This window comes from Anguilla anguilla, chromosome 2, assembly GCF_013347855.1.
Source record: "Anguilla anguilla isolate fAngAng1 chromosome 2, fAngAng1.pri, whole genome shotgun sequence".
In the NCBI taxonomy this organism is placed as follows: Eukaryota; Metazoa; Chordata; class Actinopteri; order Anguilliformes; family Anguillidae; genus Anguilla; species Anguilla anguilla.
Window position 1 is genome coordinate 45755957 of NC_049202.1, and position 72089 is coordinate 45828045.

At 41.1% G+C, this 72089-nt stretch overlaps 2 protein-coding genes and 1 long non-coding RNA gene across 5 annotated transcripts in view; all 3 read right to left on the minus strand.

The window, feature by feature from the left end:
• The window catches only part of LOC118221274, a 125537-nt gene extending 122694 nt beyond the window's left edge, over window positions 1–2843 (minus strand). Inside the window, exon 1 of the long non-coding RNA XR_004764080.1 lies at window positions 1850–2843. This is a non-coding gene — a long non-coding RNA (uncharacterized LOC118221274). The remainder of the gene's footprint in view (window positions 1–1849) is intronic.
• Window positions 2844–24590: 21747 nt separating this feature from the next.
• On the minus strand, window positions 24591–51811 carry micall2b (mical-like 2b). The gene is made up of 16 exons (XM_035407006.1): window positions 51444–51811; window positions 46785–46833; window positions 40552–40693; window positions 39160–39347; window positions 37534–37664; window positions 36904–37425; window positions 34765–34961; window positions 34503–34569; window positions 33898–34085; window positions 33154–33218; window positions 32425–32548; window positions 29782–29884; window positions 29523–29596; window positions 29049–29163; window positions 27931–27977; window positions 24591–26572 (listed from the first exon to the last, which is right to left on the minus strand). Exons 1-16 carry the CDS (start codon window positions 51584–51586, stop codon window positions 26508–26510), a joined length of 2220 nt encoding a protein of 739 aa, XP_035262897.1. The 5' UTR covers window positions 51587–51811; the 3' UTR covers window positions 24591–26507.
• Window positions 51812–57998: 6187 nt separating this feature from the next.
• On the minus strand, window positions 57999–68428 carry si:dkey-43p13.5 (retina and anterior neural fold homeobox protein 2). 3 transcript variants are annotated; one of them, XM_035403638.1, is made up of 5 exons: window positions 66149–68428; window positions 61348–61587; window positions 60563–60924; window positions 59717–59874; window positions 57999–59236 (listed from the first exon to the last, which is right to left on the minus strand). In XM_035403638.1, the coding sequence occupies exons 3-5, from the start codon at window positions 60804–60806 to the stop codon at window positions 58793–58795; spliced, it is 846 nt and encodes a 281-aa protein (XP_035259529.1). In that variant the 5' UTR covers window positions 60807–60924; window positions 61348–61587; window positions 66149–68428; the 3' UTR covers window positions 57999–58792. The 3 variants fall into 3 exon arrangements, with proteins under 3 accessions (XP_035259529.1, XP_035259528.1, XP_035259526.1); XM_035403637.1 differs by having other exon boundaries at window positions 60563–61587; window positions 66149–66205; window positions 68200–68217; XM_035403635.1 differs by having other exon boundaries at window positions 60563–61587.
• Window positions 68429–72089: the final 3661 nt, after the last annotated feature.

Below are 72089 nucleotides of genomic sequence, written 5' to 3' on the forward strand. Positions count from 1 at the left end.
TTATGTAATCTATTAGAACCGCAGATTCATGCAACCCCTCATCTAACATTGAACCTGCAACAGAGGTGACATATCACTGTTTAACTAGATTTTCAGATGATCTTCATGTTAAAACTGGTTGCCAAGGCTAATGTACAGTTTAAAGTAAAAGAAAACGTCAAAAAGTAATGGAGGCAAATGAAGAAACGTTTGTTTTGAAGATATGGTTATTTTATAATTAAATTTCACACCCATACATCCACTGGTATATTAGAATGGTGGTGACCAATTTAGTTATGAGGGATAAATCTGTGTCTGTAAATAATCTGCAAAAATTTTAAAGAGTATTTTAAAATTTTGTTTACTGAAGGTATTCATTAAAAATATATTACCTCAGTTACTGATATGAATATGATGCTTCAGCCTGTCACTATTCACAGTCAAGCAAGTCAAAATACTCTAGAGTGTAATCAGTTTATCTTTATTATTGTCACAGAATACATTGACTGCCTGCCATGTATTTATAACGTAAAGTGACTGTCACAACATGACTTCCTAGAATGAGCTTCACAATCACTGCTGTTCTTCTACAAGGTCTTGCACTCAGTAGTTGCAGCCAGCTCAAGACCCAGTGGTGAGTAATTTGTTTAGAAACCATGCAATGGTCCATTATTTTCCAGTACGATAAACAAGCGTTGATAAACGGTTACGGTTTATTAAATAAAGATGAATGTTTTCAGGCATTGTGGACACAGACTAGTAATGAATTACAGTAAAAAAATGTCTTGAGAAGAAATTATTCCGGAAAGATGTGATGGATGTTACCTGTTTGCATCTGCATGAGGTTAGGCTTCATTAAGGGGACTTTGTAGACCTCTGTTTTTTTTTTGTTGGAGGTGTCTCTAGTTGGTGTGGACTGCTGTTAAATGACCAAGTAATACCACTATCCCGATTGTATCAGCCATTTTAGAATACATTTATTCACAAATGCTGATTTCCAGAAAACAACACAATACAGAAAGGGCGTGCACTGCAGTGGTAGCAGTATGAAATTGGACCTAGTAGGCCGTTAAGACGGTTGTGAAAGTCAGTCAAAGTCACACAGTTGACGGCAGAATGAAGACGCGGCGGCGGCGGCGGACATGGTGCCAGCCGCTCACTGAGGCCCACTTTCCCGCAGTCACTAAACTGTGCTCATTAATGTGACAAATCCGAGCGCACAGCGAGCGAGGCACGCTCTTCAGCTGTGCGCGGCACCTGTTCCCTGATTGACAAACCCCCGCTAATGTGGCCTTAATCAAATTTGCAACAATGCACATATTTTTAATTTCCAATTTCCCTCCCCATACCCAAACCCTATCGCTAACCCCGGCGATGCACTGCCAGTAAATGACAAATAAAGACAGTAAACAGCCCTCTTGCCTTCCTCCAGCAGATTGACACTGTGCAGTGCCACTGACAGAAAATTCATTAGTGGAGTTTTTATTTTTCCAGTCAGCTTCTCGCTTGATCTGTCAGCCTCTTCCATCCTGATTATCCAGAGACGCCAATTTCAAAGAGACATCTTAATAGTGATGTCAACGAATTAATTAGATGTGTTAATGAGCTAAAAGCAACCCAAATTAAATTAATGCAGTAATAGGCACAGACAGCGAAATTAGCTTCAATTTCTGTAAATGATTCTGAAGTGTACACAACATCTCAGCCTGCTTGAACATTCCCATCCCCCAAAGCTAATCAAGAACTACATTGCAATTAACTGCTTAATTACAGGCGCTCTCTCCGCTCAGAAAATTCTGCACCATTAAGTAATGGTTCTTATAGCATGAAGGTAGGCTATGTTCTTCAAAAAAAAAAGAAACATTTGTACCTAATGGCCTGCGGGGATTTCAAAGGGCCAAGATCTGCTGAGATGGAGGAAGCTCCAGCTTTGTCTTCCCTGGGCTTCATCTGTCCAGCTGGAAAGTGTTTGGAGAGTCTGGCAAAGACCAAAGATCCGACTGATTTAACTTAGGGTTTCATAGCTAATTGATTTGCCAACAACTTGGACGGCAGACTCGTAAGTATCGTATGTGTGTCACCACCTCATTCCTTGTCAGTGTCCAGTTATTCTAGACAGTTCCGGACAGTTGGGTTTTCCCTTCATATTTCAAATGAGGGTCTAATTTGGCGGCCTTCAATATGTTCCCTGACTGCATTTGAGACCGTTGACAGAACTCGGCTCTGCATATTACTCACAGCTATAAAGAGCTTTTGTTTATAGTCCATTACAGAACCATTCAGAGGCCTCTGACTTAATGAGAGGGGGGTTGCGGATAGAGGCATATTGAAAGATCATAAACATTTTGGAAAAACCGCTCTGTACAATTCCAGTGGAAACAAAAAAGACATTAATTTGTTCCCATCTGAAATCTGTCATATGTGGGGAAAAAACAAAGGCTGCACAGCACTGGGCACCTGTCAAACCAATCCACCACTGACAGACTTCATGCGCTTACTTGGTACTGCTTACTTGGTACTGCGGTTCGCCAAAAGACTAATTAATCCCCACTCCTAGCTCATCTTGGGCTCCAAAGTAAGCACACAGCGAACAATAGCCCATTGTCATTATAGTCATTACACCATACCATACTTTATCACCCAGGAGCGCCACTGATGGAAGAATTAGGGGGTATTTGGAATCAGGTAAAGAGAATTTAGGCAGCTCCATGCATGGCAGACAACAGACGGACACTGTGAGAATAAGGCCTACAGGTTAGGCTTCGTGGAACAGAAACTAAAACATAGAAAGAAAACTGAGATGGAAACAAATATTTTTTTCAAGTAGAAGTAGAGAAAACTGAAGAAACAAAAGAAAGGGTAAGTTTTACTGTCAAGCACAGCAAAAGAAACCAGGAAGACAGTTTGTGGCGGTACATATTGTGCAAGAGACACAAAGAGAGAGCCTGAAGACGTGCGACACAAACGCTCACAATTTCGATTCCGTTTTCGAAGCGATCTTTTGTGCCTCTCTGAAATGTAATTCACACTTTCATTATTTTTTCCTCCCAATTTTACACATTGCAATTAAGCTTCCATTATACACACAAAGCGCTGCATAAACGGTTATTTATTCTTTCATTAGCGCTAAATAATGTGAGACGCTCGACGAGGCGCCACGCATGAATCACCTGATGATGTGCCACTGACTTCTAAGCTCCCCGCGAGAGGAGCAGCCCGCCGTTCCAGCGAGGTGCTGGTTCTGGGGCTAATTTGACCTTCTGCGGCAGAAGATAGTGAATTCATGTGTAGCTCTCCGATTTGGCCTTTAATCCGAAGCGGCCGCAATTTGCGCTTCCTTCCCTGATCTTGATCACAGGCTGCCGCGCTTCTCTGTCTGCGGCGGCCGGGGCAGCCGTCGCCTTCTGCTGCTGCCGGGGAGGCTGGCAAATCCTTTGTCCCAACTGTGAGCCTGGCGCTTGCTCAGAAGTGGGCATTTGCAAAGTCTGTTCACAGGAGGTGCTTGCGGTTATTCCACCTCCCCTTTAGCCAAGGCCAGGCAGGCAACAAACACATCTAATTATTTTTTTTTTTTAACAATATGCGCAGCCGTCCAAGAGCCAAAAAAAAAGGCTCGTCCCCCTTAGCCGCCTTGAACAAACCCAGAGCAGCGCGGACGAAGGCAAGTGAAAACTAATCAGGCCCGTGCTTATCGGAGAGCTCGGCAATCTTGAAAAACTGTCACCGATACATACGCCGCCTCACTTAGCGTTCGGAGAACCAACAAAAAAAGCCCACTTGCACAGCTACGGTTTCAAAAGTCTGTTCCACTCCCGCTGGTTGGCAGGTGACTCATATTTAATCAAGTGAAACGGCTGTAATAAGAGCTGACACTTTCGGCTGCTAATTGTTTAAAAAGGGGAGCAAACCTGAGAGGGAGCGCGGTTTTGAAATGTGATTTTTGCAGCGTTCTGCGAGGCCTGCGTGGCTCGCGGATGCCTCCCACCTCAGCCTGGACTCGCTCGCAATCTTACGGGGGAAAAGCAAGACACTGGGTCCAGGTGGCGGGCCACTCGGTGCTTTGTATTCAGTTATTTACTAGTTAAGAAAGTGTGTGAGTGAGCTGTGATTAACACCACTGTTAGAGGTGGCACCGGGGGATCCTTGTGTAAACCCGATCCTCCGACAGGTGTAGGCCACAGCAGAGCATATGCCATCAAGTTGGATGGGATTTTCTGCAGAGACAGGCTCTGTTAGTGTTTCCCGGGGCACGGCTCAGCTGGGAACAAGCATCACTCGCAAACACCATCTGTCAGGAACAGCATTACCTGCTAGGAACATTTAACTGAAGAACTACAAATTTTCCTTCGTCGCTGAAGCACCGGTACACTTTCAGACCTCGACCTATCTCGGGTTGCGATACAGTTACAGGAGGACACAGCTTTTCATGCAAAGGAAACCCATCTCGTGGCGCACTTCGGAATTCACCTGGATTTTTTTAACATCGAACGCAGTGGGTCAGGCGGCAAGGGAACAAAGTCAGCCTTCAAATACTCAGCGGCACCTTGCCTTTCTGTTAAAGAGAAAAACACCTGAAGTGTTTGACTAAATTAGGTTTTCAAATACACTAATTAGAATGATGTAACTTTTCCCCCTCAAGGTAAATTACCTGCTAACTTACTGAGCAGCATTCTAATTATAGCCTTTTGCTTCAGGACCACTGATGGAGCTTCTCATATACCTCTTGTGCTAGATGTAAAACATGCTGAAAACACACACACACGCATATATACACACACAGATACTCATGCATACCATTGTAGAAATTGGCTTACCATCCATGAAATGCGCCAATTAAGATACTGAAATGCCCCGTACAGTTTTGAAGGTGATGAAGACGAGCAAAACTGGGCTGATTTCACGAAGCTCGGAACCAGGGTTGTAGAGAGCCAAGTGTTTAAATCATTCAAAGCAAGCCTTTGTCTAGACCAATGCAGCTTTAAAATGAGATAATTTTCTCAAGATGTATGAATTTGTAGCTACCATATGAGCGCGAGCTCGCTACATTTCACATTCCTGTTTGACAACTAAAGATGGTACGCATCAGATATTTTTGTAATTTCAAACTATGGAACGCATCACGGTCATTAGCACAAAACAAGAAAGGGTGCAGAAAGCGAATGTTTATGCAAGGTATGAACATAACAATGGACAAAGCAGATTCATGCAAAGCTTTAGCCATCATGAAAGAGAATGTTCAGATAAAAAAGCCATTGTTACAAATGGGCTTTATGGAAAAGACCATTTTAGGAAACAATGTGAGGCAAGAATCATCAAATTTAATACATATTCATCCCTTAAAATGATAAATATATCCCCAATATAACGTAACAATAGACTGATTTTTCCCACCAAATCCCTTGCTAAATAGTTAGCTGTTTATTGCTTCTTAATTACTTCATCCTACTTTTTGGCTGCAGAGCAATAGACAAAATCCACAACTGCAAACCTTTGTGATTTTCCCTCCGGTACCTATAAAAAGCCATTCCATTTTCAGAAAATAGAGAATATTTCTGAAGGAAAGAAGAATAGCATATGGCAATACCCCATCTTCCTGAACAAGGACGGATTCCAAAATAATTTGTGTACGTTTCTCAGAAACAAGGAAATTGATAACCTTTAACCTCTTCCAAAATAGTTGCTTTTAGAAAAATGCCAAGTGGCAATGGAAGGTAAGCAGAACAAACTACACAGTGAAATCCAACAACAGGTATGAAGTACCATGGGAATGGCAGCAATTTCAGCCAAGCCAGCCTCTTAAAACAAACAGCTAAGTACTAGTCTTCTACAAACAATTGCATGAAAGCCTCATTGTCCCATAATCCCGTTAAATGTACGGCAGAAAAAAATGGTTGCTTTTACCACTGCATCATTCACTCATTCCATGGGAAAGCTAATCCGCAAGATCACTGGCTTCACTCACAACTTCTAAACATCTCTAAGCATCAACACACAAAAAGTTTCTAAGTTACCTGGGTTCTTATGAGAGCAGCTGAAAGCACCTTGTTCAAGAATGCAGGGTCTCAAAAGCAATTCAAAAACATAACGCAGTATCCTATAATGTCTTCTCAAGGCTACTTTAAATTAAATTAAAGGTAAATAAAATGTTAGATGTTTTTCCATTTAGTCTTTTGGCTCAAATATAAATGGTACATTTTTTCTAAACAACGTCTACAAGATTTTTCACCCACCTAAATTGGCGATTTCACCCACAATGATGTAGATTTAGCCTTTGAACTGAGAATCATTCCCATCTTTGCACATTAAGACATAGTTTGCATGTAATGTAATACAAAAAGCCAAGTTTTTTCTTAGCATTCATATTTGCGCATGGACTACTAAATCTTAAACAAATCAAGGTCACTTCTTCGCATTTATTTACACTGCACCAGAATTGCAGCATTAGACCACAACGTGTAAATCTTTGGCCAGCTTTCTGAAAACACCATCAACATCCTTCACTGTTTGCTGTGTTATGAGATCACACGGACATCTACACACTGTATTATGAGCCCGACTGCCTATTACTGTTACAAATTGTTGTTATTTCACAGTATCCGGCAAGTCAGAACATTAAATGTGTTGTGAGAAAACAAACGTATTGACTCTAGGTGAAGAGACTTAATTTATTGGTTTGCCTCTTCTTGGCAGCAGTGTAAACAGATTAGAAAATGAGTGGTAAAGGTTAGAATGTAAAAAATAAAAAAATAAAAATTCTTGACTGGGTCGAGTTTAAAATCCGCACAACGGCACGACTGTAAAGGAAGTGAGCGGAACTCTGAAAGCCCAGAGTAAACGAGGGGGCCAGTCATTTGAATTCACTCCAGATTGCCCTGCACTAATTAATATGTAAATTTCACGTTGTTTGTTAGTTGTGTATTAAATTTTGCTGTGGAGAGCGGCTTTGAGGTTAACAGGGATTTACTGAGGATTGAGGACTGGATATCCGCCAGAACCCTGACAGCTCATAATCTAATATTTTTAAAGTACGTTCACTAATGTATGTCTCCTGTTTCAGCACAGAACCTGGAATCATGGGAGAGAAGTTACTAATATATTCTTAGGCCAGAGTAATTAAAGAGCATCATCACATCTAAATTTGTAATTAAACACTTTAGCATAATCATGGAACACAGCAGGACTCCAAATGAATTAATTAAAAGAAGCCGATAAATTAATTTATTTGGACTGTATTGTCTCAGTGTTTTAATTTCACTGGTTAACACTATTAAATTTCATTCAGGTAGAATGAAGGTAATTCATATTTTCTATTTTATTATCAGCTGAAAGAAAACCTTAATTAAAATAGATTTTAATACAAAGAGAAGAATATAGCCTATATGCCTGGTTTGGGGAAAATAAAAATCCACATAAATTTCTAGCAGAGCCATTCACACCGATACAACATTTATATAGATTCTAAATGTTTACTCCGCGTCACTGCTATCTACACGTACTTGCCGAACTGCTGAAAGTACACACCGATTTCAATTTACCACGGACAGTAAGAACGATCGCCCAGCCACTCTCACCATAACATACATAAGTGTCCCCGAGAATCCCATACCGCGAGTGCTAAACGTGGACGCGCGGTCCGGCGAAAACCGTCTGTTGTGGGCCGGTTTTTTGGACGCAGAGGCAGGAGCGCTTTGCGAGTACGTGTGATGCGGGTGTGGGTTTTTGTGCGCCGGCTGATGAGGTGTCTGAAGTGAGTTAATTGCGTATCAGGAGAGCGGCTGCACTTTGCTCGGGCTGCCGCTGCGCGCTAAACCATGAAAAAGGGCTGAAACACAGAGACAGCTCCGCTCCGGCCCCAGCGGAACCATTTACCTTTCTCCAAGCAGGTCCAAGATATTAATTAAGATAAATCTACCTCAATTTTGAGATTCTGCTATCGTGTAATTTATCAAAATTATGTTAATTATTTCTGTAGGGCAGCAAAATTATTACCTCTTTCGTGTCTGATTTGTATTAATATTCATAATTTAATAATTCAGCATTTGAGTCCATCTGGTTGGGGAGCATCGCACCTTAGCATCTTAGTAATGGTGCCAAAAATGGAGGGAAAAAAGTACACAACTTCACTGCAAAGCTCCCTGAGGGTTTTCACAAACAACAGTGCTAAAATGTGCCCAATCAATAAATGACACAGGTCTTCATATTTTCAGTGTGTGTCTTATATTCCAATTGATTTGTAAATCATTTCCGTTTTATTCTGTGTAATACATATCTTTAACAATAAACTCTCATCTGTCACAGACGCCTCTAAGCCCGGCAGGTGAACAGAGCTGAATTGACATTTTCTACACTTCGTGATTTTTACACTGTAATTTGACATAATTAATGCCTACATTACTGCTGATAATTTAGCTAGTTAATTAAACTCAGAGGAGATAATTAAGGAGAGGCTACTGCTTGGATTGCTAATTGTTTTTGTCATTATTTTTGGGGCCTGGCAGCTGCTGGCTGAGTCATAACGCTCTGTCAGGTGATGGGTCATGTGACCACTGTGCCAGGGAGCTGGGTGTTGGGAGCTGTCTGAGGGAGATGATTATTAACCAGCGAGTGAACTGAGAGACTCGTTCAGGCAACACGCCGCCGCACCGTTTCCCGCAGCAGACGGCTTCCGCGGGATCGCTCGCGCGCGGTGACATGGATTCACACTCGGTGCTTCTTACAGGCAGGAGCTAGGACAGGCACGCGTTGCCTTAAAAAGAGGAAAAACAAAATCTAATGAACAAATATGTCGCCGCTTCGCCCAATGCCTTGTTCGGGAAGAAATTCAAAGTCGAAACAGCACCATCTAATGATCAAATATGCCGGTGGAGGCAAAGATCTCTCAGCAAAGGGAAAAGGGGAAGTGGAGGTGTTCCAAGCTTTCAGGCTGTAGAAATGCCATTTTTGTTAGTTCTGTCATCCATTTATCTGAGTAAGTTATCAGCTATTATAGCCTGACACCACATTTGATTTATTTTTTTAAATCTTACTGCTAGTTGAAGGTTTCTCTCTATAAATATTCTTGGGTACAGAATCCATCCAGTCACAGTCCCTCCAGTCATTTTCTCATGCTGCCACGTAATATTTAAAAATACACTTCTCACAAACTGCTGAAAGGAATAATCTGATACTTGGCACAAATCATTTTTGTACAGTTCCTCACCAATGCCAGATTAATTTGATAACAAAGGGTCCTACTCTTCAAATTTGAAAAAAAACTTTCTAGTCTTGTCTCAAAATATATAATGTTTAGTGTAAATGCACCATGTATAGTGTTTATCAATCATATGGTATGGCCACAAATGTTGGATTCTGTGATAAATTGTGGAGTATCCTATGTATGATCCAAATTAGATGAGCATTATCCTATTCGCATATTCAGGTGTATGACATTACAATTGGAGTCCACCTTTCATACCAATTTGAAAAATGATAGTAAAATATCACAGGTCATTGACCTTTAAATGGCTTAATAATGGACAACGATGCAAGAAAACCACCGTTTATAAAATATTACAGCACCCACCTGCTGGTCCAAAACCAAATTAATTTCTTATCCTGATCCAGATCCACCCCACCTCAGTAAATATCTAGTTTTTCCTATGAACTATGGTTGTTGTTTTCTTCAACTACTGTACATCAATATGTTACAATTATTCATTTAGCATTTTTCATTATTTATGAGCATAACGATAGTCAGCATGCTAGTACTATCATAAGAATACCCGCATGCTGACCCCTACAAGCATTATAAGCATGCATGATTTCCAGCATATTAAAATAAATTTGACTGACAACACTCATTTCATGAACTAAAACCCAGGTTGACTCAGTGGTCTCATATGACTTGGTGGGAAAAATAAGTAAATCACATTCATCATTAATTGACAAACTAGATGCCAATGTTGAGGACAATAATCAAACAGTTCTCAAAACTAACATGATAACACACAAAACAAATCATCTCAAGAAAGGTCCAAAAAGTAGGACCCTGAAAATCCCAAAATAGGGGCGGATGTGTCAAAGATATGGCAAATGAGGGGCTATGAATTTACAGATGTGACTTTGAGGGATTATGAACAAACAATATTTGAACTAGGCAGTTTAATGTATGTCTCTTAGTGTTTTAGCTTCTGAAGTCATGATCTGACCTCTGCTCTTTACCTGTCACAATGTCAAATGGACTTCAACCTGTTTATAATATATAATATAGTATATTCCAGTAACTAATTAGTGAGCGAACTATGAATTAAACCATTATCTGTAATACATCAGAATGTCTTAGCTAGTGGTTCAATGGGCAGTGTTTATTTTGTGTAATGTACACTAATGTCACAAAATGCAACTTTTTATGAGCACAAATCTGAATGAAGTCGCTTGCAAGCATGTTGCTTGACTTCAGGTTTTGTCTCTCTTTTTTCTTTTTTTTTTTTTTTTTTTTTTTTTTTACATAAGTCTGTCCAGCGAATCCCTGAATTAAATGAAATTGCTTGAGGATACAGGAAGCTTCACCGCCAGTCTGAGGGGGAAAATAACAGCACCCAATCAAACAGCCTGTGTGTTTGGCTGCTTGTATCTGATGTTGTTGCCCACATTTTTGTTGCACTTCCAGGTTTTCTGAAATAGCCACACAGTCAAAGTGTAGCGTGTCACATGTGTACAGGGTGCTGAGGGGTGCGGTTGGGGGGTGGGGGTGGGGGTGGGGGTGCTGCTGAGGCTGGAGTGGGGCAGATCACACTTCAGCCCCAGCCAAGCAATAATTAGGGTGAGGATAATGTGAGGCCAAGGCGATGTGATTAAATTTATATTTGGAGGGAGATCTTGACCGGCTTTCACCTCTCGTCTAAATGACATTTACCCAGGATCAGGATGTAGCAGCTGGTGCCTTTTAACCCTTGCAGGACCAGAACACTGTACAACGCCATAATTAGCTAGCAGATGGAGTTGTGAAGACCCTTGTAAACTGCTATATGCGCCATAGTTTTCTCTGTCACAACTAAACTGTAATTGTTTCTGAGTTGCATCAATCCACATTCCACATACAGTATGAATGCATGTAGAGTTAAACAGTTGAATTACACTTAGCCTCTTAAAGACAAAGACAGCCAAGATTGCAGGACTCCTAGTCAATTTCAGCTGAGGAAAGGAATTTTTAATCTTTAAACATTTTGCTTACAGTACTCCAGGGCTGATTCAGTGGACTCCCTACCATCCAGCACTTATAAACTCACACTGTTGCAGGTACGGCGGAGAACAATTTAATGCAACTGCACTTTAGTTAGTTGTAGTAAAACACTGAAGTTCAGATATTGCTGGCCCCTTACTTCCAGCCCCTGCTTGTTGAGATGCTCTCGTAATTATTCACTGATTGCAATGGAGTACATGGCCAGAGAGCACCTTGAAAAACCTTTGAATATCAAAAGTGATGTATACCATTAAAGGTTACCATGTTTCAGAGAGAGTGGAGAGAGGCCGGAATTTCTTAATTGGAATTCTTGCTCCTTAATTTGTCTGTGTGCATGGACAAGGCTATCTATCCCTATCTGTGTCTAACACGCACATTAAGAGGAACGAGGCTGCATAAAAGCTCGGAGGGACAAAATTATGTGAAATAAGAGATAGAGTGGTAGAGGGAGAGCAGCCCTATCAAACTACTGCAGGCAAGATAACATGATAAAAAATAATCAATCAATCCGTGCAAAATCCTTAAGTGCTTGATGTATCCTCTTGAAAATTGAATCACCCTTCCTTCAAGGAAGCCGGATCTTGTAAATAATTGTAGGGGGAAAGGAATTATATTGAAAAATAATTCTATTAGAATCTCTGATGAAGTTTTACATGAACATTTGAAAGGCAAAACTAAAAGGTTTGGGGTTTTTAATTTTGAAAATGAGGAATATTATATCATTCAATTTGCGACAGAACAGTGAGAAATCTGATTAGGCCTAATGTACTTTGAAAGGGTGTCAATTCTTCCCAAGACCAACACAGAACTGTAATATAGCCTTATTAACTGTTTAATCTACTCGCCCTCAGTCTACCCGTCTTCATCAGTGTTTTCAAAGGAGCCAGGAAATCAGGTTAGCTTTTCCGCAGCACCGAGGAACAGAACACATAAAAGGGAGAAGGTAGATTCTGGGCCTACCAATAATGTAAGAGCCATCCTTTCTATAGCCTACATAAACAGAGAAATATGGCACGCTTATTTCTTCACGCTGCAGACAGACTTTACAGGAATAATTTGAGATCTGACCATCTAAGTCATGACACGTTCTCGCCATGTCAAATCAATGCTTTATGGAAAGGGAGAGTCGGTCCTATTCTACTTCGTTCTGCATTTGGGAGTAAGTGGATCATACTTGGGCCATTACCATACTTGTGTGGCTAAAGCTTCTACAGATATTTAAAAAGGAGATTATTACACAGAGTGCAATAAATGTCACGTACGTGCAGCGGGTCGGATAATATATTACACATGAGCACGAGCTAGCGGCCAACCACTCACATTTCTGTCCAAGTTAGGTCACAGTATCCTGGTTTTAGACTTGTCCCCTGAAAAGAGCCCTGTTTTCCAACCACACAGCTCAATTAAAATGCGTTTTCTTTTTTAAAAAAAAGTAAAACGCACCATTGACATGTAAAGCATAAACAGATCTGAAAATATAATAAAGCCGTGTTGGGTTTGGCTGCATCCTTTCGACATTTTGAGTTATCACCCCTCCACATGAGACACAGTAAGCGGGGATATGGGCACAGATGTCAGAGTGAGGAATCATAGCTGTTAATATTCATAGCAACAGATGAGTGAAAAAACAGTTGCGACGTACGCGGCGATTGGTTCCCTCGGCGCGGAGCGCCCGGGCCCCTGCCTGGCGAAGGGAAGTGTCATGGCAATGTGGGAGTCGAGGGACTGCGGCGAAGCAGCCAAGGACTCCTTACTGTAAACTACCCGTATTACTGTAAATCACCGACATTACTGTAAATCACACCTACTTTGTTGTGAAACCTGCGAGATCATTAAGTGATATAAAGTCGTCTTGCGTGCTTTCACAAGCTCCCCGTCACGCGGCTGGAGGGTTCTGAAACGCGGGTTGAGAAGGAGGCGAGTTTTCAAAGAGCCAGTGGTTAACCGTCATGTTGAGATGGGCAGGCGATGACAAAGCAGCTCAAATCCCCCCAGATAAAGAGTTAAGCCCTTTCATAATTAACAGGTTGTGTAACGCGGTATAGCTTTTAATGATCTGTGCAGAGGAAAATTATCGTTTTCCTTTCCGTCACTCATTTTCGGTCTTTTTTTAAGTCCCAGAGCATCGCTACCATAGATAATGAACCTTTCTGACATTCAGATTTAATGGAATATTTGTCCAGATTTTCCATGTCAAAATGTAAAGTCTTATAAAAATAGTTTTGCCAGTCTGAACACTGTCAAAAACACAGAAACACGGTTCTGGGACAGCATCAACATTCCATGAAATCAGAACTCACTGTCAAAGCTATTTGCGTTTATGCCCTTTTCAGAACTAGCAAATATCTCCCAAGTGATCAATCAATCATAAACAGCCAAGTCACCATTAACACTCGGATGGTCAGAGATATAATTTCCACTGATACAAATCAGATGCAATTTCAGAATGCTGAGGGCTTTCCATTACACACATTCTTGAATATTAAGCTCCATCCTGAACCTCTTATTAGCACTCCTTTCCATAAAGAAATTAAGAAAGAGATTAGTTTCAGCAACCCACTTTAAACAATTAAAGATTAATAAGAACAAGATGCCTCTAATACAACAGTTTCAGTTTAAACTCTATGGCCATCTTATGATATGGCGATGGTTCTATCTTCTTTCAAGAACATTTCCCTGATGTAGGCCTAGGTCTTCTGAACAATTCCTTGAAGCATATAATTAAAAATCCCAGGGTAAAGCACTAGCTAATTTACCAACAAAAAAAAATTTTTTTAAAGAACATTTCTTAATTTAATTCCATAACTTCCAGTCACAATGCATAAATATTTACACTTGCCTGCAACCAATTCAATTACTAATTAATTGAACTGGATATGTGCTAGAATGCTTTGTGTACAACAATTAATTCATTTGTATTAAAACAGTAAAATAACACTATTTGAACAACTAAGATGCATCATACAAATGAAGATAAAAGTAATTAACCGGGAAACTTTGATAAGCCACTGTATTCTTAAGAAAGAAATGAAATGTTTTTAAAACAAATGTACTCATTCAGTGCTTTGCTCGTTTGGAAAAAAAGCACAAATTCAATTCACAATTCTCAGCTGTATTCAAAATAAAAAATCATTAAGCAAATAGGTCATCAATGCATTCCCCTTTTCACAGCAACATCATTTAAAACCATTAGCATGTCAGGCGTCTAAAAAAAGTATGTTTAGCAACCAACCATATCCAATTAGAATCAATCTGAAGCAATAGAGAGACCGCTGTATGTGGTGTCTCATGTTAACCAGTTGCTAATAACAAAGCAGCAAATTATAGACTGAGGTTAAATAATGAAGGACAGAAATCAGCTGTTTGTTTCCCTCGCAATGACTCCACTGAGACTACTGAATTAAACAGGCTTTCCTGTATTGATTAGTCGGCTGTGATACAGCTGGTGAATGACAGATTTTACTGTGAGACACGCACCCATTGTCAACGATGTTGCGGGAACAGTAAGTTTTTTAGGCCACGGTAGAAGACTTAGCCGAAACCACAGCCATTTAACAAGCGTACCACAGAGAGAGAGAGAGAGAGAGCAAGTGCATTCAGGTCCCTGATCACTGATCATGAGTTTAATACTATCAAAACTCTAATCTGCCCAGGATTTCATATGTGTTAACACAGCTAAAAATGCAGAAAGCAAACACTTCAACTGCACAGTCTTCGGAAATCTGAATATGAAAATGTATAATAAACTATTCAATCCCAGGGATTTGCATCAGAAATGCAAGCGTTAGGAAGCGCAGATATGCCTTTGCAATGTCAGTGCCTACTTTATGAAGAAGAATGGTTCTAAATATCATCCCAGGAGGAAACGAGAGAGTTCAGCTGCACTGACTATGCACTGAGAACCATGCTTTAGAATTTTGGCATCAATGCTCACAATGCCCCAAATGTAATACAGTCTCACAACAGAGCTAAAATAAGCTAATTGCTTAATTAGCTGACCCAATTCGATAAGCTGCTTCTTGTCGCGTATTAACACAGTACTATGTTCCAAAAAGCCCCAGCTGCTGAATCTTGGTACTTAATGCATTTCAGTCATCAGGGTGAGATATGAAAAGAGACAATGCCATAGTGTATAGACTATTGATAGGTTGAAGAAAATTAATCAAAATTCTTTCCTATTACTTATCTGCAAATATTGGGATGCATTCCATCCACAAGTTGCGGCTTGGTGGAGCATGATCCATACCTATACAGCACTGAGGGTGTTCAGGGCTCAGCGTTTCCTAAAGAAATAACTACAAAAAAACACAGATTCTCAGAACATTGACTTCTGTACCTTCTGACTTCATGTAAACACACTGAATTCAGATACAACTTCACACATTCACACAGTGAAGCTCGAAACTTGGGTTAGTCTCCTTCAACTTATTTTTCCTGCTGATTTCATCATAATTGTTCCAGTCCCACAATCAATAATTCTCCCCATTAGACATTTAGCTACATCATATGCCGATAACAACATTGGATTAAAGTAGTCCGAACAATGTAGCCAATTTGTGGATACTCCGATACAAAGGCAAAATGGGCATACTGCATACGGAAGCGCACGTGATGCTATTTCAGCCAATAGAACATGCTTTAAAAACTTTTTCATCGCCATCTATGTTTTTATTTTTTGGAAGCTAGCTTCCTTGCTAACTAATAATTGCCAAAAAAATATTTAACAGCTGTACAGTCTTTGTGGGAAACTAATTTATATTTCAAAATGCATTCCTTATCATTTCAAAAGCAAACCTCACATAATATCATTTCATGACTAGGGATGGGCATCGTTTAGATTCTGGCGATACCTATGTGTAACTGAGCGAACCCTCCGTTCCTGCTAGAACACTTTTTTTTTTAAAACGATCAGGTTTTTAACTGTGTAGTATCTGCTTATGGTAGCGGTTGTTTGGCGCGAGCTCGCCGCTTTCATAAATGAAGTGCGCACCATTTATGTTTGCCGTTTTGTCAACTCAAACACATACACTACTGTACATCTGTTCAAACACCATAATGTACTACAAATAACTTAGACCTACACATTTGGTTTCAAACATTAAATAGACTTAGTTTAGCAAACCATGTTCAATAAACGCGATGTTAGGAGTTGCAACTAACCGTTGTATATTCTGTTTGTTCCATGTTCAAACTGAAACGACGTAATCCGAACGTCACGATTCTGCGCAATTTTATTGGAAGCGACGGACAAGAAGAATTGGCTGTTTTAGACGGGGGAGACCATAAAGTGTAGGCTATTCGGTAATATTTTATCGTACCCAATTAGACACGTGATTTTTATACATAGTATAAGTAGCAACTGATTAATATATGTGTAATAATTTATATGTGTAAAAATATACTGTCATTTCTTCTGAGATAACTGAATATTGTATGGACATGGTATAGTCAGGTTAATATGCAGTATATAAGCAGATCATTTTCTATCAGTAGATTGGCTGGCAGTAGCTGGGCGTGATTGTATGGGTACAATTGATGGGCTGATGCTTTTGTATATAAATGTTGGTATAATAGTTGGGGGCACTTAAGTAAATAGAACGCCCCACTTGGGTTGCACACGTTTGAGTCTCATCACCAAAGTTCAATGTAAAATCTGCCGACTGACCATCCTTGTAACACTATGCTAAAATGATACATTTGAAGTGTGATACACCTAAACAATGCCTGAACCAACAGTCTACAGTACCTTCTTTAATTAAAATAACGAGCAAAGAATGACATTAACTAGTTTGACATGAACTAGATTTTAATGGTACCTACTGTCACTGACTGAGTTGACAGAGTGAGTGTAAAGCGAAGCACCAAATTCTGCGTTGTGATTTAGTCTGGTAGGTACTGGTCGCATGGTAACCGGTACAATAGTGCTACTGTGTTTCGGTACCCAACCCTATTCATGACTCAGCTACATGACTACAAGGTAGGCCCTAAAACCTCTGTTTACTTATTGCAGGCTTTGCCCAGTCAGGGGCTTGTTCTGCAGGGCTGCAGCTGGGTACTATTAGAGTCATTTCGCAACAGCATTACACACAGCTATCATACATTTTCAGGTTGAATAAATAATTGCAGATATTTACACCTATTCAATGAATAGTAAATCTTTCAAACCTATCCGGGCATATGTTTGCCCTACTATTGTACTGCATGTTTGTGGGTCAGATAAAGTTTAGCCATGTAAGTTAAATAGTATAAATTATTTTTTAAAGTAAAATAATAAAAAATATGAACACTTTTCTGAACATAATAATAATTATTATTATTGTTATTATTATAAAGCATTTTATTCATGATGTGATTTTCATACACCCAAAGCACTGGATGCAGACAATTGTTCAAACACATAAACTCTGAATGACCACATGCTCTTCAGATGATAAGAAAAACACAGGGCCAAGTTACATGAAATAGTTTAGGAAACACTGGGTAGCACTGCTAAATTGTGTGAGCTAAGATTGCCAATATTGTTGGTTGTACCATTTTGATATCAATACTTTGAATAGCAGAGATTTAGTAAGACGTAATTAATTACTTCTAGACAGTGTCTTGTATGCATGAGTAACCTAGCTTTTGTACTGTAAGTTGAGAATGTTTCTTGTGGAGATTCATTTTATGTAGTGAATTGTGGAGACCTGTTTCACTCACAAACGGCAGAGAAACTGTTGTAGTGACTGGGTAGTTTTTAACAAAACCTGAACAAACTCAACACAGAAAAGAGAATATACTCCATGTAAATATATTTTTACTACTCCTGAATATTACATTGCCACAAAATGTGAATGAGCCTCTGACAGATCAGGATCTTGGTGACTTTGATACCTTAAACACCATTAAGAGATGATTCATAAGTTTTCTTGATATCCAGAATGAATATCAAGCAGAGGGTTCCTTTATCCTGCAGCATGCTCTTTATGGACAATGTTCTGAAGAAAATCAAGGTACTGGAATTCTCACAAGAATTTTCAGAGAGCATAAAAAACAAACCTTTAACATTTTAACGCAGAAAACAAATTCAAATCAAAATACAGCAGTTGTATTACTTATGTCTTCTTTTCTCCAGAGACTTACTTTATGATATACTTGTCTGAAACAATTAAGTTGTCTTCCTGAAGTTAATTAAACCAAACTGAAAATGCATAACAGATAACATAGCAAATAGAAGCACTGACAAAAACAAAGATTTCATAAACATCCACAAATAAAGGTTAAATGCGAAAATGGTGAATAATTAAATGAAAATGTGGGTGCAATAAATTAATTTTCATTTTCTTCTGGCATGTTTTGGTATCACTGTAAGTAGCATGAGATGTATTCCTCGGCACATACAGCTATAGGCAATCGTGCACCATTTGTATCATATGAACTCATTTATATGCTAATTCATAGGGACGTATACCCTCTAGATTTATTTCCCTGATTCCTGTTTACCTATTAAACATTTTTATTGTTATAAATGCAAAGGAACATTGTAATATTAAAAACCAAGGGCTGTAGGCTAGGAAGCATTAGCTGTGCATTACCCGATATCATATCCGCATTAGTGTGCTATTGCACACAGGAATCTGGCTTTTATTTAAGTTGCATCCCAGAGCCATTGTTTTAAGCAGGGCTGAGCACCTCTTAAATAACCACCTCTCAGAGGCATTATGAATACTAGTAGTTAACTTTGTTTGTTTTACAAGCAATTTATAACTTCTTGGACTTTAATGCCTTCAGTTTCTCAGCAGAATGCCCCTTTTTCTTCATCATATTCATCTCCTGGATGTGCAGAAAGGTAGAACTTTTGTACAAATCAGAAGAAGAGGAAACAACACTCACACACAGACAGACACACACACACACTCACACATACATACACATACACACACACACACACACACACACACACACACACACAGAAACACGCACACATACACAGGCCTGCATCATCACCTCATACTAGCCTGGGGGTTTACAAGTCCCTCTCTCCGCATGCCCTGCAGTTACACACAGTGACAGCACCCACACAGAGCACAAGGCTCCACTTAACCAGGCATCTTTAAGAGGAGCAGCACTTGCCACGGCAACGATGGAGGCCTGTTTGAAGAGAGGCTGACAGATCACATGACAGGCAAAATGCTGAGGTCCCAGATATCAATGTAACTCAACAAGAGCCGAGCGCGCCTGCGATTTAAAACTAACCCAGATGCGATCATCCGTTTCTGACGCATCCCGCGAAGATGGGTAAGGAGATGGCACCCTCTCTCCCTCATTGTACGTCTAATTCGCCCGGATTTAAACTGAAGTGGAGCTTTCTCTTTTTATTTTTTTATTTTTTTACATTTCATCTCTGAGACTCACTGGTCTCTGTCAATCAACTGATTTTTTTTTCGCCTGTTACATAAAGTGCCACCACTTCATTAACCTCACGGGGGCTGGAGATAAGACAACAAGGTGCATCAAAGCGGTCTGCCCCAGAAAGCCTTGAATGGATCCTCCGCAGCCGTGTGACGATTACACACAGACACAATGAGCCCCACTGGCGGCAGAAGCCCTCGCCGTACAGCAGGCCATTAAAACATTCAATTGGAATATTCCATTGATCTCAAAGGCAGGGAATATAAAGCAATGCTCTTGCCATTTTCAACTGCACTCCACAAGCACTTAGAGAAACACAAAGACTTAAAAGGACTGGAATATCCTGCCTCAGCCACCCAAATAATATTGACACTGGTACAAGGGGGAAAATGCGCCATTACGCCCAGTCTGTCTCACGTTCTCCAGACCGGATTCTATTAAAGTCCTCCGGGTTCAGGAGACCACACGCGTGTGGTGGATATGGGCCACGTCGCCGGGTCACCTCAGGAGTTTGAAACTTTAATGTCTTTTCCAGGGTGCTCCGCTGTCGAAATGATGGCCTTATTCAATCTGCAAGGCTCTTTGTTAGACACCATCTCTTCCTGAGCAGCATTATTTAGTAAAAAAAAAATGAATGAATAGAAAATATATGGACTGTACTAGGAGTGAACTGTTGATATTACCATGTAGCACCCATTCTGAAAAAATACAGCATGTATAAATATAGCAACATCCTCATTATTTGTTATAATCGCTATCATCAATATTATCATTTTTAGCATTCTCATCGCTACTTCTACATCTGTTTCACTGCAATCTTGATCTTCGTGATTATTATTGTCGTTACTAGTGTTATCACAGCAACAATTGCTGCTGTTGTTTTTTTTTTCTTTCTTCTAATTATTGATTTTAGTGCCTCTAATCCCTATGAAAAAAAGACAAAATTATTTTCCTCCAGAGTAAGTTCTAAATCCCTTTCAGGATTCTGTTAAAAGGCTTAAAATGTCACATAAATGCCACATCCCAGACTTGCAAATATGTGGATTTTTAAAGAAGATGTTCAAGCATTAAAAGCTACCTGAAATTGATGAGGTTAATATTCTTATCGTAGCCTCAAGGTGGAGGGAATGTGGATATTAGCCAACAATGGTTTCTGAAAATGTACATTTCAGCATGACTCTACATTATCAGGTCTCACAAGGCCTTAGGTCTATTGTAAACATGGATAACTCCTTAATTGTTTCGCATCATATAATTTACTTACAGAGACCAAGCTCCACAATGCAAACACAGAGATCTACTGCTGTTTCAATTCTTTCGCTGCATGCAAATGTGGAAAGTAGGATTTAATACTTTAAACACGTGCAAGGTTTTTTTTTACCGGCAAAAACATAATTCTGAATTTGGTTATGGAATTTCTGACTGCAGCATGCACGGGTGCTGGATCACAGATGGAAGAACAGAATGAATGTGACGGGCATGTCATCTGTCTTTTGGCACCTTTTGCCTTGGGCACCACAAATGAGAGGCATTAAAGATCAAAATCATGTGTGCCACCCAAAATAGATCCAATCCAGTGCCTAGTGGATATGCACAAATTCTTGTGTTGACAAAAACTTTTGCGCCCTCCCTCCCCCTCCCCCTCCCCCCCCCCCAAACCCCTTTCTCCGTCTGTTAGTAAGATGTCACCACTGCCATTGTACATTAACAATGGCCTGAAAGGTGCTGAGCACTTCCTCACCACAGGCCTTGACAATTGTGTGTTGTCAGGCTGTACATTTTGGCACCGGTGCAGAGAAAATGCCTGTCAGCAGTCTTCACATGTGTAGTAGACTCTTCCTGCTTTGCAGCCCTCAAAATGTTTGGGGGCTTCTCAATGCTGGGGGACAGGGTGTCGGACAACACTGGGAGACGGAATGGAACGTATGTGCGAGGAATAAAAGTCAAAAGAATGCCTGTCCCACAGGAGAGTGCCGTTTGCTTGGCTTCTCGTCGGGTTCTGTGTGTCACATGCCTGAATGCCATCATGCTAATACCGCCGCAGCTAAACAAAAGTGTGCTCACTGTCAACAAACCCCTTTGGTTTGCCTGCCCTCGCTTCCCCTCTGTAAGCACAATTACACAAATGGAATATGTTTACTGGAGAGAGAGAGAGAGAGAGAGAGAGAGATGAGTACAAATAGCGGCTATGCGTTAGAAAGCACGGTATTCTGCACGTTTAATGGATTGTTATGGATATCATCTTATATGGGTTTTGTGTCAATGCAAATCAGAGGTAGCATAAGTAATCCACTGAGCCAGTCCTCCGTGTGGCTAGAATAAGACATTAGCATTTGTTAGAATTGCAATTTGTGGCAGAAACTCTGTAATTTGTGTTGTGAGGCTTTTTACTGATCCATAAAGCCAGCAAAAGGGATAAGGATAGAGAGTTTCCAAGGCCAGCACATATGGTACACAAATCTACTTTAGAACCGCTACTAAATTAAAGAAGTCAGGAACAGAAATTCGGCCAGAATCCTGCCATCGTACCAAATGCATGCTGGGATTAGGACTGTTTAGGGAAGTGAAAATTATTCATTTGAAATAGATGAAACCAGTACTTGTCAAGTCTTCCAGTCATGCACTTTGCCATTTTTCAGGCTGCTGATAGCATATACATGTATTTTTCTTCATGAAAATCATATTTACTGGTGGCTTTTTGAAGTATTCTGTGACTCTCTGGATGATAATAGAATGAATTATTTCTATAAAAATGAATTCAACAGCGAAGGTGAGCAGTGATACTTCAAACACAATGCAAGCTACGGTACAGTGATGAGAATCTAATTTTATGCCCAGATTACAAAATAAAACAAAGAAAACAACAGAGACCACAATATCTGAGACCGAAAACTCTCATTACTGACACTCAGCACCACATTTGAATGAGATAAAATAATGTCTGGTAGACCGGCTGTATCAACAATGGGATGCAACTCAGATCCGAAAGATGTGATCGAGATATGCATTCAGTGACCTTGAACCAGAGGCGCACGCACTCTGTGAATATGCTTTTTAAACGTGCCTGTCGTTTAGGATGAAATACATAATTAAAGTGACAAAGGCGTCCCCTTCCTCTCGGTGCCTTTGTCCCAGAATCTGCCTTCGCATACAGCATGCCTCTCCTTTTGTACAAATATTATGATGATCTGGATGATGAAAGTGCTGGAGCTCTTCTGCCTGAATGGCCAATAATTAAAAGCAAGTCTCTTGTTTACTCGACAGTGCTAATGATCCTGATGAAATTACCTCTGGGATCATAATTATAGTAACTGGCTGCAGAGACTACAAGGAGAATGGCACTGAGCGCGAGGCTCACGGCACTGAGACTGACACAGGCACACACTCACAAACAGACCCTTGAAATGTACCGTTCGAGCAAACCTTTGAGCTTCTCAGCTCGCGAGAACATCTCAGGCGCTACTACTGTTTACGATAACGTAGCACATCTTTGAATATCAGTATATTAAATTGGCGTCCCATTGCCGTGTTATTGCAGTCATTTAACAGAAACACGTCGACCTGGGTGTGACACAATTATTGCTTTCCTGGCTAAGTAGAGCAGCTGCAAGCAATTACTTGATGTCCGGGCACTAAAAAGTGCCGTCGATGCGACACTCCCTCATGACTGTCAGGGCCAAAGCGTTTTCGCTCCTTCTTTAGACGACCACACCAGGAAGACGGTCCACTGTGTGCCGGAGGAAGGCCAAAGCTTCGCCCTCCCACCCGAAAATTTCTCTGATCCTAAACAAACACATTTACCGTGCGTTCATTCAAGCACGTTTTGTGACGGACAGCTTCATTATACTCCGCTCCCAAATAAATAAACTTTCCTCAGTAATGGTCTTCAGTTGGAAGAGAGCTGCCTGGACACGGGCGCTCAGCGCAGTGGTTTTAATTTCCAGCATCAGACATCCACTGGAGGAATTGTTTTACTTATGAATATTAATGCCCCCTCTAAGACGAGGCTGTTGTAATGCCTATTTGTCGTCAGGAGCTTCACAAATCAGGTCCTACTCCTGTTAAAACCGTGTATTAGACACCCCCTGACATTAAACCCTCGCCTTTGATTCCTAATTGCAGAAGCACAAGCATTTGCAGAAGATGGAACGCAAAGCTTTAATTAACTCTTACATCACCCATATTCAGCTTTGATTGTCACTCAAACTGCATGCTGTTCAGCCCCCACAACCCCCCTGCCCCCCCGCCCCCCCACCCCCCACCCACCAGGCCTCCCCATTCACCTGACATCCAGATCCGCTGCCCAGCGACAAATGATGGCACTGTAATCAAGACAACAGAAATTAAAAGGTATAGTTGAGTGGAAATTCAAAAAAATACACAAGGAAACAGATATTTGCAAGGTTCGTAAAAACAGACAAAACTCGGATAGGAGCAAAACCACGTTTGTCACTATGACTTCAGACGAATTAAGATGTCAGGCTGATGAAATACTGAGGAATTAAAAAAAGAATTGATGACCATGTTGAGTCATTAATAAAAGACAAGAGCACCTATTTATCTCAGTCTAGAACTCTCCAAGTGGGGATGAATGCATGTCTTTAGGAGGGGTTTCTGCACGGCTAATGATCAACTTACCTGAGATATTAATTTGTTAAAAGAAAAAAGAAGAAAAAAAAAAAAAAAAACAACTGACACGGACAGTTAACTGCCTGCCGGTGCTGTGAACGGGTGTGTTTCCACAGCCTGGTGAGAAGCCATTTGGTCTAGAGGTGAATTGCAGGCAACCGCTGCTGCCCCCTGCTGGCCACTGACAAGTTGCAGAACCTGCTCTGTGATTTATACTGAGCACAAACCTCCCACTTAACAAAGAAAGCCATCACTGGACAAAAAGGAAGCCCTGACACCTGAACCGAGAACCTAACATAACTTAAAAACAATAAAAGAAAAGGGAAGAGAGGACAGCGAATTGATTTAATAACAAGACAAAATACAAAGCTCATTGTGCCAGCGTACATTATTAAATTTTATTACATTTTAATGTGCAAACAGACCATGAAACCATGGGTTTAGAGATTAAAACCAATGAATACTTCAAAAACCCTTCTGGTTTAAGACAAACACCTCAGTACCACTTTTAGAAATGACTGCATATTTACACTACATGGCAACCACAGCATAGCTTTAAAGACTTTATTTGATAGGAAACAATTAAAACACAATAAAGTACACATATAAACATGTATATTCCTTTTCCTTTCCAATGACGAGTCTAAAAAAGTTTTAAAAGTGGCAAAGGCCTGTAAAATCCTTATACACGAAAGGACCCAGAAACGGCACGATCATTCACCACAGGAGAATGTTATTTTGTTGGCATCACCCACACCTTTCAGATCCTAAATCCTCCTTCCTCAAGCCTGAAAGCAATGCATCACAATGATAATGCCTGTATTACAGAATTAGTCCACGCAATGTCACAACCGATAGCCTCACTCAGAATACAGCAGCGGAACGCAATCTAATGAAAATTGGCAATAGAAATGGATCATTACAGTCTAGATTTAATACGCACTTTCCAAACTGATTAATGGTCTTGCATCTACAGAGCTGGGATCTACATCACACACAAAACTAGCGAAACAATTAAACAACAGAACTGTGGCCAATTTAGTCTGGGCTGCCAGGCTCCACTACAATTAACCCCACACTGCCACCTTCTGATTAAAAAGCGCTAGTAATCCTCCAACCATTTCCTCGTCAAACCGCCTCATCGTGAAAGCAATTTGTATCATTTCTTGATGCAGCTCCACAGAAGAAACTCTGCTCTGTAAAGTTATTCAATTCTTCCTAGTGTTCTATATAACAACTCATTAAAACACAGCCATTCATACCAAACATTAAATTACATATTAGTCTGAGGGCCCATACAATTCAATTGGGTATTTCTTTCAGATCCAATATGAATCAAGACAAAACACAATTTCCCTTGTTTTCCCACTTGTTTTGGCAAACCTGGACTACCTTAAAAAAACCAAACATTTTTGATATCATTAGCCCTTTAAAAAAAAACATTAAGGCATCGTTCACTGTGTGCTTTGTCATTTTGGATTTGGATGTCATTGCTGTCGAACCCAGTATACAGAATAAAAAAGAAGTTACTATAAAACTATTATTCTCTTCGGTTTCAGTCAATAAGGCCCACAAACAATCTTTATTGCTGACAAAACAACGATTTTCAGAGTTCATCTAAGACCACACAAAACTAGGCCCCAGTAAGAAATGTGAATTAAGGAAAAGGATTCAAAACGGATACAAAAACCACTCAAAAACAAGATTAAGTGCATTAAAAAGTGTCACTTGACCCACTGCCAGCCTCCCATTTAGCAAAAGATTGTAAACATGGTTAATCTGGAGAAGTGAGGGGCGCATGAATCATCGGAACGGTGAGCAGAAGGAGCGCATGACGATTCGGCGAGGCGACAGAATTAGAAGCAGCCTCTGTTTGATATTCTGAAATCCCTTTTAATCTTAAAATGCCGAGATTAGCACAGACGAGCGAATCACATGGAATAGCAGATCACAGTCGCGAGTAATTAGCCGGAAACCCGTTTATCTGTGTTGCCGGGCACCGAGTCTGCCGCGCGAGCTAGCGGGACCCGACGTGTGCCGTTCCAGAGAGCACGTCGATGGTGTCGCCGACGCGGGCCCCCCTCCACCGCCGCCGCCGCCGCCGCCGGAAGGCCCGCGAAGCTTCGTTTGGACAGGCTTTAAGAGCGCCTGCTCCGGGACGGACACGAATGCACACTCGAACCCGCGCCGGAGCAGCAAAACAGAGCGGCAGGGAAAGCAAGCGGCGAAGCGCAGGACAGTCCCGCCACGTCCGGCGTCCCCGAGGGTCGGTCCTCCACGGCTCCCTTTAACTCTTCCGTCCAAACAGCTTCTGCATCGGAGACTTCTTCTTGTTTTTGTCTTTCTTTATATCTGTTCAAAAAAATAAAATAAAGCATTTCATAAGCACGGTGACAAAGGAAGCACGGCCTTCAATGCCTCATCTTTACAGCCCAATAAAAAAACAGACTGCAAGTACTTCAGCCCAGCACTGCAGAAATTAGGAAAAAACCTCTATGTACAGGCGTAAAACTATAAGCACTGGGTTTTAGAACGCTGGTCTGCCATAGGTTAAAAATGCCAATTCACACTTAAAATGTTATATAAAGAGTAAAATTGTGAGATTATGGCAGAGATGCTGGTGAAAATGTACCACAGAGGAGAGAAGATGCACAAAGCTAGGGAGCTTCGGAGGTACAGTACACAAAGTCAACTAACAAAGGCAGATGGCAGAGGGAAAAAAGCCAAAGATCTTGAGTGATAATGCCACAATATGGACACAGTCTGCAGGTCAGTAGACAGAAACGTCATGTTCTTAGATGACCTGTCCTCTAAGAGAAATGTAACACTGACGACAGAGGACTACACTTGGCTAATAGTTGAGGTCATGTCCAAAATGGGATTCCATACATCTACACATAACATCGCTTTATTTTTAATGAAATATGGCTGTATTAAGCAGAGCTTTGATGTGTAATTACATATTGACACTGAATTTGAGCCCAAGTCAAATAAAATAAGTGCAAAATAAGTTAAATAAGTGTTCATGCATAAGGACACTGTATGTGAAACAGTACAATAATTTGTTAGGCATCATTTCCGAAATGGCTACCACTAAGAACTGAACAAACAACTACAACTAATCAAAATGAGTGGGGTGTTATGCTTCAGCTCAATAAATTCAGCTCAATTCTTTTTTTTAAATGACCAAAGGTCTCCCTGTAGAGCAGTGCTAACTAAAACTATGAATTTCACTATGAATTTTAATAGAATTTCTGCATTTCGCAGTTCACCCTTCTCAATCATGAATTGCAAATGAGAGCAACATTTGACTACATTATAAAAAAGGTTAACTGAAGTTGATCAATTATACATAATGACGAGCATGCGTTTTTCCAATATGCATTTTGATTTGAAAAAAATGAAAGCAGAGAGGTAAATTATGAGATATGGGCTGCTCAATCCAGGGTCCATTATGGGTCATTAGTACAAAATGGAATGCATAACTTGCCTATAATACACATTTATTCTTTTGAGTCATCTAAAAGTAGCGGGGAAAACAAATACTCATTATGCGCAATTTTTGAGTTTAACAGATATAAGTGGTAATAGAATGAGATCCTGCAGTGGAAGCTAATCATTTAGTTTCAAATGTAAATTAGCTCTCGCTGTGCATTCTGCTACCTGAGATTAAGTTCTTCCTAATCTTAACGGATCCTTCGTAGACTCACCCAGGTTCTGCATCAATTGGTCCATCTGTTGATCTTCTTCCACTTCCCTAAAAGGGATCAACAGAAAAGCACAGACCTTTTAGAGATTTAGAAAATGCAAATGTAAATGTAGAGTTTCAGGAGAAACTACTTCATTTTCTTTAAATAGCAGTAGCTTTGTGTGTCTGGTTTTCACACCGTAGTTTGAAAGCATTGTTTTTATTATGCATAAATGTATTATGCAAAACAACTTATGCACATTAAAAAATCTATTTTAATTAAAATATCTAGTTAATTCACTGGCGTTCAAAACAAATCTGCAATAGATCCATTCATATATGCTAATCTATCATTTTTCAACAAATTTGAAAGGCTATAATCTGAATGCACAGAGGAAATGCCTTGCACAGCACTTCATTTCACATATCAGGTGTACAGTGACAAAAACACACAGACTGGGGGAACAGGGAAGTCAGCGATGCACAATGATGGATATATACAGGGACAAATGACTGCCTGATACAGAGATCGACCTACACAATGACACAAGATCACAGGCACTGAGCCACCGAGACTGATGTGCGCAAAGACAGATGACTGAACACGGAGATTTACACAGACAGTGAGACACAGATTTATCAGGTCAGTTAGAAACACAGAGATTTACCAGGAAAGTGAGACTCAGATTTATCAGGGCAGTTAGACACACTGGGATTCACCAGGAAAGTGAGAGACAGATTTATCAGGACAGTTAGACACACTGGGATTCACCAGGACAGTGAGTCACAGATCTATCAGGGCAGTTAGACACACTGGGATTCACCAGGAAAGTGAGACACAGATTTATCAGGGCAGTTAGACACACTGGGATTCACCAGGACAGTAAGCCACAGATTTATCAGGACAGTTAGACATACAGAGATTTACCAGGAAAGTGAGACACAGATTTATCAGAAAAGTTAGACACACTGGGATTCACCAGGACAGAGAGTCACACAGCTGTACAGGGACAATGAGACGGAGTGATTCATCAGGACAGTGAGGACACACTGTATCACTGGTTTAGTGACACACAGATTAACAGGCACAGTGAAACACAGAGCACAGAGACAAGGATAAATAAGCGCATTCAGCCTAACCTCAGCCGGTCCTCATCCAGCCCCTCAACAATAGCATTCCTGTCGTTGACAATCTCCACCAGCTTGTTCATCAGCTCCTTCTCTCTCCTCTTATCTGCAGGCGTCTTCAAGGGCTCTGAGGTGCACAGAAAGGCAAGAGACAAAAGTTAGCTTTCCGCCAACACATCAGCACACGCCCAGCCCGCGACGACTCCGCTCGCGAACAGGAAGGGCCCGTTACACTCAAACACCGTGAATGAACTGCAGAGCGCTAACAGCCAAACTCAGCCCGCTAACAGAGAGCCTGAGGTGGGTCACCACCTTAAGCAGGGCGAATTAGCGCAGCGCGCGCAGGGCGGTATCGCGCCGCATACGTTACGCGAGCGGCGGCGCTAGGGCCTCCGCTCCACAAACGGATTAAGCTCCAGTGAAGGGAGCGAGAGCTGAGGCGCTGGAGAGGCTCCTCAGCCTGAGCGAGCGCTTTGGCTGGATCACCTGGCTTTTCCAGCAATCTCCGCAGCTCTTCCTCCACACCCGGCTGCTGCTCCTCCAGATCCTGAGTCTTTGCGCTGCAGAAAGGCACAATGGGAAAACATGACTCCGCGCTGTACGACTGAAGCCACATTTAACACCTGGCTTATACACCTTTTGCCAGAGCTTAAATCCTAAGAGAAGAGCAACGTCTGTGCAGATATACTTTCAGAAATATGCCTAATAATAAACATAAAAGTAATAAACAAAGGCGGTTTCTTACATGTAGACCAGCTCCGACTCCCGCCGCATGTAAATTTGCTTACTCCGGATCAGGTTGAACCAGTCCACCATCAACTCGTCCGCTGAGGTGTCCTCTTCCCCCTCTGCAACAAAGCCACAGCAGTCAGTTGGGTGCTTTGCAGAACAAAAGGCCCCGTCGCTGACAGTAAATGTGGGTGATAACAAAGTTTCAGAGGTCTGTTCCACAGGAAGCACAAAAACTTTTATTACTTCCTTTAATATGAGGAACGCAATTTGAATGTTATCGCGGCGGAGAAAATTATAGAGAAGTTCAATTCTTCAGCAGTTTCAGTTGCACGTGGGTCCTACCAGGGAAGCATGCAAACTAATGTAGCATTGAGATTTTAATTGAACATTTCCTCTGGTCAGCGCACACACTCCACGCCTTTAATAACGGCGCAGGTAGGACTGGGACCGAGGAGCGAGTACCACGGGGCCTTTATTAAATTTGTGCCTCTAATCAATTGGACAGGTGACTGGAGCGCCTTGATGATATCGCTACCGCGGCGACGCGGGGCTCCTTTCAAGGTCACAGCAGGCAGGGTCATCGCACTTCCTCCTCCTCCTCCTCCTCCTCGCTCTCCTGCTCCGCGTCCAGCCACCGGAGCTGCTCCCTCGCTCTATTTCCATCCTTTAGCTCAATCCCGCAGAGAGGGAGAGGCTATCAGGGAGGGAACAGGGGCGACTCTTTGTGCCTCGCTCACCGCTCGGCTCATTTGGCGCCGGCTGGTGGAAATTGAACAGTTTTTTGGGTCACACCCCTTCAGGCTACGTCGGAACCCCAATCTGAGCCCCAGATGGGCCCCCTCGTCTCCCTCGCTTCGGTTGGAGAGCAAAGCACCCAGGCCACCCTGAGACTGACACACACGCATAGGCACATAGGCATGCACACACACACGCACATACACACACACACACACACACACACACAAGGGCCACCCTTTTCATTTTGTAACGGGTTGAAAAAAATGCAGCGTATCAAAGCCAAGGACCGGCCGTGACCGCAGCTTCACCAGCTTCACCAGACTGGGAAATAAATGATCTCCAGGGGAATCAAATGTCCTACAAATTACATCTGTCCTCAGACTGTGTGTCAGTCCCAAAATGCCCTGCACCAATTGCCAAAGTGCCACGGAGCCAATTTAATCTCGACCGTCTTGGTAACCAGCAGCTGCATTAACACGGAATCCCGCATTACACACGCAGACGCTTTTAATGAAGCGCAGAAAAAGAAGTCCCTCGCGTTCACGAAACGCCAGTTCCGTCGCTAATAATTTTCAACTGATATGGATACGCTCGGCTCCCAGGGCATGCTCCACTCAACAGGCTACCGGGGACCACGACAGACACGGGGACGTGGCACAGGAAGACGCCGATCAGCTGCAGGGGTTCGATGCGTGGGCAGGGCCCTGCGTTCGTCAACAAGCCTCCGAGATTGGCCCCGAATATAGTTCGCCGTTTCCTTTTATAGAAGGACTGCCTTTGCTGTATGGTCCCAGGACATCAGTTAGAGAAGTACTTGAGCACAAACCACGACGCAAATTTAATCAAAGCCACCCAGAAAGGTGGCCAGGTGGAAGAGACAGCCAGTTCATAGGATAAGACATTTCACTCATTCAACATTGGGAGGCCAAGCTTCAGATATGGTGTAATTTCTAATATACTTATTTTCACTCTTTGAATTTACCTGACCCCCAGTGCAATTCCACAACCCAAAACTCTGAGTCCCATAGTCTGGAATACCCAGCATACTGTAGGTAATACTGAAGCATTTGCCTTTCCACTCTGAACACGTGTTTACAGGCCATAGGTAATTAGTTGGGGACATGCATACAGTATCTAAGAATAATCTGTCACCTTTTACATAATGATCTCATTCGTTTCGTTCCAGGAAGGAGGGCGGAGCGTCAAACGCAAATTTGTCACTCTACCTCTCTCCAAAAGCAGAGATGGCGTACATTTCGAAAGCACATATATTTTGACGCTAGCGCGACAACCGACAACAGCCTTTTCGGTCTTCCGGACCTGGAGCTTTTTTCTTTCTTTTTTTTTTTTTTTTTTGCACACGCTCAGTGATGATTTAAGCCCACTTTGGAGTAACAGACCATAAAATGTCTTCACGATGGAATGTTGAGCAGGCAGAATTGACTCCGTCCTTCAGGCCTCCTCCTTGTTTTGCGCGTTAGCGCCGAGGTTATTCGGATAGCACCCCGAGGACGTGCCGCCCTAATGTCTGTCAGCTTCTCAAACTCGAAACGTCGAGGACGTTTTTACTTGATGATCGGGTCAGCCTATCCGCGTCCCGCCGTCCTCTGAGGTCTCAACTCATTTCCTGGCATCCCGGCTCATGCGGTAATATATTGCTTGAGATCCAAAGCACAACACGGTAATCACCCGGCTGAATGCTGTGTATATATATGTCAGCATTAAACCGTGACAGTGCCAGTGTAAAAAAAACAAAAAAAAACACACATCCCTTAATGCAAATCTCTCTTCCCGGGGTGCCCCCCTTGTTTTATTGTCAGCTCCAGTCAGTCAGCTATCAGGGAGCTGTTGTGAAGACGTCGGGGGGGGGGACTGGGGAGGGGGCAAGAGAGGGTGGCAGGGTGTTTTTCCCCCTTACCTTGCTCACTGCGACGGAGCTGTTTCTCCAGATCTATTCCCTTCTTCTCCAGTTCATTCAGACTGTTCTCAATATCCTCCAGCTCCTTCATAATCTCTTCCTTGGGGATGAAGTCAGGCTTGGCCTGCAAAAAAAAAAATCTTTTAATTAAGACATGCTTTCACTTAGACATGGATAACACCTTATGCCAAATTGCATTAATGGAACCTTTTTTTATTTTGGCTTATTTTGTTGATGGAGAAAGCGTGGCCGGGTACTTCATAGTGACTGTAATATTTTTAAAAAAGCTTTACTTTGAAAAGCCAGGTTTTCGTTATTATAAAATTATGCATTTGTTTTTGATTTACTCCTTTTTGAGATTTTTTTCCCCCAAATGGAACTGTAGATGACAAATTTGCAACTCGTGGCCTGTAAATTAATTTTTCTGATGTATTACCATAATACGTAAAAAGCCTGCAGGAAGGTAAGGCACCAGGAATGGGGGGAGGGGAGGGAAAAAAAAACTTCACGGAAAACTGTACATCTTGTTGACGCCAATTTAATTAATTCTTTCAAGGTTTTGTCTCCTGTGCATTTTATCTAAAGATAATATTGTCCCCAGGCTGCCTTATCTACACCACTCTAAATAAGCTCCTGCCAATTTTAACCCAACACACACACACACACACACACACGCACATCAGCGAGTCATGTAGCACACTGCAGTATAATTAATATGTTAAAACTTACCTTGGGTGACTTCACTTCAGGCTGGGAGGCATTTGTGGATGATGATCCCTTCTCATTTTGAAAGCCTTAAAAAGGCAGATGAATAAATTAGCTCAAATAGGGAGGAAAAAAAACAGATCATTTCCTTTGTTGCATTCATCCATTGAGTTCAGCATTCAAGTTAAATTAAAAGCGGCCACGCTTTCAGGAAACCTGGCTGAAGAACTACAAGCCTTGATTTTGAAGATGGGCAAAAAATGAACAAAATGTAGAGATGCTACGGCTAAAACTTGGTGTATATCAGCAAATACACGGTAGAAAAACTGTAGGTATCGGTGCCCATACCGAGTGAAATTTGAACAAAGGAAGCAGGCCTGAGAAAAGACTTAATTTTCAAGTTTCCAGTATTTTTTCAGGATGCGTGGGAACTGTGATTTGCTTTTGTTGCCGGTGGCAGGTTGACAGACGCTCTTCCCGAATGCGCACCTTCCCGTCGTAACCGACGAGCAAACGCAGGCAAAGCCTTTCTGAAGAAAGTTTCCTTCAAGAGGAAACTTCACTGCGGATTTCTACCAGGCCCGCAGCGGCATTAAATAAACAACGTCGGCCACCATTTGCATACCCTGCCAGAGCTCGCTAGCCGCTAAGCTACGGAGCAGCACATAAAGAGAAGGTTATATCAAAGGCCTTCGTGCCACACAGTCGCCAAAGAGCAGCAGGACTACAGTCGCGGTGGCGGAGCGGTTGAGGAGAGCGAGGCCTCACCCCAGCTACCGGCCCCGTTGCGTGGCGGCTGAGGAGAAGGCGCCCTCTGGCTGGAGGGCACGGCGGGAGGGGAGCCGGCAGGGGGCACTGCGGGCCGGACGGGGGCGGGGCCGCTGGGCGACGGCCTCGGGGGGACTTCGGCCCTCTTTGTCCCCGCGCTGAACGAGGGCTCTTTAGATTCGGCAGTCCTACGGGAGAAAGGGGGGGGGGGGGGGGAGAACGTGAGAACACAATGCCCCGTTTTGCGAGGGGGCATCCCGAATGGCTCTCTCTCACCTCGGGTGTTTTAAGGAGGTCGGAATGGAACTGTGGAAGAAAGGCCATCGGGGGGGGCGACTCAGTATACTTATTTGGAGGTGCGTTAGGGGGGCGGGACTCAGATGCGGCACTCCGTGGGGAGGGACAGAGGCTGTACCTTCAGCCAGCCAATCACTACAGAGACGGACGCAGACGGACAGGGGACCCGGCTGCAGAATGAAGGCACAGAGCTGTCAGCGCTCTGGTCCTGAGGACCGCCTTTTGGTTTTTTTTTTTTCACCTGTGTGACCACGCCCACAGACCCTGAAGTGGATAAGAGCTACAGGTAAAGACCCCTGAAAACTTACTTGGCTCCTTTTGATACAGGCTTGAGTTTTGAGAGCCAGTCTGAAGGGGACTCCGAGCTACTCGAATCTGTTGTACAAAAAATACAACATGTTAGGGGCAAACAGATTGTGCTCAGAGCAAAGCTTACATACACATTAAATGAAAACGCGATTCCTGAATATTATCAATTTGATAATTAATCAATTTATCAATTTATAACGATTCAGCTACTTTAGTATGTTTACTGCAATCGCATTTAAAAATCCAAAATGCAAATTGTACCTTTGATGTTTGAGGAGAAGGTACTTGGAGGTCTAGGAGACTCCTTGTTGTTGGTCTTGACCCAGAGGGGTCCTGGGGTGGATTTGGCAGTGTTTTGCGGAAGAGAAGGTTCGGCTGGTTTTAATCCTCTGACACCAGAGCTCTCCTGACCTTTCTTCCTGCTGGGAGTTTCAGCAGGACTCAGCTTGTTACCAAACCTGAGGAAACATGGCCGACATGGTCAACAGAATAGACAGGCCCTTCAAAATATTCCTGGCCATCAAAAGTTTAATAGTCTGAATGCAATGATATGAGCAAAGAAAATTAATAATCTGCCTCAGGAATTCCTATATACAGATGTTCTATTCTGAAGCAAATCTACACAAACAATTTAAAAGCATCTCAGATTTCCATTTCAGTAACAATTTATGGTGACATCACTGATTTTTCAACCTCCAAACACAAACTCTGAAGATTTCAATAATTTTAATTCAAATGGCTGAAAAAAACAAACATTCTTTGAAAGCCTGTTAATTAGCAATATAAAATCAAGTAAAAGGTAAAGTGATATAACACCTGAAAAGAACAACGGTTATGTACATTCTCCCAGCTGCTTTCAGGAGCAGATGTGGGGTGGGGGGAGGACAGTAATATCCCTACCAACAGGCTGCTTTGCACATTAAAGGGCCCGGATAAGAAGATACACCGCGCTCGGGCTCGGGGTAACCCTTGATTGTCCGCTCACAAACAAAGTTACTAATTAAGATTTGGTAAGAAATCCCTCCTAAATCTGGTCTGTGATGCCTGGTATTAAAAGGGGCTTACCAGATTAGAGCTCAAAACAGCCCAGGTCCCCGAAGCACCGGGGAAGTTGCGCGGCGACTACTTCCACATCCGAGCCGCAGAGAAATGAGCAAGTCTCGGCTACCTTTCATCTCTAACCATCTTCACACATCTCTCTCTCTCTCTCTCTCTCTCTCTCCCCCCTCTCTGAGCTGCATCTGCTGCGCTCTATAACAATCGCGGTTATTAACAGCTTGCACTTTATATTGTCTGGCAATACTCTGCCTTTTAACATCTAAGTTTGCCAATCAAGCGCAACACCGCTATTCATTTCAAACAAAACTGTTTCCAATTCAACAACAAAAAAATCTAAACTACCATCAAACACGGCCTCGCCTTCTCAAAATATCTTCCTCATTTGTAATCCACTTATCTCTCATAATAGAAGATACTGAAGCTGTATATTAATCCAAAACTTCATTTACATAACTGAAAAGATGCATTCTAGAATGAGGAGGCTGGCACAGCCAGCGGAAAGAATTTGTTTCTGTATTTATGAGCAAATCCGAAGGTTTTTCTGGATAAATACATAAAGCAATAATTCTTAAAGGTGTGCATTGTCTGAAAATATAATTTACAGTTTCGACGATCTGCACATAATTTCCATAAGGTTCCAGCTAAATGAAGCCTTTTAATATTAACGCTTAGCCAATGGTCATGCAAACAGGTAGACAGGCCATAATTCCGGATTATATTCAAAGTCAAATGCGTTGACTGTTTGTAAATAGAGTATGAAGTCCTTCCCAAACCTCTCTGAAACCAAACAGGTAGCCAAACACAAGGCACCTTGGCCACAAGAGGCCAGCGTTTCTTCCTGTGAGAAAGGCTTTCACCTCTGCCACTCATATTCATTACCTGAGAATTAGCAAGACTGCTTCTCATGTGTCCTAATCTCACAGGAGCACGTGTTATTATAAATGAGTGCTGGAGCTGGCCACCAAGTAGCATATATGAAATATGCAGAAATATGTCATTTCTGTGAAAACAAATGCAAGTGGAGTACCATAAAGTACCTTGACATCGTGTTGGTGATAAGTGGAACTGATTTATCCACTCACTGGCTACTTATGATGCGTGGCATTACTATGGCAAATAAATAATATCTGGTAAATAATTCAACCAATTCAAATTGCATGTTGAAATAAAATGTTAGTGAGTATTTAGAGCCGAGGTAAAGCGCAGGGTTCTGATGAACCTTTGATAGCTGAACAGAAGCACTTATACTCCAGTCCACACAAACTTCAAAATGACTGCATGCCATTCCAGCACATGAAATAATCAGTCCAAACAAAGGAAACATTCATCACAAGGACTCACTTGTTGTCTGTGGGCCGGAGGCCTGCCTGGTATGTGGTGTTGTTGTTGTTGCTGTTACCCTCGGTCAGTTTCTTTGTAATCAGCGCCTTGGCTTTGTCTTTGTCTTTGGGCTCCTCCACTTTCAGCAGTACTCTTTTCTTCCCAGCGCCCTCCGTGGGGGTGGAGGGCCACCTGCTGGCGGGTGGGTCGGCCGGCGCCGTGGGCGTGGTCTCGAAGAACTTACGTCGCGCTTCCTGGGCCTTGCCGTTTGTGGGGGTGGAGGCTTTGGAAGAGTCTGGGGTGTAGGGCTTGGGGCTGGCGTTGCTGTTGACCGGGGTGGACAGTGCAGAGGAAGGGCGCGGGGTTTCACGTCTGTCATTCTTGTTGACCAGCCAGGTGGGTCCCAGTCTGGGTGCGGCCGGCCCGTTTTTGTTTGAAAGCCCACTGCCGGGGGCGTTCTGGTGACTGGTGCAGATGAACGTTCCGGGCGCAGACCCAGGTTTATACGTTCCAGAGAGAAGGATGTTGGAGCACTCACTGCACCTTTTGGAAGTAAAACAAAAAATGTTAGTCTGTATTTACACACACGCATTTATGCTCAGAAAGACTTCAAAACATCTTTTAATTTCGGCCTTGCACACCAAGCCTTACTTGAAGCAATTCCTGTGATAGAGCTTCCCGTCCACCAGGTGTCGCTGAACAAGGTGAACATGGCCTTTACAAGCAGCACAGTTACTGCTCCGGGTACCCGCTGTGTTGGAACTCTCGACCAAAACCTTCTTCTGAGGACAAAATAAGGGAAACAGTGGAAACAAGTTAAGATAACAAGAAACAATAATAAATTAAACAAACAGCATGCATATGCCTACATTGACAGACAACATGACAGAATAAAAATACACAACCAAATATATAACCAAAGATTCTCAATACACTGCAGTAGTCAAAGTTTTCTACACTAGAGGGTGCTCAAATGCCATCTGTTGAGCTGAAAGGACAAGTGCATGGTGTGGTTATAAACAAAGGCTCAGAACACTTTCATACATTGCACTGCAAAATTCAAACAAATTACACAGACTGATTACAATCTACTGTACAAAAACTTTCTCAGAAGCTGAAATAAATACCTTCATGTGTACAATCACTGCCAAACATTCCAAATTCGAATGAATATTTCACTGATTCTGGGCATTAAACATGAACAAAGCAGTACATTGTTATTGCTGCTTGAATTACAGCAGACTGACACTTTCCCAGTCGTCTGTCTATTAGCATTGTTTAATAGAGCTGAAGTTTTTTCCCACAGGCCAACACAGAGCCACAATGGAGTCCTGTGTCACACCCAACAAAGCTAAGGAAACAATGATAATCTCCTATTGTGTAAAAGGGAGGGATTCAGCACTGGCTGAGCACAGCTGTTATGAAATATGATACCTATGCGTTTAAATATAGTTATTTGGCCGGTTGCCCTTGGTTTTTCCGAGGCAGGTGTGAAAATGAGCATGCCTCACCAATCAGAGAACAGCAATAACTGAATGGGTGCAGACATGTGCACCGGTAGATAGGCTATAGGCTACCAAAAAGCCAGTAAATGAAAGTTACCATAAGTCACATGAGAGAAAACCTAACTGGAACTGTTATGACACACAGATGTCTGGTGTATAAAGGATCAACACTGAACTTGTGGAAAGCAACCGGGACACAGAGACAATCAAATATTTAAACTGCATTTTTAAATATTGATATTGTAAAATGTTATACCACATCTGCATTCAAATGCCGACACTGTTGTTCCACATTCTACTGCTTGGGTCAAATGCCTTTCAAGCCCAAACAGCATTCTGTTAAGTCAAGTCACAGTGTACTGTGGAGAACAGACTGAACTTAAGACAAGGATATATTATTTTTGTGAAGGAGTGTCCACAATGTTACAAGACAGGAAAACCAGGTTGCCTAAGTGAGCTGGGGGCACAGATCGCACTGCCAGTTCAGACAGGAGTGATGAACAGGGAGGAGGAGTCACGTAATGTGTAATGTCTTCTGAATGTGCAGTCAGTATGCCATAACGTATCTCACACTCCAGCTGCAATTCAAGCAAGGCAGAGGTCAATTCGCAAAACAAACTTCTTCAAAGCAACACAGACAGCAGCTACTGCTCTTCTGTTCTGTCGACAATTTCGAACAAAATATCCTTCTTGATATCGTCCATCGCGAGCAAAAACGGCCATCCTACAGCAGCCGTGTTTGTAACATAATGACCGTGCAGATGAGACTCGCCTCATTAGCCGCCCTGGTTGGCCTAGGGGACGGTTTGGAGGGCGTGGTTACACTGATGGAGGGGGGCGTCTCGGCAACCGAGGCGGGCCTGGGAGGGAACTGCTTGGCCGACACAGGCGGATTCTTCTTCCCCGATGGCTCCTCTGTGGAGCTGTCCGCTGGCCTCTTGATACCAGCCATTCCTCCAACTGAAAGAGCAAAGCACAGCTGTGAGAAATAAGTGCGCCGGGAGCTTCTGAAAAGAGAACAGAGCAAACTAACGACCCAGGAGTCGCCCCGTCTCAGACGCTGCAGTCGGATGCAGCAGGGACGCATTTCAATGTGATCCAGTGTCACAGCCACGCCGCAGCAAAAAAAAAAAAAAAAATTTCAAACAGGCACGTACGATCAGAAACGACCTCCCAAAAACAGCATTCTTCTGTCACTGGTGATGTAGGAGGAATTCCATACGCTGCTACACATAAATCGGCCATTTTGTCATCTCAGTCCTGCTTCAGAGACTTGTGTGTTAAAAGATTCACTCTCGATGTCCACAATCGCTCGTCAGTGAGAGGAGCTCCCAAGTCTCTGCGTATTATTTATTTAAAGTCCATACATTACATTTATTTTCCTTTATGCCTGTTATTAGTTCAGCAGAGTGCAGCCTTGCAGTAATGCCTTTCAGCAATATAATATTACCGCAGCTGTAAACCACGAGCTCAGGAGGGTAACACAGGCTAACACATGCTGAGAATACAATTATGACACTAAATTGTTTTTTTTTAAGGGATAAAAAAATAACAACGTGCTCTTAAAAAATTATTTTTAAAAACCTTTGGGTAGCTTTTTCTTCTCCCAATAAGAAAAGCTGTTCAAACAGAACTATTGATTGAGTTTAAAAGCATTAGGCTGGCCAGCTGTAAGCTCCTAAAAGACCTTGCTCAGCAAGTTGCTTCCTAATGAATAGATTCTTGTAAAGGTCTCCGGAAGTTTCCCCGGGAGTATTTAAAGTAAAACATGATTGATGTTAACAGTGCAATTAGGCTGAGTGGATGCAGCACTTTTGCACTCGTGTTTAATATGACCGCAGACTAAAATCCCTAACGGAGGCAAAAGCGCGCGTAGCCCGTACACAAGCGGGATCATTATACCCCCTCAAATGCGGCCTTAAAAAAAAAAATCCAAGGCTCAATTCCTGCACTTGATTGCTCCTGGTTTGCCGGTTTTGCCGATTCATCAACAACTTAACAAAAACACAGAGAGCACCCTGAGGAGATTAAAGACACAGTGTGTTTATAGCCTGAGCCACCCATAATCGCAAACACCGCCACCGGCGGTGGACGACAGAAGATGATGACGGTAGTGACCTCATCAGCGCTCAGTGGGTCAGTAGGTAAATGGCGACGAGCTTACTGGGGGAGCGGCCGTGGAAGTAGTTGTAGTACTGGGCCACGTAGGTGAGGATGCTGAGACGGTCTGGAACCCTCAGTGCCACCATGTCCTCCGCATCCAGCAGCGCGGGGATCCCCAGCTGGTCCTCTGCCACGTGGAAAGCCTGCAATGCAAAAAGGGCACAGGCCGCTGTGATGACTTCCAGGTGCTCACAGGTTACAGCCAAGCCCATCTGATATAGAAATGAGGGTGGACCTTGCATGATTTTATTTTTATAAAAAAATATAAAACATGAGGAGAAAGTATATATTCAGATTACAAATATACAAGTAATTACATTCTTTTGTGGCAGAGAGATTTGTCTGAAGAGCCCCTTCAGTGAGGCTTCTCTAAAATGACAGTGTCTACTAATGGCAGTATCTACAACAAACTGGCTTTTAGCAGAATATTTTTGTGTCATTTCGGGAAATGTATCTTTAGCCCCATAAATCTGGAGAAAATCAGAATGTCTTCTGAAATATCTAGGGCCTGCTGGGCTTATTCCATATTGCTCAGCTGCCTAATTAACTGCATCAACATGACCAGATAATGAAAGGTTTCCAGAAACAGATTAGACCAAGCATGTGAAGAATAGCCTCACACTCCGGGAGCAAGGACAAGGACATTTCCTTTGGCCTGCAAAGCCTTGGAAGAAGTAAGAGTGAGATGGCAGATTAGGGACTGCCAAGAAAAGCTTAAATTTAACTGGGCAGTTTGTGCAAGTGTGAATGTTACTGTGTGTGCGTGTGTGTGTGTGTGTGTGTGTGTGTTTGTGCATGCGCTTGCGCATATGTGCGTCTCTGCGTGCGTCTCTGTAATTTTCCCTTTGACTGCTGAATTCTGTTGAGATCCCCCATCATAACTGTTTAGGTAACACCTACTGTAAGACCACACATATGTGTTTTTGTAAGGTATATTTTGTTTACTGTGAACTATTGATGCACTGTACAACCTTGCTAGGAGAACAACTTGTTCAAAGACACCTTCTGGCTATGCCAATTTTATGGACAAACACCAACTTCACTGCACTCCAAAGCTAAAAATTGCAAAAGGAATTAACCTGCATACTGTTGGCCCAGGTCAATTTGCTGTAGCTCTTCTGTCTACATTGAGGTACAGCTAACATACAGGTTTGGCAGCCCAGGGAAATGTGCTTTATAGTATATCAACACTGCATGGGTCTGTGGAAACTATGTTCACGCAAAAACGAACACACATACGTTTTAAAGACATCACATTATAAGATTTTGATTAAAATAAATGTCCAGTTCAGCAAGCCTTAAAGAGTTAAAAAAAGTAGCATATTATACATTTTCTGCTCTCACCATTTTGCCCTTAAGTCTGCTCCAGTGTTTCTTTTTCCTGTGACAAATGATCTCTACAACAACAATATACCTCATGTGGGTTTTTCATCAAATTTAATTGAACTATTAAAATACTGAAATGATCCACACCACATTATATCCCTCAACAGGGCTGGGCCCATCTCCTCATTCATGAATATTCATTAGATCAAGGATGATTGACATTTATTGCCAAACCCTTCCACGTCACACTGCAATCCTTAACCAGACAGCTAGGCATTTTTAGACCTTATAAGCAATGTAATGCGGCATCAGGAAGGACTGAAAGCGATGGACAGATTAATCTATACATGCTAATTAAGCAGATTGCAATGCTTAATAGAGCAATGCTTAATGACCAGAAAATATTTTTGAACAGTTTTGTAACAAAGAAAAATAATGTCACAAACTCACCAATAAACAAAGAAATATGTCCATTTATTATTATCAGTAGCTGCTTCCTCATATGGCCCCTGACGTGTGCATGATTATTCAGATTCCAAGGAAGATCTGTCTTGACACCATTGTCTGATGCCACCCACTGAGGTGTGAAACTGTTCCAAGATCTCCCTTATGCTACCTCTGAATGTGGTATGGAAATATGCTGTTGAATGTTCATTACTTCATAGATCTCATTCTCTTTAAATCATAAAAACAATAAAATGTGTCTGGAATGTTCTTTTGACTGAATCTAGGTTGTGACAGAATCGAGATTCTGTGACAATTACTTTTCTAAAAATATCAAGAAAATTCATTTATCTGAAACCTGTTGGGAAAAATCTCCATAAATGAACAATTTTGACTTCAAATTTTGCACCCCTGCAATGCAATGAATGTTGCTACAAAAAACCTCACAACTATCACGGTTGGCAATGCCAACTTTCACATTACAGAAATATCGCTAACGCTTCAGGCAAGTTCGGTGCTGTTATATCAGCCCCTGTGGCATAATAAAGCAACAGGAGTAGAATACAGTGGGAAGTATGGTTAAATGAAATGAAAATAATTCCTCAAGGTCACAAAACCAGTACATGCATCCACCTATCAAATCCTGCTGTCGACAGCTTACTTGTAGGCTCAATAATTCCATAACTAAAACACTCGTATACAGATTTGACAAGGAATTTCATACTTCAGTGGGAGCACATTTTAACAGAAACACCATTAAGAGAACACCAAATCAATCACAATTTTTGCAAATGGGGGTCTTAAGTTTAAGGGCTCTAACTTCTCTAAATGCATGTAGAAACTATAACATGCATTTCTATAAACAAAGGCAAAATCCATTGAGTTCTGTCAGGTAGACAGAAAGATCTAATCACCCAATAACATCTACAATGGACTACAGACAGAACAATACACTATAACAAAGCCACAATTTAGTACTAGTTTCAGTACACTTGACTTGGGATTTGGGACTAGATATTGTTGACATTGATGAAACACCAATATCAAGTAGCCCTCTGTTGACAGTTCCTAAATTGTAATGAATGCCTTTACATGAATTCATATTCATTAATATTAAGGAAAGGCTGTGTTTCTTTTTCAAAAGACAATCAGTGTCTAACACCATTCATATCCTTGAAGGTCATGTAGGTTTGTTTCCACCAAAGTCCACTAAAACTCATTCTCCAGCCTGACACTGTGATACTTTGAATTGGGGAAATCGGGCCCCTTTCTCTACCACAGAAAATGGGAAAATAAGAGTCCTGTCCACAAATCCACGCTGAAGATTCTGCACTACAATGTTAGAGGAAGCAGTGGTTTTAATTAAGTAATTCTATGCCATTACTATAGCAGGGAGGATCTGAGGTAATTTTGTATTATTTGCACAGTCATGATGACACGAATGGCATTGCTACACAAAAGGCCTAAACGTTTCAAGAAGCACGTCCTTCAGTCTAACTGGAAATTACGAAGTTACAGTGACACAGCTGCTCCAGTCTGGACAGAGGGAGTTGCAGCTGAGCACATGCTCGTCTTTAACGTGAGTCACTCAGTCACATTAACGCGGTGGGAGCAAAACTTCTTGCTTTCATTATCCTGTACGTGGTGGGTATTACATTACATATTAACTCCAGCTGCTTCATTACGGCAGCGAAGCTATGAGGAAGCCAACAAAGGTACTAAAAAGTGGAAATTTCCCTGCTGTGATGTAAGAGTCATTTGGCTTCTATTTGGTTACACTTCCTGCCTTCAAAAGGAGGCACAGCAGAACATAGCCCACAAGGCCAAACTAGTTGGATTACCTCTGTCAGGAGTCCACAGCAGCCTGTATTCACCGTGAGCTACTGCACTGCAGAGTGGAAAAAAACGGGTGGCTGTGTTGTCTGCCAACAAACAGCCTTTCCCTCAAACAGCTCAACTTCTGGAAAAACACTGCCTGCTGAGATGAGGCCAGCCAATGCCGGTAATTACAAAGGCATGTTTAAATTCAGGAACACTTGCACTACCTGAAACATGCACATATAACATTACCAGCAAATTCTACACCAAGTCAACAAACACTAAGCTGGTGATTAACTTTGCTTTATGGTAAAACTCAAACAGGCATGGCCATTGTTGTTGCAAACAGAAAGTGTTCAACAGCTAAGCGACTGTCAGGAGAGTGGGACTTTTTGACTGAATAAGTGAAATGCTTAAATGAAGTGACATCAATGCAATGATTATAGTAAGACACAGTTTAGTCAGCTATGTCAGCTATGTATTCAAGCCACATTGGTTAAGACTGACCAAGGATTCATATGGCTATATTTTTACTTCCTCCTCACAGCTACAGCTATGCTTTTGTCACAGTTGATACCACCAGAAGATAACTATATGCTACCTGACTACACTGCAGCTATAAGCCATTCTTTCACCCTTTCCTGTTTCACTACCCCCTTTAAAGAGAATACAGTTCACTGTATTTCCACAGTAGCTGAACACACCTTGACAGACTTTCATTGATAGACTTCATGTTCTTATATGGATTTACTTCTTACCACACAAAAAATTGGGAACCTCTTGAGTACTGAAGAAAAATAAATTAATTAGGCTTAAACTGCACAGAGCAAATAATTAGCCACAGGAGCAAAAAGGCTATCTGCACTGCAATTTATGTGCTGATGCCACAACGTGTTTCAAAATCGCACTCTCATCCTCAGGCAGCACTGGAGACACAAAAATGTTACCAGAACGTTGCAATACAAAGCTAGTCTTTGAGCAGAGAAAAAACACCTTATGTCACCTCCATGTTAATTCTACAGAGAACCCTGTATATTCACTGTTATTAAACCATGGATGAACAGGTCAACCGTTTATGCACTGGGAAGAAGAGCAGAACAATCAAACCAGTGATAAACATTTTTTCTCCTTCTGTTGCAAACCCTATGTGTCTGCTGGAGTGAGTTTTTGAACTTTTTTTACCATATATGTCCCTGATAAAGATAAGGAATGTACATAAGAACAAAAAATAGCACTGATCAGAGCTGGGGACAAACAGATTGGACACGTGCTGTATTGAGAAGCTCCATTGTCTGCACAGTTCAGCAGTAGCACATTAAGGTATAAAGCCAGCTTCATTTTAAAGCTGCTTTGCACACCCACAAGAGGTGGGACATTCACTGCATGAATTCAGAGGGCAACACCGAGGCCTGACACTGCAGTGCAGATTTCAAGGAAGCATAGAGGTCTTCTTTATCGCCAAACATTCCCATAAATCAGAAGCCACAAGCCACAGCCTGTTATTATGGTCATCTGATTCCAAGGAGCAGTGTTTATGCAAGCTTTGCTGACTTTCGTTTTGGACTGAAACTGCCGTTTCAACAACTCGGCTATGAACAGTGTTTGAGAAAGTCCCTAACATTCCCGCTCGTTCTGGAAATTCCATTGTTTAAAAGAGAGGCACACGTTTTGTAAGGGATAGTATCCAACAAGCAAGTCAGTTGGTTGAAATTAAACTTGATGAGGTAATGTGACCCTGAACCAAAGCCCCTTCAGCAATTCTCTGGCTCAAGACTAAGTACGCAGGCACATCCAGACTAAGCAAGAATATGATTCCAAGAAACCTTCTAATGAAAGACTGTTAGAAGTACAACAAATGACACCTTCTTTCTGGACAATGGACACATCCATTAATGTTACTTCTGGTATTGAGGATTTTACATGAGTATCATTTCAAATGATGAGTGAAAATAACAAAAGCAAAATTATAGCACAAGTTGATAGCATTTCAGAATTTCTGCTGTAATTTAAACCTTGCATTCTATAATTACATAGGCTAAAACTATACTAGATGTTGAACAATTCCAACAACAGAACACTGTGATCAAGAGAAAATTCCCCTCTTTTGAAAACATAAACCACCGTCTGAATGCAGCATATTTAAAAGGTTTCCACATAAACAGTAAGGCTTGGCTGCCCTAATTTAGATTTTTAAAGACTTATTATAGAAGATGGAATTTATGAAACACCAATTAATTACTAGCTTCTGCATTTCCAATTATCGACAGGAAGTCAGCTCATATTCTATGAGCAGCATGTCATTTGCCCATAAAATGTATTAACCTCTAAACAGAAATTTAATTAATTGGCCAAGCAATTAATTAAACTATTTAATTAATTAAAAATTAAACTTTAAGCTGGAGAATTTGTACATTTAAGATTAAGCCCCAAGGCTGGGAATAAAAAAGGACTAAAATTATTTTATCTTTGAGAAGCTAAAGTTTTCTTATTAATACTTCTATTAATAAGAAAACATGCTTGCATTACCCCAATGTATGCAATATGTACCAAAATACACACCCAAGACACCCTGTGTGGATACACTGGATAGTCACAAAAATAAATAAATAAAAGATAATATTCACAGAACAATTATTTTTTTCTTACCAAATTGTTGTTATCGTAGACATTTTCTTTACTCAGCGAATCATAGTTTCTGGAGGAAAAAGAACAAAGCAGTAAATATATAGGCTATACAGTGGTTGCCATGTATTTTTTGGGCAGTACATACATATTGTGAGACAAGTAATCTATACAGTTTCTTACAGTTCAGCCATAACATATGTAATACCAAGTTTAGCTGTGTCAAGTGAAATCCGCTAAAGAATGTTACTTAATACTTTCAGCTATCACCAATATTTTGTATGATCCATTTCAATGCCAATATTTAAGTAATAATAATAATCATCACTGTATCAGATTGATAGTTCGTAAGTTTGCAATAGAGATTCATTATGAGATGGAACCAGCACTACTCCCCCCCCTTCTTTTCTTTTCTAATTTGGAATCATGTATGACTTTAGCCTCAGCACACTGTCAACTGCACTTGCACACGCTGGAGCAGTCCAGCTCACTTGTACAGTTCACTGATGTGGGAGTCAGTGACCATTTCTCATACTACAGGCAACGCCATACAGTACAACAGTGGAGTTAAGCCATATCTGTCACAGATAATAACTGGTAGGGTAGCGGATGCCTGAAATCAATGGGGGGAACTAATGTAGTGCTAATTTGTGAAACTTTAGCCTATTTAAACTCACCCTACCACTGCCGGTACACAAAGCCTACTGTTTGGATGCAGTGGATATTGCTAACTAATAACATGCAGTAGCCAAAGCTCAAATGTGCAGACTAAAGGTCCAACTCAAATCAACTTGTATCTTTAGAGGGCACAACATGATTTAGGCAAGTAGAATATGCTCTGGGATCAACATCACTACTATAGTTCCTGGAACATTCCTACTGAGCAATCATTGCCCTCCGATGTCATTAGTGTTTGCCGAATAACCTTCCCCTGAGCCATTTCAAAATTCTCCAAAACTTCCTGACATGAAGATGTCACTTTAGTCACTGTTCCTGTTGAAACACTAGGCAGTTGAGCAGTCTTTGTGACTGAAGCCCCTGCCATCCATGCCCCAATTATGAACCCTCTTTCAAAGTCACTTAGGTCTTTTCCTTTTGCCACATGTATGGAAGCATCTGCATTTGCTATGTTTCTCCACTCATTCGTTCAGTTTTTTTCCTATAATGTGCCACCTGTCTGTAGATCCCAAATAGATCTGCTGATGTTGATTCAGGACCATGATCACTATGTTGATGCTGGATAGACTTGCTAAAATTGTGCCAGGATAATCATTGCTATGTTGATCCTTAATAGATTTGTTGATCCAGGACCAACATAACAACGTTGATCCGAGGTAGATTTGTTACTGTCGATTCAGGATGATTATCACTTTGTTGATCCGCGATAGATTTGTTTGCTGATCCAGGACCATTGTTGCTATACAGATCCACAATCGTCTGCCTGTTATGACTAAGGTAACTTAATTTTTGCCAATTTATTGCCATTTTGTATGAATAGGTACACATAGAAGATATCTATCTACAAAATTTTGATAGATATACCAATGATCCAATGTAACTAATTAATTTGTGAACCGTAAAGTGTTACCAGCAAAGTTTAACTACTAACGAGCAAGTTATTTAGCTCAGTTAAGCACTACACTACCTCAGCTATGAATACAACCCAGTATAACACATGAATTAGTTAGTTAAGCATTAATTTGTGAACCACTAAATCTTTTTTTTTTTTTCAATTTTGCAAACAGAAATGCAGAGATATGGTGCACATAGTAGTGTACCTCTCTGGAAATTGGGGAGTTTTTGAGGGAATTTTGAAAAGGCTCAGGAGCCTGGGGTTGTTCAGCACACACTGATGACATCAGAGGGCAATGACTAGTTAAGAGAAATGTTGTTCCAGGAAGAACAAGGGATGTAGAGCCAGGAACATGTACTACTTGGGTAAATCACATTATCCATCTTCACACACTGAGCCACTTAGGAACCCTGGTGTTCTGGTGATATTATTGACAATGACGCCACAAGATCTGCTTTGCCATTCATAAAGTATGCCAGTGTGCAACCGGATTGACCTACATATACTGTAGATGTGGACAGTTATACCAGGCAGCTGGATACGTTTATGTAGGATCAGGCAGAGAATTAATTGGTCAGATAAGACGCCACTCCATGGGTCAGGTAACAAAAAGTTTATAACAAATTTCCCAGGTGAATGAGACCATGAAACGTGGTAATGCAACAGGAATCGGCAAAAGTAACTTGGTTAGTTCTTCAAAACCCTTAAGATAACATGGACATAAAGTTGAATCCCAATTTTATGCATTGGCTATCCTGAAAAAAATGTATGATGATTACAAGTGACACTTCACTGCTCATTGAAATGACATATAGCAATGCTTCGAATTTCAGTAATGTTGAAGATGTCAAAATTCTGTTGTCCTGTCAGAGGAAGTGTAATTAAAAATGGCAAGAACAAACTTGTTTTTTTTTTCCAGTTATGAAAATCAGGAGTGATACAGAATAACCATATAACCAAGCTTTAAATTGTGACACTATCTGACTGTTTAATCCAATAATCATACATTTGTTTTTTTTAAAGAATCCTTTCCGACTAACTCACAACCTTGAAGTAACACAAATAATACAAATTGACTAGACTAAAAAAAGTTAGGCTGGGTTCCACAGATCTTGATCCTTGAAATCATAAGACGTCCACTCCTGACCCTAGAGATCCACAGCCCATAATGTTTGAAAGAAGGTTTCAGTCTTCCAGCTATCTACTGGTTGACAAATTTTACACATTGTGGGATGAAGAATCAAAATTCTATGTATTGCTTAAATAACTAGGGTGCTGTGAATTGAAAGCAAAAACATGGGGAAACGTATGTACTGAAGTATAGACCTGACTCCCTGTCAGTAACTGAATGAATGCTCAGTCAAATGAAATAAAAAACCTGTCTGCCCCGAGCAAGCTCAGCAACTTTGAATCAGCAGTCAAGTGCTGTGAACTTTGTGACAACCTTATTTATAAACTTGATGTGTCACATAGTTGTCTTTTGAAGACAACTTAATTGTTTTCTTCCTTCAATCCTCTACCCAGTCCCAGTGTTTTTGAATCAATCCCAGAATTTAACAAAAAAAAATCACAATAAAACTGATGGACCTATGGATATGCAGTAGGCATCATATGTCAGTATGATCAGATTCAAATTCAGTGAAGGATACTTAGCTACAGTGACTCAGTTAACAAGCATGACAACTGAGTATTTGAAAGTTATCACATCTGTGCACATGTGAGATAGTGCTAATTCACTCTAATCATGATACCTTTATCCCAATGTATACCCTTACGTAAAGAACACTGGTGCTAGCCTTTATCCAAAACTGGGTTCTGAGGAAATCTCAGACATTGGTTTGGAATGTGTAGAATCAGGACTAATAAAGACACAGAAGTCACATACATTCATCCATTATCTATAACCGCTTATCCTAGCCTATCCCAGCATGCATTGGGCAAGAGGCAGGAACAGAAGTCACATGTACTTTATAATTATTCAAATAAAAATGAGTGAAAAAATGACCATGCCTTACCATATCCTCTCTACACAGGTCAAAATGCTGTAGGTCTATTAAGATTGTAGATAAGTAAATGGGCATGTGGTATTGCCCGCTTTACAATAACTACCTGTTGCATATAATTATATGTAAAATGGGCAATTTGTAGTCAGATGGTTACCCTTTCAATAGATATGGGCAAACACGGAGTTGTTTACTGAATAAACAGCATTAAGCAGCTTATCTATTTTTGATCCTATTCACATGTGTAACAGCATGATGGATTCATACGTCAAGTGTTTGCCAATACAATGAACTTTGCAACACTGGCCTACTGGATCTGCCCCTTGGCACTCTGAATGTGTGGTTTCGATTTTGTTGACTGACAGTAACTCAAAAGAAAAAGTGTATATTTAAAAGCCAGTTATCTGAACTCACTCGTGTCATATTCACTTGTGTTTTGGCAATAATATTGAGCAAACTGGTTCCCCGAAGACTCAAACAAACTGAGCGCTCCATTCGACTGGCCACTACTCCCATAGAAGTCTACTCACACGCTGTACCTACGCTTGGTGGTCAGACATCCCATTGGGCTGCATACGAACATATTCACGAAAACAATTTTAGTGCTATTTTGGAATTACTATCCGAAAACTGCCGTGACCGTATTAGTCTTAGACTAAAAACATCAGGGATTGAACAGAACATATCATATTTTCACGATTCTGTTTTTCGGATGAGCGTGTAGCATGTATGACTACATGAATGCAGCTCAAACCGAAACTTCAAGATATTGCTAAACTGTTTTCAAATGGTTATCGACATGTTCCAACACGCCGGCTTTGCCTAGACGCGCGCATTTGCTCGGGTTGTGGATATTTCATTGGTTTAGAAGTAAAACGATAATAATTCAAGTAGCTAATATTCAACCAAACAGCTAATAGTTTGTTAATTAGCAACATTTCTAGTTTGCATCTTTAGATTTGAAGGCGAAACAAATGCTATGGCTATGAATCCCACTCTTATAAGCAAGTAACATCAGTCAGCGTTTGGAGTTTTACGTTCGCAACTTTGCTAGCCAAGTTTGCTCGAACACTTTTTCATAATGCAATCAAGTAGCAAGTTTCTTACATGAGGTCCGGTCTGTGCTTATGGATAAGAGCACAGAAAGCCAGTCCATCCCTGAAGGAGGTTGTCATGTTGGTGATATTCACATCTCGATACCCATCACACTGAATTTTACACCACTGCTGAAGCGCCTTAATGGCAGCCATCCTTTCCAGCTGATTCTGTAGGCGAAGAATGAACGAGGAAGAGTTAGACTAGTTATTGAAGTTTTAAACTGCTGAAGAATGCTGAGTAGGCTACGTCCAATTCAATTGTGAGGTAGTTCAGTAGGCTATACTGTTTATAATCAAAACTACTCTTATACTTGTCACTGAAAGCATAATACCACGCGGAGCTCATGCACACAAAACAAGACAGAACAGAAAATACACTGAAACTAACGATACCTGAATAGGTTACTGCCGTGACGCATATGGGTGGAGTTTGAAGCCGCCTACCATAGATAGCATCAGCAAATCCTCTTTCTTTACAAGATGTCATAACAAAGAAACAAACATATAATTCTAACAACATAACGTTGCATCTTTTTCATACAGACCATTCAAAAAGCACGGAAGAATTTTATGAAATAAGAGAAACAAGTTGGAAACAGAATGAGATAAAGCGACCTTAAAGAGAGCCTCCCAATTATAAGGTTGGACATTTCACCAAATAAGTAAGGGCGCTTTTGCAAGTTGATCCGACTTTGGTGATATACTTTTGGTATGCTTCGTGAATACCCTTAGAAAGTGCTCATTGATGTTTCTGAAAAAGGCCACATAACAAACAAGGTCACCTTGAGTATTCTAAAGATCTGAAGCAAACATAAAGCCTTTATCACACCATATTTTTCATAAACACAGGTTGGTTATACCCGATAATACTATGTGGGGAGAGAAATTCTTAAATTCTAGTTTCTAGAAATCTACAGACTGCTTCTGAAAATGAGCCAACTTGAAGGGGAGCTTACTACACTTTAAATTACAAGATAAAAATGTTAGACTGCCACATGTCTCAAAATTAAAATTTGGAATACAAAACCATTGCTTATCTCCACCAGCGAGGCTGTGTTTGATCCAGTTGATTTTAAAGATGTGATTGATAGCTTGAAAAGTCCATCAGAGCATTAAAGCCACCCTCTGAATATCTTATAATGGTCTTATAATTGTCTTTCTCTTACCCAGTTATTTTTCCATATAAATCTGAGGAAGAGAGAGTCAAAAGTTTTTTTGTTTTTCATCGATCATCAATCAAATTCGCAAAACTTGGACTCTTCCGAGAGTTGGATGTTTAGAATTTGTCAAACCACTGCATATTTGATTGCTTTATTTGTTTTTCAATTTCATGTTTTGAGTCATTATGTATATAGTACAAGACTCTGAACGACTGGAAATTAAATGTTTCAGTTAATAACAAAACAGAATTGAAATGTATTTGTTTGTTTGTGTGTGTGTGTGTGTGTTTGTGTGAACCCTGTGCCATGAAATATGAAGGATATTGGTGCATTAATTTGGTGTAATAACGGAAGTGCCTCTGATGAACAGGGAAATCCGCCAGGTAATAGCGCTAACAGCTCTGTCAATCCTTACAACCCCGCCCATTACCCTATATTCGGTGTCAGACTCATTATGCAAGGGCGTGTGGAATATACAAGCTTGATAGAAAATGAATGAATATGAAATGATAACAATTCATTAAGACTTATTAAAAATATGTATTTAAATAATTAATTCCTTTGTCTGAGGAATTAATTTTTGTACTAGAATAGGCCTACAGAATGCTTTAATGGTCATAATATTGAGCTTTGTACATTCATTACACAGTTATGTTGTACTCTGACCAAAACACAAAAACAATGTTAAATTTATAATTGTACTTTATCTAATGAGCTTAGCTACTGTTGTACATGAATAGAATTTTGGAAACACTTATGAACATTTAAATCATGAATACACTGATAAGTCCTGGTGTACTGATTTACATATACTGTGTGGGTATTTATTAAGAGCTAAGAAGAGGAATATTGCAATAATAATAAATCATTTAATTAATAAATTATTCAGGTGATTGCATTCATATTTTTCTCCCTTAGAACTGCTCTGGAAAAGATTATGTAAACAAATACTGCAGTGGGGGGATCAAGATTTGCTTTCAACACAATAATAATTCAGCCTTAACATTAACCCGGTGGTTTGAATATGCTGGCTTTATCTACAGTATGTTAATGATGGTATTGTTTTATCTATGCAAATGAGGACATTGACCTAAATAACTTGTGTTCTGTTTTGTCACACTGGGAAATTCATTTATGTTCCCATGGTATCATTTCACTGTATTGCACCACACAAGTGATAACTCAGCAAAGCTGTGGTAATTCATGGGTCCTATATGGAGCATCGGGGGTTACCCTTAATGTCTTGCTATCATTATCTGTCTTTCAAAATTCAGTGTTGTTCTCTCTTCCGAAAGTACCTCTCTGTCACATCAGATCTGACACAACAGAGCTGGAGCTTAATAACAGTATTAATCTATTCTAAATATAGAACTGTTGGAAGTATTAATTGGAAAATATGTACAATATATCAGCAAACAGGTACTTGATTTATTAGTTTATTAGATACAAAGTATTTTCACTTGATATAATTTAGTTACAGCACTGTGAAAAGTTAAAGGGAATGATTTGGCTTACAGAGAACACCTACCTCCCTGACACGAGAGTGTAAATGGATGTCAGAAGTCTGTTGCTCTTATCATGGTGTATGATTACTGTGATTTATGTTCAAGTTGCCTGCCAAAGCCAAAGGTTAGTTTAGATATACAGTATGTTAACTGTACACATGAACAGCTAATCTACACTGAGCTGTCTTGCGTGGATTAATGCAATTTAAGAAAGCTACGATTTATGAAATAGAGGAAGTAAACCATTTATTGCAGCCAGCAACTCATTTGTTTGTGAATAAGTCAGCCAAAGGTCAGGTATTTTTAACTCCAATCCAACTGCAATATTGTCCTTGAAGACACACGAATGCATGTTGAATTGATTTTCGCTTACAAAGTTCATTAAGATTACAGTTAAAATAGTCTTATGCTAATAATTAGTACAGTTTAATACCACTTAAAATCAAAGCTTGAGGCTTGTGGACTTACAAAGAAACTGATGCTGTTAAACAACAGGCCGCAGTAAACCACACAGTGGCAGGCATCACGGATAAAACGTTGTTCAGTAGCACAGGTATTTAAATTTTGTAAATAGTACCTCACAAATTCAAAACTACATCTTTTTGCAATTATATAACATAACATGCATGGTTGGTGATGTTATTTTGTCTGAACAGTACCGCAGACACATACCATGTATGCACACATTTATTGCATATGTCTAATGGCAGCATTGCACTGTGTCACACATAAAGCAAACATATAAAACTGATTTCTTGCCCTGTTTTCAAACGAGGATCAACCCAATTTAACTTTACATAAAATAGATTAATTCCTTTTAAAGTCTCAGGATATTAAACAGTGAGACATTTCATAATGACAAAGAAGGCGGTGCTAATTTTCATACCATCATGGCTGTTTGTCAGCCTCAGCGATCAGTTAAGTACTTAGAGTAGTTATCGCAAGTTGGAAATCCTACAGGAAATAGCCCATTTGGACTGCAGTCTTTTGGATACTGAATGTCTTATCTGGTTCTAAGACCACATGAGACAAATGTACTGTACTTTATGGAGTGAATCCCAGATGGTAACTCATTGGAACTTCCGAAAGCTTATACAGCTTTTCATGGAATGCTCAACAGACACAGTCATTAAGGGAGCATGACATTGGATAAACCAAAACCATTCTGTTTAAATGAACCAGCTGCTTTTAATTGAAAGTAGCAACCATGAACGGTGTGGTGACATCATCAGATGTTCCAACAAGGGAAGTACCAGGATGTGACCTCACTCACCATAAACAGTTTAGGCTTCTACATATCATTGTACTTGACATTAAAGTATGTGCTGTCACTCAAGCAGGAATTACACTTGGTTTTTTAGGGCAAATGTTAAGCTTATGTTTAGAATTTTCTATGCACTAGAATGGCAAATATGCATCTTTTGTGGATATGTTTGCCATTTTAGGAGTTGTAGGGGTCTTGGCTCCCTGAGTGGGAAGTGGATCAAGACCCGCAATTTATGAGAGCATTGTTTGCATTCCTAACTCAAATACTACAGTAGAACTTCAATGAAAAATATAAGTTATCACCCCAACTAAATCTAGTGTATTATAAAGAGAGACTCACATTAGTATTTACTATGGGACATCAGAAAAAAAACATTATGATTCAGTATTTAGTATTGTGCAAACGTTATAAATAGTATTTGACTTTTTATTCTGATCGGGCCTGTTTTAGCAGCTGTGCAATGTAATGGGTGATTGTTTTCACTAATTGTTTAATGATACAGCCCTGTAGACAATATAGACATATTTACATTTGTATTTCATTCTGACAATTAGGGACATATGGTAAGACAGGGTACATTTTCTAGACTAGCCTGTAAAATTAGATTCTTCCTTTAAAAAAGATTTTTACCTTAATGGGAATCTCCTGGATAAATAAAGTATGAACAAAAATTGAAATGTGTGCAAACTATTTTCTGAGGAGATCTTGCCATTTGCAGTATTTTCTTTACCAGAGGGGGGTGCTCTTGCATATAGAATCTCTGGCATGTGAGTTTGAAACCCAAGTTTATCTCACAATAAATTCCAAAGGAGAGAATGAAAGAATGTAATCCTTCTCTTTTTGACCAATATTTTTCAACAATGCAAGTCTAACTAATTCACTGACAAACAAGTAGAATCCTCTCATTTTGAGCATGCCTTAGATAAAGTCTTTGTATGTACTGTATTTGTAAAGTCCTAGGAAATGTAAACAGCTTATGGAATTGTGATTTAGTGGTCTACCTCTGATGTTCAGTAAGCGATTTGTTCCCCCCTCCCCCTCAGTCTGTTCATGTGAGATGTAAATGGAGCTTCCTGACAGAGCCTAGGCAGTACAAACATGGCCCGTGTTTTTTAAAAAGGCATAGCCTCTGGCCCCAGCTCTGGTAATCCTCACAGGAAATTCGGTGATTCAGGGGAAGAGAATGCATCCGATGTGGAGCTGCTGTTCTCACCATGTTCGGAGGGAACAGCACCAAAACGATCCCCCCTGCTCTCATGATACATACCCTCCTGACTGCCACATCTGGAAAAAGTTACTCCGCAGCCTCTATTTATATGCAGCCAACAAAAACACTGTGTGTGCACAAGTTATTAGGGCCACAAATTAATCATCCTGCAGCCCAGCCAAGACAGATGTCTGTCATTTGTATTTATTTGCTGTGTGAGTATTTGCCTGTACACAATTGAAAATGTAGTTCTACAGTACAAGAGAGAGAGGTTAATACTGGTACTCACAATATTTATTAGCTGCGCATATTCAGCTGAACAATCTTGAATGTCTTTTGTTCGGTTACAAAGATTATTTATACGACAACTGAACTTTGTCTTGTTGAGTACGTCCTGTATTTACACAGTACTTTATTGCAAGAAATGCCAGAAATGATGTTCCGCAAATTGTGTTCCACGCAAGTGTCTGTCTGGTAATCAGCCAAGAAGAAATATAAATTGTCCAAGCCTGAACTAATTCACTGATGAAAGAGGGAACATAATGATTTATTCAGGAGAAAGCCCTTGCTAAAATGTAGCCAGCAGAGGGCGAACAGATGCATGGTCATAAAATTTAACTTCACCTTCAGCTCCAAAGCCTGTGTTTTTATTTTTTGTAATCATAACAATTATTTAAGGGCATGCGTGTTTGTGCAATGTTGAGAGCACCTTTTAAATCTGAGGTGAGCATTATTGCATAGACATACCGGCTGGAAGTTATTCTCAATGGTATACAGAAAATTAAAGGTTTATATCAGTATATCCAAATTTCCCATCCATTACAGTTCACATAGTGGACTGTAAAACTAGTACAAAAGCAGTCAGACACACTGACAGAGTCAGACACACTAGCTGCCAAAAACCAGATACACAGGGTTACGGTAAATATCTATACTAATGCATTTTCAAATATTTAGAGCAACTGAGAATGGCAATTTGTTCTAGTTGTTGAAAATATACACCATCTAGTGGTCACAATGTTATTTACTTTTGTACTACTACTGCCTGTCCACACTTAAAAACAAATTCACCAAAGAATCTATATGTAAAACACAGTTTTGAGACAGCATAGAATTATATAATCTGTGAGAGCCAATGCATACGGAACTCCAAAAAAATGGCAATTTTAATCTTATGTGACATAAGACATTTTGTGGCCACAATATAAAAATAATATGATTTTTTGGAACTGCAGGGGCTCCGTACAAATATACAGGAAGAGATATGAAAATGCATGGATGCTATAGTTGTAGTATACCTTATGAGATTGCCGGGTCTCATTGCATGTGTGCATGGTTGTGCTGGGTGCAGTAAAAATAATTTAAATTCAAATTTTTGCAAAAAAAAAAACGTGTTAGATAATAAAACCAAATTAGATTTTTACACATAAAAGTTTGTGTCTATCCAGGCAAACTGGACTATTCAGAAACAATTAAAACAATTTCAAAAGATTTAAGCCTTAAAAAAAATACATTAAGCCTCTGATTACATTGAACATTACACATAGCTGGAAGGATAAAGACAGAGAAAACATACCTTTACCTTTTATATATAGACATATTTTCTTGGAAAAATTCTGTAAGTGTGAACTAGAGGAAACAAAAACACTATTATCCTGTCACACAACACTGACAAAGCTTTCCTGTACAACAGTTCAGACATGGGAAAAAATGTGCTTTTCAAACAAGTCATGTTATTTCTGGAAATTGTTTGTTAAATGTCCCCCACATAATAAATCTAGCTATGAAAGAACTGAAGATAAAAAATCTACAAGGTTCAGCCAAAGTGCTGAGTCACATTGATGGTGATGTTCCATGTTCTTTTCAACCAGCAATGTTTACTTCAAACTGTAACTGTTATGCTTTTCAACTGCACTACTATCTGTTGAACAGATATCAAAAAGCAAACATTACCAGAAACAAATTGTAATGCACAGTTTATTCATCTATTCATAAAAAGTCAGATATGGGATTTACTGTACAGCATCAACCTAGCTATATAGATACAGGACAGATAAGTATAAATTATAAATCAATTAATTTATAAAGCTGAGATGAAAGAATAAAGCAAATAAGACAGTGTGACAGAATAGTTTTTTTTATCTGGCTTCTACTCCATTCCGTCACAGTGCTTCAATGATGGGCATCAGTAGAGAGTACACATGACAATGTGGCTGCAGGTTAAACGGGGTGTAATGGAGACAAAGGCTCGGTCGCCCTCTCCGTGTCCCCGGGCAGCAGCTCCAGTCTGGATTTGGCCGCGGTGCTGTGGATCTCTGCCTCGTGCTCCTTGGCTTTGGCCCGAAGCTTGGCGATGCTGAAGGAGCGGAACTCGTCCGTGCCAGGGCCCTGAACTCTCTCCAGCTCCCCGGACCGGCGCGCCCCGCCCTGGACGCGGCCGGTCAGGACTGCGGACGTCGCTGGGGGTCGGGTCCCGGGCCTGGGGTAGCCCCCTTTCTCTGGCTTCCTGTCCCAGTGCTCGCTGTCGGAGCTCTCGGGGTCCTGTATGGCTTGGCGGGACACGGTGGGGACCTCCTGGCAGCCCTCGCCCGCTGCCCTCTCCCCAGCCCGGCCCTGCAGCTTCATCTGCCGCCGCATCTTGGCCCTGCGGTTCTGGAACCACACCTGGAGAGACGGGCACAGGTTCCGCTCTATCAGGAGGGAAGATTTACTCAACCGAGCAAAATCTCCATACATCAATCCACCAATATGTACAAATAATTTAGCATTAAGAATCAGTTCAACTGAAATGGCACTGTTAATTATATGTGGAAAACAAAAGGCCAAGTGTGATCATTTGTTACAAGACTGGCCCTGGATGTAACAATAACCCCAAGATCTATAAAATATTTTAAGAGCAAAAAAGACACTAATGATATAGGAAAGAGGCAAACCTTATTTTTTTCCATTCATCTGTGTTGATATTCTAAATAAAACCCATTCACCTCATTTACACTTTCCACATTCCAGTCTGTAAATCGCCTCCCACACTGGTGATGCATGCTTCAGACCTCCTAGTGAATACTCGGGCCGTTAATCCCAGCCTGTTCGTCATCGTCTCTGGGAGATGTGGCAGTCAGGACGGCCCAGGTGGCGGGGTCTTACCTGCACTCGAGCCTCGATGAGGTCGAGCCGGAGGGCCAGGGCCTCCCTCATGAAGATGTCAGGGTAGTGCGTGCTCTCGAAGGCCTTCTCCAGCTCCTCCAGCTGCCAGCTGCTGTAGTTGGCCCGAGCCCGCCTCTGCTTCACTGGCCGCAGCTCGTCTGGAAATCACAGCGTGACCGCAGAGCCACCAGCAATTAGGGAGATACCGGCAAGTGACAAGGCTCTAATTGCTCCAGATTGGATAATTAGCAATGCGTTCATTAGGCCCTATTAACATACGCTGCAAAACTGCAGTGGCAATCAATTGTTACTCATGAGTTGTTAGCCTATCTATTGTAAACATTAGCATTATCATTGTTCAGTGGTGAAGGAGCCTGAAGCCTTGTTAACACTTTCATTAGACTTTACACATAATTCTGGATGCAATATGCCAATACTATTTTTAAATTCAAATTCTAGAACTATGAAGGATAGAAACAAGCCATCGAGATTTAGGGACATGAAATGCATATACTATGCAATAAGCAACACATACATTAAATCTAGAATACTGCATTATTTATTGCCTCATAGTTTTTCAATAGTATGTGTAAGTAAAACCAGGGTTATTAATTGCATATACTTTCATTGCCACCTAACAAACACACACACACATACACACATACACACTCGCATGCATGTATGCTCGCACACAAACACACACACACACAGATTCAGCATTGTGCAACAGATGAAACAGTCTAGTTCAGTCAAGCTTCATTTTTCTACACAAATGGCCTACAGACAGTGTGCTTCACGCTGTTAGGTGTCTAGTGTCTCACAGTCTGAAACGACCCCCTCTCTCACCTGCGTACTCTGGGATCCCCACCAATCCGGCCGCCTGGGTGGCCAGGAGCAGAGCCTGCTTGCAGGGCTCGGGCTGCAGCTGGTAGCTCTGGAATATCTCGTAGCTGACCAGGGGCCTCGGTATGAAGAGGCTGGAGATCTGCGGCATGCCCAGCCTGGCCGGAAAGGCAGGGTAGAAGTGAGCCGCGGAGGAGGGGAAGACGACGGGCGACAGGGCCGACACCAGCTGGCCCGGGCTGAACATCTCCGCTCTCCTGGCAGGGTCCGGGGGGCTCCCGCGTCCCGGTTCCACACAGCCAGGAGGAGAGGGCCAAGGAAAGACTAACCGAACGGCACACTCAGTCCCCGCTCAACAATGGGCCCTGGATGGTGAGCGTACAAATTGTAAATGCAGATTAGACACTGATATAGAGCGGTGTAATGCAATACAGGTACAGGATCAAATAAAGCAGCCTGCGAACTGAGAAAAAAAGTGTTGTAGCTGGTGTCAGCTGAAGAGGTAGGGTCTTATTGCACCAGCCAATTAAAAATAAGGAAACAAAAAAAAAACATTAGCCTAATGCAATGTGTGCCCATTCAGCCAAAAAAAATCCACGTAGAAAATGCAGCACAGCGGCACAGCTGTATAGACGTATAGCAATAAGAGCGATATGAATCCATGTGATCAGAGAGCAGGCTGTGAGCTGTGAGAGAGGAGTCCTTGAAGAGATGGCTGGTGGGTGAAGGTGTCTGCTCCGAGGAGAGAGCTCTCACCTGAGCCAGGTGTGAAGCACACTGCCCCTTACCTGTTTCCTCCCGCCCAAGCCCCGCCTTCTCATCAAGGTCACATGACCACCAACTGAGTGGTGGGGGTGACAGGGAAAAAAAAGCTTCAAAGAAACTCTTCAATCAACTGAGAAGTATAAATGCAATCAAGGAGCCTAGGTAGAATTTCTGAGCAAATATTCACGGCGATTCATCATTCTACTGACCCGATTAACACTTCGGACATGTACTTCTATCCCCCGCCACCAGCGTACTTCCCCCTAAAAAAGTATTTGGATATATGGAAATAGCACATAAATTAGTGACACAAGTGTACAAGAGTAGATTTTTCCTTAATAGGAGGAGAAAATATGAATCTATCAGACATTTCTTTTTGAAAGGTGTTAGTAGAGGACATGCTCTCTTAAGGCGTACTTTGGACAAGTTGAGACGTTGGTTTGTTTTGGGATTTTTCAGTCAACATGATGGAACAGTCATGAGAACTGACATGGAAATGTACGCTCTTTCTTCATCATAGCAGTTTCAGAACACGTACACACAGCGTAATGTATCAAATACCGCCATCCACAATTGGTTTGATCTACTGGGAACTGGAGAACAGCGGTACAATGAATGTTATGAATTACAAGCAATATTTCGTGTACATGCATTACTCATATTGCAATATATGTAAAGGTTCATATAAAAGTAAATGTAAATATTTACATGCACCTGTGGCAGCCATACATACCCAAGCCATAACACTACCTCCACCATGATTCACAGATGAGGTGGCATGTGTTGGATCATGAGCAGTTCCTTGCATTCTCTATACTTTCCTCTCTCCATCACTTTTGTCATCTCATCTGTCCATAGGACTGTTTATAAACTCTAGTTTTTAATGTACCTTTTTAAGATGGCAGTCTTCACTTTAACCTCATATTCTTTGTTTTATTTAAAATCCAGATCCAAAACAACTATAATTGTGTCACTGTCCCAATACTTAATTATATGTATGTAATATGTACATGCATGTACTATATAAGTAAATGCCTTCTGTAATGTCAAAGTTTATCTTGCTGAACCCAGTACAGAATAGCTCCATATTGCATGCATATAAATCCAGCTCATTTTATTTATGGAGCAATGCATGCAGCGTATTAATAACAGGAGAGCAGCAATCCATTGGCTTCCTCTGCCATATCAAAAAGACTTGGGAGCCCAGAGATAACAGATTATTAGGGGAACAATCTGAGCTTTATTTCAGTATGTGGATTAGAGGGACTTCATGGCGGAAAACAATCATACAGGAGGCAGTATTAGGATAATTAGAAAGGCAAACTAATTTGACTTTATTGCCCAGAGAGATTTAGTATCTTAATGACAGGGAGCCACTTGGGTGAAACCCACACAGACCCAATCAGGGAGAGAGAGCACAAAAGCAGCCGTGACAACAAGCCAGGAGAGAAAGAGCTGTGTGTAAACACCCCGTCAATCCAGACCGATAGAGGCCGTAAACACAGCCGATTCTATCTTTTTAATGAGGCGAAAAAACAAACAAGCAGAGTTTACAGGAGAAACACACCACACTAATTAAACGACACACTCAAAATTAATTTAGAGGCTCATTTACTGTATATTACAATGAGGTTTCCTCTTGTGTTCCGCTTAGTAAAGTAGTGAAGAAACCTACAAATGCCTGAGATGTGCAGAATTGTGTTCTCATATAGATTATAAATGAATGAATGAATGAATGAATTATTGAATGAATACATTAATTAATTAATGTATATTATAGTATTTATGAAAGAAAGACAGTGATTCGTTGAACTTGTGTAACCATAATTTAAATTGTTAATGACGTTCGACTTTAAGATGTGGCCCTAATTGGGTGGCATATGATTGAAAAAAAATACATACTCTACATACACATATATATATTACATAACATGTTCACTGTTTTAAATATCATGACAGCCGCATTAAATGGTGTGAAACAATTAATCATGAACTAATAGCTTCATTAAGGCCACTAATTTATCCCTGGAATGGCCTTTCTGATTAGCAGGAATGGGATCACCTGTCCAAATAGTGGATTTTGTGTGAAGCTATGCAGGTGAGGGAGGTCACTGACAATAGCTCTGGGTCAGGGATCCTTGGCCTTTGAAAACAGATCACTTTCACAGCCAAGATTCTATTCCTCTTAAGTCTCTAGAAAGGAAGTGCCTTGCTAATGTTCTTAATGAGTCTGATAATATAAATGCAATTAAGTTATTTATTGCTCCTCCAGCTGAATTACTCACTCTCTATCGCCTGTGCAGTGTTAACTCAAACTTTCTAGACAACACACATTATGCTTTCAACTGAAAGCATAAACAACTAAACCGTGCTTCCCAAATATAAAATAATGCGCCATATATAATACAATATTTACAGTAGTTCTATAAATCACATCGTATATCACTTTCAAGCATCACTGCAAGTACAAAACCACTGGTTAAGGATCTGCATTTAGACAAAAAAGCTCACAAGCAATAAATAGATACCACAATTGCCATTGTATTGGAGCAAGGAAGCTGTCTATGGAGCTGTCTATGCATTGAATAGCTCCTGCAATGTTTATTAAAGGCTGCTAAATGTCACTAATATGGGGTCACTTGCATTATAACTTTCGTTATAAAACATGAAACAAGGCAATAACATTTCTATAAACACTCACAAACTCTTATACACTCAGAATTATCAACAATCACAGAGGTGTAATCACACACATGAACACACACACACGTGTGCTCGTGTACGCACACACACACACACACTCACACACACACAGACAGCTCAGCCGGAGGATCGGTGATGAATGATTGCGGGAGAACGCTCTAAGTTCTGCGCTTCCTGAGTGGCATTGCAGAATGCATCACAGGTGTGTCGATTAAGGGCCAGAGATACCTATCACTTCTGCTAATGTGAACAGACAGCGCCGCGAACACGCTACAGTCACTGCTGTCACCGCTCACCGGCGGGCCGAGCTGGCTTTGATCACTTCACATCCAGAACCCACAGCAGGGCGGAGCCGTGGTCCAAACACGCACGGTACGTGACTCCAGCCCGGCCACGCCACGGATGGCATCGCTCACACACTAGCTCCTCTCTGCTTTCAGCAGCAGCTGATCAAAAACAAAATAACACTGTGCGTAGCCATGGCCCCAAGGCATCTGAGTAATTTAAATTGATGCGCTGATTTCTTTCTTTTTTAAATGACAAAGTTTAACATTGATTTATCATGTACTCAGTCAAGAATTGAGAACACACGTAAGAGGCATTAATCATAGTTTTAGAAAGGTGAGTTATGCCAACTGTCCATGGACCTACAATATACAATAATAAACTAAATCAGATTAAATGAGCCTTTTATTCTAACTGATTAAAAAAAAAAAAAAATATATATATATATATATATCGTCATTCGTTTAAAAAAAAAAAATGTTTTACTTTGAGTCAACTATTTGGATTTGTCGTAATTCAGGTGTCATAACACAAAATGAATCCAAAATGAAAACAGACAGCTAAAATAAATAGCTGATTCGTGAAAGCCGCTCTTCCATGTCAGACACTATGGGAACAATAACACTAAACACCGACACTGGAGAGCAGGTTTGGGACCATTTCAATAAAACACTACTCATCAACGACAAACCCCAACTGGCAGGAGAGACAGCCAAAATGCAGAAATGATCATTTCCTAATAAATACAGTGCTAGTGTATAAGCTGTGCCATCACCAGAATGCCAAGAAAAACGTCGCCATCAGCCAGTAAACAGCTCCAGCAATCGCTTTTCAAAGGGCCTTCTCGTAGTAATGCTGGAACTTAACTCTTCTAAAGAAAGGGAAGAATAAGTTTAGGGCCGTGTGGATTTTGTTGAGGGAGGTGGGGGGCAGGGGCTAGGCAAACACTGTGTGTGGTGGAGCTGAATAACCAGCTGCCTTTCTCTCGTGATCACAGGTAAATGCCAGGCTTTCTCGGGGACGTCTGAAAGCGGATCCCTTCGCGCAGTGTTTGGGTTGTCCCTGGTTCCTCTAATTCCACCTGATCCGGCTAATCAGGGTTAAAATTTGCGGAGAGCAGCCGGGACAATTCAGGCATCAGCGAGGGGCTCCAAGTACAAATGACCTCCATGCGGATAATTGAAGGAGGCATTAGGGGAACAATGAGTGCTTCACGTCCGTATTAATCGCTCTCCCAGGTATTCTCAGCTCTCTGTATCACATTGCAACCTCTACAATCCGTGGCCAGGCTTAAATAATGATCAGAGTTATATCAGCGGGCCACAAAAATGAGAGACAGGCGGCGTAATCTCTTTGGTTTTAAATGCCCACCAAAACGTTCCATCTTTTCCATTACGGGCATTACTTTTGAATGAGCTTGATTTAACTGGGATTTACACACATGGAAAGCAAAGGGGTACAGACATTTGTGGGGTGGACATCTTTGGGAGAACAAGGTATTAACCTCTGCTATAGCACTCTTGTGAGTTATTGCAGGGGTGAACGGAAGAACAATGAGAATTTTAAAAAAACATGGATCACTGCTTTTTGTCAGGTCTGGGAGGGGGAGGGCCTACATTTGAGAAACTATCACCGTCTACCAGCTTGCAGCATGTCAAATATGTGAAAACCCATGAACTGCCAGTGTCACAGCATGAATGAGCTCACTGATTAACGTACAAGAAATGTGTGAGTCACTGTCGCTTATAGTGGCTCTTTTCAGGAAAAGGAAAACAAGAGTTGCATTTATGAAATACGCTTTTCAATTGCACGTGCAAAGTTAGAGTACCTCCATACCTTTGTGGAGCATCTTCAATGGTTTTTTGCTTCTGAACAATGGTTCCTTTCTCCTACCTAAAGAAAGTCAAGAGAGAGAAAAAGAGAGAGATTGAGAGAGAGAGAGTGAGAGAGAGAGAGCGAGAGAGAGAGAGAGATGTATGCTGGGTTCCAAATGCATCTCTGAGGCTGGATGATAATTTATTAGGACTAATTGCTTTAATCCCCAACAGGAAATAATTTGCGCATTGTAACGGTGCTGATACTGACAAAGGCTCGAGCGAAGCAGGCAGGGGCAGTGACTCAAGAGGCAGTCGTTTCCGAGAACGCGACACAAACTGCCTCCTTTCACTGGCTCTCTTCCATTGCTCACCCTGGTGAGGGGATTTGTCCCCGTGGAGAAACAATCAAGAAAGAGACAGAGAAACATAACTCTGTGAGGTCTGGGGGAACGCAGAGCGTGAACATCGCCTTGCCCCCATTTGCAGCGCAGCAGGGGTCAGCAGCAGCACTGGTGCTCTATTTTGAGCCAGTCTCTCTTTTTGGACCCTCATGTTACTCAGTGAGGATTTCTCATTAACAAGTGGAATTGCCAGGTATTGTTGTCAGAGGTAGACTATGTAGATGGTTGATAACATTAACAAACATCCGCAGTGGTGCTGCTCCAGTTACTATAAAATCATAGCTAGATGCTTTTAGCTATGGATCTATCAAATATCAATGAATCCAAAATATGAACGTGATAAAGGTATAAGGGAACTAAACTACACAACTGTTACTGCACAGCTGAGGAGAGCTAAAGATATGTTCTGGAGCCAGCATCTTGTTTTCATTTCACAAATGACACAAACTCCCTCAAGCCCATGTTGCTAACTCATTGTGGCCTGGCTGTCTGATGGCATGTCTTGGGTCACAGTGGAGTAAACACTGATTTTCAAGAAAGCAACGATATGAATAGTGAAATTAATATTTGGCAGCACATTCTCTAATCATCTGCTCGGTGAACACACTGAGGAAAGATGACAATGAATGGAGATGCGTGTCATTGGGGAACCACTCCACCAGCAGAGAGACACACACACACACACACACACACACTTTGTCTTGTAACTGTATCCAACAGTCAGCAGGCTGATTGGTTTAGTCCTGGCTCACTGGCAATGAGCTAAACCTGAGAGCGAAGGCTGCTTTTCATGTCAAAACCTTCAACAGAATCCGGCCTTGGTCCAAAAGCAATCACACTTTAGACTTCAAAGCAGGGAAAAGGCTGGAGAGAGGCAGTTTACATTTTTCCATGCTAGCCAAGCACAGCTCATGCGTGGAGAGAGAGGAATTGAGATGATCTAAGGTAGAGGATGGCGTTGAGTGGAAGAGGTTGAGCAGACAGGTGTGCGGGGAGGCAAGTCACAACGCGCCGCAGCTCAGCTCAGTCTCTCTGAGCCATGAACACTGGTCAGGCTTCTCCTCGCTGTCCACGTACCTAAGGACCCAAACCAAAATATAGCAATTACTGCTTCACTGCTTTGTCTGTCATCAGGCTCATTAAATGCCATGTAACAGCTTCAGACATCAGTACTACCTTCCAACATTCAAAAACTATTCTCTATTTGTAGACAAAAAAGTCTTTCTGAACAAGTCCCAATAGTTAATGCACAGACAGCTTAGCACTGGCTGAAGATGAAATAATGACATGTGTAAAATAAAATGCAAGCAGCCTGGCCTTTAAGGTATGTCCAACCGAAGTACAAGTTCTTGTTGCAGTTATGCGCCCCATGTTTACTGTGCACTGACTCGGGTTGTGAGTTCTGCGGGACATGGCACATTTAGCTGTGGCATCACCTTGAGAAGAATCGTTTCAGTCAGAATTCGCCCTGCCTCACTGTGCAAGAGCGACTCCGTTGCTCAGTCGGGCACCAGTCATTTGTATACAGCAGCTGCGCATGAAATGCACATAAAATGGTGGCTGAAAGCACACGCCTTGGAATCCTGTGCTCTCCTAAATCAGTGGTGCCCAATCATGTGCCATGGAGGGCCAAGAGTACACAGGTTTTCATTCAACCCAGTCACCTCACCTGCTAGCATTGTTTTCTGTTTTGGCTCTGTACTCCAGCACATTGGATTTGAAAAGAAACAATTAATATGAGGTTAAAGTACAGACTGAAAGATTTAATTTGAGGGTATTGATCCATGGAGGATTTAGAGCCACTCTTATATACAGACTTAATTTTAGGGGACCAAAACTAATTGGACAAATTAACATAATCTTAAATGAAGTTGTCATATTTAATACTTGGTTGCAAATCCATTACATTCAATGACTGCCTGATGTCTGTGACCCATAGACATCACCAGATGCTCGGTATCTTGCCAGGTGATGTTTTGCGAGGCCTGTACTGCAGCCATCTTCGGTTCCTGTTTGTTCCTGGGGTGTTTTGCCTTCAGTCTTGTCTTCAGAAATTGAAACACATGATCAGTTGGAAAGGGTGATTGACATGGCCAGTCAAGAACGTTCCCTGAAAATCTCCTTTCCATCACTTTAGTATAGATTATTACTCGTACCATCTGTTCATAACACATTGCGTTTTTAATGTAATTTTTAGCAAACTACACCCTGGCTGTTTGGTTTTTGAGACTTTTTTTGAGACAGTACTTTGCTTCTTGTGATAAACCCTTTGAGGTTACACTGGTGTACTCTTCTCATGGTAGTCTTTTTACCTTAAAAGTAATCTTTGGTCATCCACTACAGTGGTCTCCCATGGTCTACAAGGTTGTTTGCTGTTACTGAGCTCACCAGCATATTCTTACTTCCTAACAATGCACTAAACAGTTGATTTTGACAAACCCCATGTTTTGGCTATGTCCCTGATTGATTCATTATGAATTTTCAGGCTCATGGTGGCCCGCTCTACTGTCATTGGCACTTCGTTGGTTCTCATAATGAGAAATAGCCTAACACCAAAAAAAGAGCCTGCGGGTATGGAAAAAGGACTTGTGGACAGATGAGACCAAGATTGACTTGTATCAGCATGATGGCAAGAGCAAAGTATGGAGGCCAATAGGAACTGCCCAAGATCCAATGCACCCACCTTATCAAACATGGTTGTGTTATGGTGCTGGCATGTATGGCTGCCACAGTCACTGGCTCACTTGTCTTCATGATGTACCTGTTGATAGCAGCAGCAGAATTAATTCAGAAGTGTACAGAAGCATCTTATCTGCTCAAGTTCAACCAAATGCCTTCAAACTCATTGGACTGCGCGGCATTCTACAGCAAGGCACTGATCCCGAACATACTGCTGAAGCAACAACAGGGTTTTTCAAAGACAAAAACTGGAAAAGTGTATTCACCCAATCTGAATCCAACTAAACATGCATTTCATATGCTGAAGAGTAAGCTTAAGGCAACCACCCCCAAAACAAGCAGGAGCTGAAGATTGCTGCAGTACAGGTCTGGCAAGATACCCAGCACCTGGCAATGTCTATGGGTCACAAATTTCAAGCAGTCATTGCATGGAAAGGATTTGCAAAAAGGACTAAACATGACTACTTTCATTTACATACCATTGATTTCTCCCAAATATCATAGTGCCTTGAAATGGGGGGGCTATGTATAAAAAATGCTCTAATTTTTATGTGGTAAAACCAAAATATATTAAAAATACCCTTAAATAGAAGCTGATAATGTGTGAATCTAAAATTGTTGAGTACAGAACCAAATAAAGAAAAAATGAAAAAAATATGTCTTTGTCCAAAACATTATGGAGCTCAATATAAGTGAGAAATGGAACATCTTCTCCTGTATCATATCCAGCCATTGATTTGTTTAAAGTTTTCAAAGAATTTGAATTGAAACACTTTAATCAGTGCAAAAATCACATCAATGTCTCTCCAACATATTCAGATGACTGACTTTTTAAATGATGATGAAGTATAGTGGCTTTTAATGATTTTGCTAACAAGGCAGTGACACTCTGGTTAATCTCAGCATGATTAGGGTTAGGTAATTAGGGTCTCACACCGTTCCATTAACTACGTATAGAAAGGGGAAAGGCAGCTCCCAGCAAGGGCTTGGAGGTGTGAAACACTGGGAGAAGGTCCTAATCCACTGCGTATGCGTGTGTGCGCTGGGGAGAAAGAGAAAGGGAGAGAGACAGAGAGAGAGAGAAAAAAAAAGTGAGAGAGGAAGAGAGAGACAGAGAGAGAGAGAGAGAGAGAGAGAGAGAGAGAGAGAGAGGCGAAGCGGCATAGATTAAAGAGGCCAGGGCTGTCAGCGTGTCAGTGGCCCATCAGGCTCCTCAGCTCCACCCCTCCGGAGGACAGCTCCTTGCAAGCTGTCACTGGGCTCCGTTCCGCCCCACTGCCACCCAGCCAATCGGATGCTGGCTCGACGCCCAGAGCGCAGACATTAGATGTATCTGTTGCAAGCTGTTGAAAAAGAAAGAAAGAAAAAAGAATTAAAAATGTAGCGTGTTGTGTAACGCTCCAAAGGTACCATTAACGGTAATAGGACACATCATCCCCTAAGCAAATGATCAAATTAACATAATAGTCAGTCCAATTATCACCCATGTCACAAAATGAGTTATTACTTCTCCCCCATTCAAGCCAAAAAGAGACCACTTACAGAGACCTGTACAAGCTTGTCAGAAAAAAATAACATTTTTACTCACAACAACAGATGTCACCATTCTCAGCCAAACAAATTGGAGCTGCAGGTATATTTCCAAATGTCATCATTCTCCGCCAATCAAAATGTAGTCATGGGTTCCAGTCAGTCAAAAAATATGATGAATGTCATATAAGCATATGAAAAGTACAAGTAGAAATAGGGTAACATGGGGAGGGGGGGAACAGCCCCTGTGGTAAGAAACCCCCACCCCCCTTAATTTTCTTCCTGACCAATAAATTGCGCAAATATTAACGTCAACACAATTTATTGAATGTCTCTGCTACTTCAGATTTTTACATTTCATCAGCCTCACGATATTTGTTCGATTTATTCCACTGAAACCTTCTTGAAGTGCGTTCACTGAAAAAAGTGATCTACTGTATTGTCGCTCAATAAACGTGTCTACTAAGTGATTGGTAGATAATCTAATGATCTGTACTATTAAACTGTACATCAATAGTTATTTTTAAATGTGTTTGGAGATTCATGAGGGAAGTAATTATTTTTTGAGAGAAACAAAAAAACGTTTTTTTTTACAGGGGAAAATGTAAAGTCACCCCCTTTGTGGCAAAAGTCCCCTGGAGCAGTTGTGGACACAGCCTTGAAGATGCACAAATATGTGAATTAATTTAACAGTTACGTGAAAATACTATTTGTTGTTCATACTTTAACTACCTATCATTAGCATTAGCATAGTTAGCATTATCCAGCTACTAGGTTAACTGTCTTAACTAGATTTTTTTTAAAAACATTTTGAATAAACTGGTGCAACTGTCAGGTATGAATTAGCTGTTAAATGTCTTCTTTTTAATCTTGCGTCATTATAATGAAATGAAATGTTATTGTCACTAGTAAATTAATACTAATTAATCATTTCATAAATAAACGCATTTGGATTTCAAATATTTCCTTTTTACAGTGAGTTCTCATTTGCCATGTCTGTTTACAATAAAAAATGTTTTTAAAAAAACATTTTACCTTAAAACAGGCTATTTAGTGTTGTAAGTATAAAGAGCATCTACTTTGATATAAAATGTAAATTAAATTAATATGAAAAAATAAGATGGTAATTGGAGCAAGTTGCCGGGTTCTTGCTCCAGGAAGGGGAGAATCCGGCCACAACAGTGGAGCAAGAATCTCCTTTTTTTTAAGTTCTATTCCAAAAGATTTGTCCACTGTTACATTTTATTTCTTCTAAAACATATAGATTTAAGCACATGCTAAGCATTGTGCAAATAGCAAATAGTCAACATATCCCGTTTTTATTTATTTATTATGTTTTTTTAAATCAGT

Coding starts and splice junctions, on each gene's coding strand:
- micall2b (XM_035407006.1), bottom strand. CDS start 51,586: ATGGCTGCCATTAAGGCGCTTCAGCAGTGGTGTAAAATTCAGTGTGAT. Junction 34,962..36,903: donor CTCCGGCCCACAGACAACAA/GTGAGTCCTTGT, acceptor ATGTTTCCTCAG/GTTTGGTAACAAGCTGAGTC. Junction 27,978..29,048: donor CTGGATGAGGACCGGCTGAG/GTTAGGCTGAAT, acceptor GATCCCTTTTAG/GGAAGTGGAAGAAGATCAAC.
- si:dkey-43p13.5 (XM_035403638.1), bottom strand. CDS start 60,806: ATGTTCAGCCCGGGCCAGCTGGTGTCGGCCCTGTCGCCCGTCGTCTTC. Junction 59,875..60,562: donor GGGGATCCCAGAGTACGCAG/GTGAGAGAGGGG, acceptor TGTGATTTCCAG/ACGAGCTGCGGCCAGTGAAG. Junction 59,237..59,716: donor TCATCGAGGCTCGAGTGCAG/GTAAGACCCCGC, acceptor CCGTCTCTCCAG/GTGTGGTTCCAGAACCGCAG.